The sequence below is a fragment of the Alligator mississippiensis genome, chromosome 1 (genome assembly GCF_030867095.1).
Source record: "Alligator mississippiensis isolate rAllMis1 chromosome 1, rAllMis1, whole genome shotgun sequence".
Taxonomy (NCBI): domain Eukaryota; kingdom Metazoa; phylum Chordata; order Crocodylia; family Alligatoridae; genus Alligator; species Alligator mississippiensis.
The window spans coordinates 308,480,273-308,552,361 of NC_081824.1; the positions used below are offsets into that span (position 1 = coordinate 308,480,273).

At 44.3% G+C, this 72,089-nt stretch overlaps 1 long non-coding RNA gene across 2 annotated transcripts; it reads left to right on the top strand.

Annotated features, from left to right (window-relative positions):
• Positions 1–1,906: 1,906 nt before the first annotated feature.
• On the top strand, positions 1,907–36,428 carry LOC109282876 (uncharacterized). Of its 2 annotated transcripts, XR_002089909.2 has the most exons (4): positions 1,907–8,389; positions 9,918–10,017; positions 29,343–29,448; positions 32,936–36,428. It is a non-coding gene; the product is annotated as an uncharacterized LOC109282876 (long non-coding RNA). The 2 variants fall into 2 exon arrangements; XR_009459115.1 differs by lacking the exon at positions 29,343–29,448 and having other exon boundaries at positions 2,293–8,389.
• The last annotated feature ends 35,661 nt before the right edge of the window (positions 36,429–72,089 follow it).

Here is a 72,089-nt window from a genome sequence, read left to right on the forward strand (position 1 = left end):
GACACTCATGAATTGGCCTCCAGAATACAGGAAAAGGATTGGGACATCTTCACTAGTGGCAGCAGGAACTGTCCATTAGGGAAGCAAAGTTCTTTGGGTAGATGTGATATTTTTTATTAGAATGACTAGTTGGAAAAAAGTTCTTTGCAAGCTTTCAGGCACAATCACCCTTCTTCAGGCATAGGGAGTCTTGCTGTTCTGAGACTCAAAGGAATGAAGAAGCTAAAAGTGTGACAGGGCATCAGTGAACATATAAATAGGTGGAAATTATGAAAACAAAAGGCAGAGCACCTTCAGGGCCAATGGTTTGCAAGCACTGGAGGTTGAAAATATCAACCCTTTTCAGGAGATGTGTGCTGCCTCTACTTGTGACATTGTTAATTCTGGGTCATTCATTTTCTTTTGTTCTGATGCCTGCTGAGAATGTTGTATTGTGACAAATAGTCATATAACATAAAACAGCCTAGGGCCTGTAGTATTTTTGAATGTACCTCTTGCTTGCTTGATTTAGTGCCATAGCAGTGACATGCATACAATAGGTTTTTGGTTTAGAAATGGAATACAGTTCATAAAATGTGCCTTTTTCAGAAAGAAAGGTTTGTTCTATTAAGCTACAGGGGCCGTAATACAATTTACCTCCTGAAAGGTTAACAACCCAAGCAGTAGTTTGAATAGGTTATTTAGAACTCCTTTTGTATTTCATTTTGTTTTCTTTTTGCTAATTCAGTGGTAAAGTATTTGCTGAAGCAAGCAAATACATTTTCAAGTAGAATTTTGAAAAGTTTTACTTTTTAGATAATAATCATATGTTTCCTCCTAAAAGATATGCCAATGTATTCTACAAACTTTCCATAAGTACCATATTAATGGCTAGAATAGAACAGAAACACTGAAACACTTAATTAGTTTAGTACAGCAGTTGAAGTATGACACAACCCATTGAAACTGCAGGACTTTTAGTTGAGCAAAATGGTCATCTAAATGGGAATTTGAACAAAATACCATTGTTAATGCTCTCATTATTCAGCTAAGTGACAACTAGTTTTTAATTACCGCAAGTATTCAGTGGATCCACTTTGTCTTTTAGAAAAATAACACCTTCAGCAGCACAGTACCCATTAACTCTTAACCCATTTCAGCACCAGGATTTTCTCAAGTGCTAGTCAGTAGGGCTGCATGAAGCTTCAGTCACTGATTCGATTCGGTAGCCGAATCTCTGAATCTGAATTGAATCAAATCGGGAGACCCTTTAATGTCTCTGAATCGAATTGGAACCTTTCAAATGGATTCAGAGAGATTCAGAATGATTCGACGATTCAGACATAGACTCAGCTTTAAATGGTTTTCTACATACCTCAAGGTACCAGGTGGCTTGTGAATGCTGAGATGGTGGGGTGGATGGAAAGTCCCACAGGAGTGTGGAGGGGTTCCCAGCATGTTTGGCAGCAGACCCAGAAGTGGACCAGAAGCACTTCCAGTCTTCTTCCAGGTCCACCAGGGAGTGCACAATGGGGGGCCCCCCTGTGCCCTCCTGGCTCAGCAACTGGTGCCTTCTGGGTCTGAGAGGGGGCACCTGGGGTCCCCCCACAGCCAATTGCCGAGCCAGGGAGGTGCGGGGGTGCCTCTCAGCACCAGACCCGTAAGTAGACTGGAAGTACTTCCAGTCCACTTCCAGGTCTGCCACCAAGCATGCGGGCCCCCCTGCCCCCACTCCTGTGGGACTCTCCATCTGCCCCACCATCATAGTGTTCATGAGCCGCGCCTGGTACCTCGAGGTATGTATAAAAAACATTAAAAGCTGGGTCTATGGCTGAACCTTTGATTCTCTAAATCGGCATCGAATCTTCAGATTTGGATTTGGCCAAATCAAATTGGGACAGTGATACAAATCAATTAATCGAAACACTGTCCCTGATTTGGGCTGAATCAGAATCAAATTCCCCTACTAGTCAGGCTGAAACTACTTCTGTTCTTTAATCACAGCTTGTGAGCCAATCAATCACTTCTGATTCAAAGGTATTATCAAATCCATATTGACATGCACACTTGTTTTAATAACTGCACTTGCTAGTTTCTTCATCATTTCATCGGACTGATGTGATGAAGTTTACTTGATCCATTTTCAAATGGAAGTGACTAACTTGCTTAAAGAATTTGAAGAATAGAAAATAATTTGTGGCACTGAAGCAGATGGCTTTGAAACTTTTAAGGAGCTGGTTAGATCAGTAGTGCTCAACCTGTCTGCCCTTGCAGGCCAGATGAGTGGCATGGGGTCAGTATGCAGGCTGGATCCAGTGTGGGGTTGATCCACAGGTGCAATCCAATGTGTTGGATCATGCCACATGCCTACCCAACCCTGCGTGTCCAGATCCAGCGATGAAGCAACCCTGCATGACAGTCTTCCCACATAGGGATATTATCCAGCATGAAGGACCCCAACATCTTGTTCACAGGGCTTCCAATCCTATGCATTTGTAAATTTGGCAGCAAGCAAGCAGCCATTAATGCTGCCACCACTCTCCCACTGCCAAATTTCCTGACCTGCAAGACCCATAGTGTGTGTTAGCCAAATCAGACCCATAGGCTGGAGCTTAAGGATCAGTGATTTAGATAATTTTTTTTTATTTATCTGTCAGCCTTTCACTACAGGCACTCCTCACTTAACGACCGAGTTCCGTTCCTGAGACTAGGTCGTTAAGCGAATTGGTCGATAAGCGAGGAGCCGCCCCTTGATACTGCGTGCCTTGGCTTGAGACGCCGCGCTGCCGTTTCCACAATACGTTTCGTACAATACCAACTGCTCAGAGAGCTGGTCGTAAGTCCGCACAGTCATTAAACAGGTAGGTCGTTAAGTGAGGAGTACCTGTATTGGGGTGGGAGCTGGCAGCAAATTGTACTACTTAAGGTTTCCACAAGGGGGTGAACAACTCCACCTGGCAACTCATAGTTAAACAATAATAACTTGTGCTTTAAAAAAGTTGTTTGGTTCGACATTTTCACTTTTCAGCATCTCTTGTAAGACTTTGGATTATTTCTGTTGTTAATTTCCTGAAGTGTAACATGGCATTTGCATGTGTACAGCTGTCCAAATGCACTTTTGTTTACTTTTACTGAATTTTTGTCATACTGGCTCTTTCCAATATTCTGTAATTTCATGCTGCTAATGTTTTTATGTAAGCTCTGCTATTTTGGGAGTGTTAAAGTGCCGCAGTTCTGGCTGCTGTAATTAAGGGGCTTCATTGACCTCTTTTTTTTTCTCAGCTGCTGCTCATGAGATTAAATAAAAGAAAGACTCAGGCCATAAACAATACAGAACAAAACTTATTTTATTGAAAACACCAGTCCTTGGGGTTATATAAATGACAATGTTTTATGTTAGTTGCAAAGTGAAGGGGTTTGCAAGGTTCCACAGAGTGCCTTTTGATCTGCTCAAGTACAAGTAGGGAATGTAGTGTAGTTTTTAGTTACCCCCTCAAAGTAGATAGGATGCCATTATATAAGAATGCAGGAAGGTATAAACAATGTGGCTTTGTCTACGTTAACATAAATAGCATTATCTCTTTTGATTTAGAGTTTCTGCTGTAAAGGATTTATTGCCAGCATTCCATTATTGTGGAACAAGTACATTTGAATTCCATTGTAAGAAAGGTCCTTCTGTGCCAGCGTACTTCTCAATGCTCTGGTTCCTGTGCTTAATTATCTAATCCCCACTATCACTTCCTCCCTATCCCTTCTTTGCACTTCTCATTGCCATTCAAAATCCCCATTTTAAGGGGTTCCAGTCCATTCTTAAAATTGTACTATGGGCTGAAAATTGTTGTAGATGTTTTCAGTTACGAGTGGGGAAATGCAGGCAATAGATGCTTAAGAAGTTAATTTCTTTCCTGTAGTTCAAAATATCACAATTTTCTAAAACAGTATTTTTACAGATTAGGCTATATTGTGTGCTTTGTGTCCATCTGTGTGTGTGTATATACATTTTCATTTGTATAAAGGGAGATGATGTGAGCAGCTACCAATCTTCTGACTTGCAGCACATCTGAACTGGGCATTGTTAGCACACTCAGCTCTTCACATTCTAAAATGGGTCTAATTTTGAATGTAGGGATGGTGAATGTAGTGAATACCTCTGTCAAGTATTGAAGTTGGGCTAGGGTGGGAATATTATCTTAACTCACTATAAGTACAGTAGAATTTGTTTACTGTATGTACTCTGCATAGCTTATTCCAAGGACTGAACTTCCATGCTATATAGCATCAACATAATCTCTGTTTATAACAGCCCCAAACTTTTATCAGCAGGAATATCTTTTTTATTTTTATGATGATGAGGTAGATTAACTAACCTATACTATAACCAGCACCCTCCTTTGAGCTTTCTCCTGATCCCACAGACATTTGTTATAATGAGGTTGTACTGTTTAAGGGCTGACTGAGAAATAAAACAGAATCACATCTTGCTTTCGATTTTTCTCCAGTGACAACAGAACATCTGAAAAGCCAGGATAAAATTGGAAAGACTTTAATTCTTGTCTCAACAAAAGGTTCAGAATGCTGTCTGTAATACACCACCAGCTCAGGGCAACTGATGCTACTTACTGGGTGCATCTACACCACATGCTACATCACTATAGCAATGAGCTATTCCACTGTAGCTCATTGCTACAGTGACGTAGCATCAGTGGGCATAAAATTTGACTCCGATGCTACATCACTGTAAAATGAGCTACGTCACTGTAGCTCATCGCTATGGTGATGTAGTGTCTAAAATTAACCGTGCACCACTGGCACTGCACAGTACTGGCAGATACTGCACAGTCATTTAGTACTTGCTGTAACTGCACAGTACCAAATGCACAGTAAGGGGCATGTGTACATGTGTCCACTGTGTATGATCAATTATGTACAATACCATACAATTTATCAAGGAAACCCAGAAGAGCAACTTAAAATTTAACTTGCCTACTTGAAACTCAAATGGGAGATTTGATAAACAGGTCATTTCTATTCTCTCACCAAATACAAGCAGTCCTCAGACTTACGACACAATTGGTTCCTGAAAACCGTGTCTTAAGTTGAAACGTTGTTACTTGAAACCAATTTTCTCATGAGACAATGATTTAAATGGGGATTGGTTCCTGAACCAAAGCCCGATACCCTATTTTCACCAAAAATACCCCAGAATTTTGTACTCAATCAATTATAGATGAGTAATATAGCTACAATAATGTATTTATATTATAAATAGCAAAAATAGTAATTTGGAATGACTTATTTGATGTGACTTTGCTGGACATACTGAAGGGCTCTTGGTTAGACTTTCTGAAGGGTTCTTGGCTGGAGTCTTCTCTGGAGTCTTGGCTGCAGGTTTTTCTGGAGTCTTGTCTGCTTTCTTAAAGAAAGTGTCTAAGGAAGTTTGGACAGATGTTCTCCAGGGAGATGGATGACACAGAGAACTTGCTCACTAGCATGGCGTTACATCGGATTAAGCGTTGTAAAATCGAAACTGACATCATAAAGTTGAAACAGGGTGTCAATTTATAAACGATGTAAGTGCAAAACATTGTAACTTGAAACATTGTAAGTTGAGGACTGCTTGTAAACCAGAAGTAGACAATGGTTAAAAAACATCAGACAAGTATGGAGTATCCTTTTACATCACTCACAGACTCCTATTAATGGTGTTTCAGAGTAGATATACACTAAATATGGAACAGCTACTGAAAAGGAGAAGTTTGTGTTTGAGATGCCAACAAAAAAATGTTTAAATGCATGCATCGATACTCTCCCTACTTTCTACCACAGTCATGCCTCCCTCTTAATTCTTATTCCTTGGTGTATATGCTGTACTGGTTTAAAATAACAGACTGGATGCATATGCGTTTTATTTCAAATTTGGAAAATAAGGATGAGATGAAGTTCGTATTTTTAGAAGAGGAAGACTGATAGGCAAGACTCCTGTTTTTACATGTTTCATTGTGGGGTTATTTAAATGCTTTTTATTAAATCTTCCCTCCTCCCCTCCATAAATGGACAGCATCCAGTACAAATTATCAGAAATTATTATGAACAAGGTCTGAACAAAGAAACTTCATTCAATATGTGCAAATAACAAGCAAAAAACTGTGAAAAAATATGTAAAGGTTTAATTTGGATCAAAGTGTTTGTCAGCAGTTAGTGGAAAAATAAAAAGAACATCATTGAATTGAAGTGTAGGGTAATACTTTGCAATTAACAGCTTATCAGTCTCCAGGAACTGAAACTGAGGAATAGGAAGGAGAAGAAAGAGCTGAAGGACCAAACTGGGACATAAACAAAACAGAAGCAACTGACGAGAATGAGGCAATGCATTGAATAGTAATGATAGCCCATAGCATAGGATCATGAAGAGGCTTTTAAAAATGAGTAACTAAAAAGAGATTTCCCTGTCCATTTTTAAGTATCAAATAGTATTTGCTAGGGTGCTAAATACTTCAAAAATATTTCAAGACAAAGTATGAATTTTAGAGCCTACATTTGGATGCCTGTTTTAAAAAAAAACTTGGGTGTGAATAGCCTAATTTAAATTATCCAAGAGGTGGGTCTCCATTTTTTCTTTGTTCCTTAAAGACATCTGTGTTTCCCCTATTAGTCATCCATTTAAATTATTTTGTGCAAATTTTACTCTTTTATATTTTCCCCTAAGTCAATTTTCTCACTTGTTTCTTCCAGTAAAATCTTATTTTACTCCCTTTCCTACTGCTCACTAGTCTAGTCTTGCTTGTCTATGTTCTTGTCCCCCTACTGATGTTTTTGTGATTTTGCCATTTTTTAATCATCTACAGGTTTTATTGATACACTGTTTGCTCATTCTTCCAGATCATTAATAAAAAGGTACTGGACTTCTGTTGACACATTAGACCATAAAGTCTCTTCTGGAGTAATTAGCATCTATCAAATCAATGACTCACCAAAGAGATTTTTGGTATGTGAACTTGTAGTAAATGCAAGTAGCCAAAAGAGTCATTTCAGGTTATCAAAGAAAGATCACCTATCTAATAACTCCATAATAACTTAGTTACACGGTGACTGGAATGACTCAGTGGAGGGCATTATAGATTGTGGAATAAATTACACATTTTTTAAAGTTTGTAATTGTAATCACCTTGTTACATGAGGTCCTTGCAGCAGCCATTATGTACTATCCATTATTACCCACTGTCAGACACATTTTTAATACTCCAAGTACAGATTCACCTCATTTACTTTTTGTGAAGAAAAAATATATAGTGCAAATAAATAAAATAGTGCAATAAACTCAGATTAATGCTGTTTCCTTAACGTGTCCCCTTATGATTACAGTAAATGTGAACAGTGCATGATTTCACCATCTGTACACCAATAATGACAGCAGGCATCAAGGGAATGAGGAGTATTTAAGCATTGCAGGAAGTATCCAGTCTGGCACTCTTTAAGCTTGAGCCAAATTTCTTTGCTTTTATGAACTTTAGTCTTAATTTATTCCTTGTTCTTAATGAAATTGTCTGTGGTATTGCTGTCACGACTCTGATACAAGTCATGCTGCCACTCATTTTTAATTTCTTCACTCTCCAGTGATAATGAATGTGCCTTAAATTGTATATTATTCGGGGCTTGTGAAGACAAGCACAATACTCTGGATTACTACAACCTGATTGGATGGAAGTGGCACATTTACTTTTAAAGGAGGTTTGTGGTTATATTACTAGGTATTTTGTTCTGCTAAACTCTTGTTCATTTTTAAACAGGGTTTTTTTAACTCTTCTTTTTACCAATCAAACTCTATCGAAGATTAAAGGAAGCTAACTACAAATGAGAAAGGTTCAGGTCCTGGTACTTTGAAAATTACCCATAAGTGGAGGCATAAGGCCATAAATAAAATGAAATTAAACTTCTAAAATAGGAAATACATTTAATCTTTGTGTGCTTTCTATTACTTTTCAGACACTGCCATTGTTGAAGTAAATTTCATTTTCGTCCCTGTTGATACAGGTAACAAAATGCTGCCAGACTGTTTCTGTTGCTGCTACTGCTGCAGTAATCTAAAAATAGCAAAAATAAATTAAATTTCTTTCTAAGGTGGGGGCAGTTAGTAGATAGGAAGGGAAATGTGTAAAGAAGTGGACTTTAAGTAAAGAACAGTATATGGCCCTATATATGAAGTTCATTAAGAAGTTACATGATAAAATAGTGTTGTTGAGTACAGAACAGTTGATGATTAGAGATTTCAGGTGTGTTTCAAAGACTTCAGAGGGATCCAGCATGAGAGAAAAGGTCCAGCCAAAGGATGCTTTGAAGAACAGTGCTTCTGCCTGGATTGCTTTGATCACCATTTTCTTCAGTTTACATCCAACTCCACTGGATAATGATGGTAGTGTGTAAATGTTTTCATTGCTACACGTTAATATGCTTTAAGCTAAAATGTTGCATTATTAAATTCAACCTTGAAAGGGGACAGAGCACAAAAAAACTAAAAAGAACAAACTGGAAAACAGAAAAAAATTAAAAACAAAATATTGTTTAAATGATTCCATATAAAGAGTTTTAATCCATGGTAATTTTGCAGGGGTATATTTTATTAATGACTTCACATGCACACATGTATCTATTTTAAAAAGGTATTAAGATCTGAATATTAAGCACTCAAATGTTGGGAAATGGCAGAATTAACAAGATGTGTACAATATTAATTAGGCCTGCTTATTCACAGATATTATGATCCAGCCCTTAGTTACATGCTCACATCCAATGCTTACTACAGAGTTCCAGCCTTATTCAGTGCACAGTATAGACCTGCTCTGGGGATTATTCAGAATTCTGTGGTGGAGCTGAAGACTCTCATGTATAGGAGCCCCATTTCATTTATGGTAGAAGCTGAGAAGTGTGTAGTGAATGAAGGAGAGGACAACAGGAAAAGACAGGATGGTCCCCTGGTTAGGGCAGTTGAATGATTCTCTAGGAAATGGGCAGTAGCGTAACAAGAGGTGGGCAATCAGGGTGCTAATTTAGAGCAGGGCCCTGGGGAGCCTATGCAGTCTGGTAGCAGCAGCCCCTAGAATGAGGGAAGACTGTGCAGCAGCTGGGATCTCTAGTAAGACTTTCCCCCTACTCTCTGGTCTTCCGCACAACTAGCCTCTGTAATGGGGCCCCTATCCCTACCCCTAGTCATTACTGAAGAGGAAGGGAGCGAGCCAGGGAGCAACTGGCTGGTAGGGCTGTGTGAACCTTCAGTAACCAATTTGATTTGGAGGAGATTCAGCCCGATCCAAATCCAAATCAAATCAAATTGAGACACCAATTAAAAGCTCTGAATTGATTTGAAACATCCAAATTGATTCGGAAAAAGATTCGGCGATTCGGCCATAGACTAAACAGGCAGCTGACAAGTCTGTTGGGGTTGGGGGAGTGGGGCTCAGGGGAGGGAGGGATTGGGGCTGGGACAAGCTGCCCAGCCGAGGCCAGGGAGGAAAGTTATTTGGGGGTGTGGGCCACGGGATGTGCCCTGCTGTCGCTTGCCCAGCTAGGGCTCAGGTGGGTAGGATGCAGGCATGGCTTGCTCTGGGCAGAAGGGGGCAAGTGGCAGCAAGGCATAGCCTCCTCTCTCAGTGCTACTGTGCCTATATCCTGCACCCCCCACCCCCTGCCTGCACTGGCTGGCAAGTGGCAGCAGCATAGAGTCCCAGCTCCCAGCGCTGATGTGGGCATGGCAGTGCTGGGAGCAGGGGCTATGCTCTGCTGCAACTTGTCCCCTTCTGCCCAGAGCAAGCTATGTCTGCATTGCGCCCCCCCCTCTGCCTCCACCCCACCCCTGCTGTGTAGTGGGCTGTAGGAAGTTGGCTTCTGGTGATGAGGTTAGCGAAGTTCAGTGCTTGTTTGAATTTACAAACCACTTTTCACAGATGAGCCTATGAACTGCACTTCATCAACAGAAACTCGCGGACTCAATATAGACATTGGAATTCTGACACACTGCAACCTGCCGGACATCTGACTCCTCAGGTACCTCTCCAGTTTTACCTGCTGCATTCCCCTTCCCTCCCCACCACCCCAGCCTGTCCCTCACCCCCTAATGCCTCCATTTTCATTTTCACTGACTGGCTTTCTCACCTGCACTGCATGCCAGCCTCTGACTTCTTTACTATCCCTTCCATCCAGGAACAGCATATGCACACACACCAACTGTAGGTGCTTGCTCAGCCTGACAAAAGGTTTTAAAACCCGAAAGCTTGCTATATTTCTCCAACTGTTCAGTTAATGTAGTTCTCTGGCAGCTGCCAGAGAAAAAGCTCCTGCAGGAAAGGAAAAAAAAGTCTCTGTGACAGTTTGGCTGCCAAGATGCTAGTGCTACTGTGCTTACCTGTTGTTATTTAAAGTGATGGACTGGGTTGAGGCTGTAGGGGGGGAGGCAGCCTCATTGGGACATGCTACCATGTCATGTAGAGGCCCCAGTGCCAGTGAGGGTGCGCCTTAAGACACACACATCAGGAGTTTTGCTTGCCAGCACCTTGAGGTGCAGTTTCCCAGAAACCCCTGCCCCTATCTCCTTGAAACTTGTCAGGCTTTGTGGCCTCAGCAGGGTCTACAAAGCCTGCTGTTTTCACCACCCTGTACCTTAACACTTACAATTAACATGAGTTTTGCTCTGAACAGTTTGAGGTGCAATTTCCCAGAAACCCCTGCACCTATCTCCTTGAAGCTTGAGAGGCTTTGTGACCTCACCAGGGGCTACCTCCCTGCTGTTTTCATTCAAATCAGGAATAAAATGACAAAGTTATAGGCATTTTTGTGATTCCCCATTATAGCATATGGGAGAAATGTTGAAACACGTCAAAACAGCAAAACAATTTTGATGAAATTAAATGAAACAGTGCTTTGAAATGAAACTAAATGAAACACTCTCCCTTCAAAATGGTGAAACAAAAGTCAAAACAAAATGGTGCTATTTCTCACAGCCCTACTCAGCATGGCTAAGAGTATAGGGCAATGGGGAGCTGTCTTCTATTTTTAATTCTACTACTGACCAGTTGTGTGACCTCAGGCAAGTTGCTTCACTTCTCTGTTTCCCTCCCATCCTTTATTTATTTAAATGATACATTCTTCAAGTCAAGATCTGATTCTTATTGTTTGTATAGTGCCTGCCAAAATGGGGCACAGATCACACATGGAACCTCTTTGATATATTGAGTTAGAAAAAACCCAATTACTTTATCCTTGAATCAACAAAACATTTCTCAGCTTCCTTACCTGGATGCCTTTTCCATGTGCAATCATGCCTTGTTCTCCTTCGCTGCAGATGTTCTCAGCTTTGAAAGCAATACCCTAAAAAGTGGCAATGAAAAAGCATTATAATTCTCTTGAAGACTTCTTTTTTCCCCTTTTTAATGAGTTGATGTTATTTATGCTGCCTCAAGCTTTATATTTGATTTGAAGTGTGTACTGTTCCAGGAAACAAATTAAAAACAGAGTTATTTCAAGGTGCTAGAATTATTAAAGGAGGAGGCTTTGAAATTTGTTCTTCTATTCCAAACTGTATAATCTGGTTATTAGACATAATATTTCATGTTTGTAAAGAGATTTAAGCCTTTCTTTAAATCAGAGCTTCAGAACACAACATAATCCTAACTACAGAATCTTTAGCATGTTTCTGTAATACTTTTTGCTGTAAGCGTTAAAAAAATGAAGGTCAAGAGCATATTATGTTTTTGTTTCTTACTATGTTGAATAGGTCAAAGGTGAACTTTAAAGGGGAGCTAGTAGTTATGAATTATACAATTTGAGAATTTTAAAGGGTATTGAGAAAAAAAAAATCCTGTATACGTTAAATAACAACAGTTTGTCCTCAACCTAATTTAAAAAATGATCCTCCACCTCTTGCTAATTTCCATTTTAGCTCCAAAGTACATCAGTAAAGAACAGGGGAAGTCAACTGTATTAGACCATTGTTACCCAGAGGAAATGGAAATACAAATTGGAAAGAAGATATATATGTTAAACAAGTAAATAGTAGAATGTCAGAGAGCAATAGAGAGCAGAAAAATTCTTTATGGATTTTCCAACAATCTTACAGGCCATATGCATAAATGAGGACACTAATATAGGTACACAACAGATTCTCTCACTTTTATTATTTCTATTATGTGCTTCATTTACAGCTTTGAAAATAATTTGGTTTTGTTGCCTGAACAATTTTGTATATCATACCCAATTTAAAATGTCCTCTTTGGCTGCTGTTCCTTTTACTCCTGGGATTCCCAAGGTCAATTGGAACTGGCTTCTGAGGATGAGAAAAAATAGAAGTAGTTTGCAATTTTTTTTTAACTCAACCTTAAAAACAAAAGCTTTTTTTGTGACAAGGAATCCATGTTAACTTATTTCCTGACCAGAATAATTTTTGGAAAATGTTTTAAAAGTCCTCGGAGGACTATATTTCCCATGATACACTTAGAGAAGACACATGCTTTTCCCTTGATGAACCATCTACATCAGGGCTGACCAATTAGTTTGCAGCCAGGGGCCACATCTGACACCAGCATGCAGCCAGCGCACAGCCCCCTATCGCACATTGCTGCATGGAAGCTGGCATTTTGTTTAGTTGGGATATGCCAGCAGTACACAGTCCCCCACTTCACTTTGCACTGGCTACACCATCAGCATGCAAACACCTGGGATCTCCCCTGGCCACTACATCAGTGGCAAGCATCCTCTGCTACTTCCCCCCTGGCAGCCACTGGGGCCCACAAGCCTCATGCTGGCTCCCTGAGGTCCATATACAGCCTTTTAGACAGCTCTGATCTATCTTAATCAGGTGGATATGCCTTGTATTTTGGCAGATATGGTCCAGTATACAGGAGACAATGGCCCAGCTCAATTTTATCCTTGCCTGGGATATGAAAAATTACTGCATTTAAAAAGAGGTATTTATCCTAGAAGGCCAATTGAGTGTTTATTCAGCTTTAGAGAGGCAAATATGTTTGTGGAGGATATCATTTATTGGACCAGCTGCATGGTTGAGATAGACTTAGACAGTGCTTCAAAGGTAGGCTTAGGTAGATGTAGATGGTCCTTCTTCTTATTCATTTTAGCTACTTATTTATGTGTTCTAATTGAGTATATTTAGTAGTTATTGTATGGATGACATTTTACAAAAATAATTTGATTTATTTTATGATACAATACATAGACATGATATTTTATAGACAAAATGTAGGAAAAAAAGATTTTTCCAGAGTTATGGTCAACTGCATGACACACAGTAAGTCCTTCTGGAAGCACAGAGTGTCCAAGAAGTGTGACATCCCAGGGGACAGTCTGGATGAACAGGAACTTCCTGATGTGGTAGGACAGCAACAAGGCTGGGCCCCAGACCATTTCAAAAGCATAGCGAGACTATTACTTTTTTACTGTAAATAGTTCTTTATATAAGTTCCTGTAAATAATAATAAAGTGTTGTTTCTATACCACAAGCTTCATGAAGATACTACAGACTGAATGCACAGTAGGCCTACCAAAGCTTCACACAGACCTAATGCACCGCTCACTCATCCTCAGCCAGCTCAGTGGCTCTTGAGCTAAAAGCTTCTGTCTTACCAGGAGCTGTGAGAGGGTTAACAGTAGACTCTGCCCCTGCTGTTTGCAGCCCCAGCTATCTTCCCTAGCCATGAGTTACAGTATCTGTTTGCTTTATTCCACCCTGCTTTTGTTCTAGAAAAGAAAACATATTCCCTGTTGAATGCATGCCAGTTTAGGAGGGCTGATTGTTGGGGAAAGGTGCATGTGATATGCAAGGAAGTACGGTATTATAGAAAGTTTTGGTAGTGCTATTGGTATTTAAGGTTGTTTAATGCTTCCCTTATAAGACCTTGTTTTTGGTTGCTTACAACTTTGCCAAATTTTAACCACACATGATGAAACGGTTCTGATTGGGAGTCTGCAATTTCAAAGCTCAGAGGAAATGGCATGCTGCCCATGTTTAAAAAAACAAAACAAAAACACCCCCATCCCCAAAACAAGCAAACCCCAAAGCAAAAATAAATCCGTTCCTTTCATTGAAAAGTTCTAATACCCCATGGGTTGGAACAGGCAGTAAGCACTAGCAGGAATTTCTCTCTGGCTTTATTTATTTATTTTTTAATTATACCAGAAAAAAGAAAGACCCAATGTGACGATGTTAAATTATTTGAAAATGATTTGCTTGCACATGCTAGAGATTGAAGATTGTGGAAGTCAGATGGTAGAATATCCACAAGTTCCAAAAGAGGAATTTCAGACATTGGCAGCCAGCAGTATGCTTGGGAAGTCCAGATGGGAGTAAGGGAGGAAGAAAATACTCTGTAGCTGGAAACAATGGGATACTGACAGGCAAGGAAGAAAGAGCCAAGTTAGAGGGCAGGTTGTGAAAAAGGAAGGTGAGCAGGTCAAAAGACAGAAAAAAGATAGGTATACAGCCCATGCTGATAGGCTGAATGAGGGTTTTATCAAAAAAATCTCAGAGCTGTTGTTTGAAAGAGGAAAGATGATGGAGGGGAAAACAGAGGAAGGAAACTTTCCAGTGTGGTACCTAAAGTTTTTCTTACAATCAACCTGACCCAGATTTTCATTTTTTGTGTATATTCATGCATAGGAATAACTATTGTATGAGTAGACATGCTGAGTTCAGCTGAGTTACTAAGGTTACTTGTATACTGCACAATACAGTTGGAATGGATACCCAAGTTAGCTCTATATAAACTTACTTGGGTACTGAAAGTACTATAGCTAGGTTAGATCTGAGTAGGGTAAATTAGCCTGGGCAGAGTGCCATACTAACTGTTCTGTACCTGCCCAAGCTCTAAATGAGCTAGTGGACTTATGCATTGTGTTGTGTAGACAACCCTGGTTTACTTGTGCTTCACCAATATAAATAAGGGATTACCCTCTTACTTCATACCTGAAACTTTTTTATGGCAGCTTAGTTTATACATTTCATGCACTGTGAATAATAATGATAATAAATAAAAAACACATGCAAAATGTGGGATCACAAGGAATAAAAGGGAGCATGGCGTGAAACCAAGAGTAAGGAAAGCAAAATCAACTCAGGAATTCGTGATAAAACTCTCTGGAAAAATATTTGCTTTAAAATAAATTGAGTAGCAATACAATTGACCTTCAACAAATCAGTAACGTTGTAGGTTTAAAACCAGTTTAGTTTGAAAGCCAGCAACTATTAAGCAAAAAAAACTAAGAAAAGACAGGTAGAAGAAAACTATAATGGACTAAGTTAAAAACATGCTTCTCTCATCTTTTTTGCTAGGGCCAATCAAAAATTTTCCATTGACAGAAAATAGGGTCTTGAACAAACAAACAAAACAAATTCCCACAATATATGGCTGTCCTTTTCAGAAAACACCAACAAGTTTTTGAAAAATCCAAACAGAAACTGAAACTTTAAATGTGGGAAGTTTACTATAGTTGTAAGTTCAAAATTGTAGTTAAATGTTTGGAGACAAAGTCCTCCTGGGGAACCCCAAGTGCACTGTCTGTGGGTTCTCTGTGGGTTTCCCAAATGCACTATATCTCCTGTAGCCATGGTGCTCATTAGCTCAATAAGAAGGGAGACTATGTCCAGCTCAGGAGCCTGTCTGATGTAGAAGTATGGAAATATGTTCTGAAGTACAGCTGCACCTAGACTAGATGAGGTACTGCTTGGTTCAGCTACTGCAATTCCAAATTCTAGATCCCCACTAGTGAATCCACCTGGGAAGTGAAAGCTAAATTTTAGGAATGGGATCCTTTGAATAAGATGTTAAGCTCTCTTGGCTGTCCAAATAGATGAGCAATTCCATAGTCTATTTTATAAATGGTATAAAGGATAACCTTGGTTTCCAAGCCTACATTATTCTCTCCCTTACACATGCTTTCAAGGTTGAGTGTGAGCAATTGCTGAGTGCATAATTGCAGAATTGCAATAAAATGAATAAATGTCAGATCTAGGAGTACCAGTGAATCTACACAAGTAGCCTGCTGTTTGCAGCTTCGAATCCTAAAGTGTGGAGCTGTCTTACCAGCTGCAGCGCAGCACTCAGGCAGTGAGGAGAACAGCTTGGCAGCATGGAAAGCTGTCTCAAGCTGGTAAGCCTGGTGTGGTGGAAGGGGAGTGGGGAGAGAAGGGCTGTGGTGGGGGCAGAATAATGCCCCCTGCGGTGAGGGCAGGGGCAGATGCTGCCTAGGCAGGACAGGGAGCCAGAGCTATGCCTTGTCGGGGGAGGAATAGCTCCTACCACTGCTTGCACCCACCACTGCTTGTACCCCAGGAAGGCATGGGAGGGGGGTGTGTAGCCCCAAAATTGTGGTGGGCAGCAGCCAGGGCTCTAAGGGACTCTTCTCAGCAGGCCTGGGCTCAGAGTGGGTACTGATGGTACTGGGAGGAGGCTGCATATGCCTCAAATTTCTCCACCACTCCACTCCCAGCACCAGCACCACCCGCCACAGTCATGGCCCCCACCCGCAGGCCAGGAAGAGCTGTGACTCTGCCAGGCAACTGGTGGCAGTGGTGTTGGGAGCAGAGCAGTCGTGAAATTTGGGGTGGATGCAGCCTTCTCCCAATGTTGCCAGAGCCCACTCTGAGGCCAGGCCCTACCTAGAAGAGCCCTGCACAGCCCCGGCTGCAGCCTGCTCTGACCCATGCAGTTCAAGGGGCACACTCCCCCTCCACCCGTGCCTTCCTGGGGTGTGAGCAGTGGCAGGAGCCACCCCTTCCCCTATAAGCCATGGCTCCGGCCGTCTCCTCAATGCCCTGCCTGGGCAGTGCCTGCCCTGTGGGGGCATTGATCTGTCCTCCCACACCCCTTCCCCCACAACAGACTTACCAGCTGGAGGCAGCTGTGTTGGAAATCAGATCAGTATCGGCTGATATGGCTCCTTAAATATCGACTCTCAGTATCAGCTCCAAAAATCTCTAGCAGTGCACCCCTAGTAGACACTAAGTTTTGGTTTGACAAAAACGTATGTAACTTATAGTTTGGCATTAGAGCACTAGTCACCAACCAGCCGATCATGATGGACTGGATGATCGTGAAGCCTCTGACAGTCATTCTCAGTGTGGGAGAGCTGAGCTCTCAGCTCCCCCAGGCTGAAATACAGAGCTGCATCTGCTCCAGGAGCAGCACAATGCCACATGCGTCCCACCTTTGGCCGAGCTGTCTGCCCAGTGGCAGGATGCATGTGGCGTTGCACTGCTCCCAGAGCAGCTGCGGTGGAGCTAGGGGCACAGAGTCCAGTGCACAATGGCAGCCACCTCCACCCCACACAGATTCGGGGAGCACATGCCCCTTGGGCCTCTACCCAGGTGCATGCAGTGGCGGGAACCTCCCTGTGTGCCTGGACGAGCCACTGGAGCTGCAATCCTCCCAACACCCAGTCCAGCCAGGGCCCCACTCTCCCCTGCCTCTGCTTCATTCCCTTCCTCACTACAGCGGCCCCGATTTTCCCCCTCCCTGTCCCTTCCAGCCCCCAAAAACTGACCTGCTGAGTAGGGGTGGGGGGTGCACAGTAGATCCTGGGTTGCCCTTTAATTCAAAAAGTTATCTCGTACTTAAAAAGGTTGAAAATCACTGCATTAGAGGGATGGCAGTGGCTTGTGTCAAAAACAAAACAGAAGTCAGGAAGTTATGAGTTTCAGATTAACACCTATTACAGCTGTGTTGGTAAAATAGGGCCTGTTTCTCAGAGGCGCCTTTTGCCCATTGAAATTAGTGAGAACTAGAGGTTTTCAGCATCTATGAGAATTAAACAGTAGCAGTAATAGTAAATTGCATCTAAAATTCTGGTATATCATACCCCAAATGTGTGGTTTTAAGATTTTCAATTGAAAATGGGATAGAAGACTATTTCTGGATAAATTTAGTGTGTGATTCACTCTGTCAGCTCCTGTTTGTTTCCTATTTGGGACTACCTCAGATTGCTGGCTGGCTATTTGTCACTGGAATAGGTTTGGTTTCAAATTTCATGTAGCTAAAAATTTCTGAATAAACAAGATGGAGTTACAGTGTTTATAAGAAATGATGAAAGTATAATGCACACCCACTGGGTTTCGTCAGATTGTAAATGGTTAAGCAAACTGCAGGTACTAGTACCTACTTAAGAAACCAGAAGAAATTGTGTCTTTTGTATGGGTGAATGTTCAGGAGTAAAAGTGCATGCCACTATGGTAGCATAGGGGAAATTTCTGAAGAGAGTTTTATAGAAAGGTTCAACACATGGATCATCCTGTCATTGCTTATTGATCATTACATCCATTGCTGGAGCCGAGATGCTAGACAATGCTAGCAATGCAAAATATTGCTGGTAAGAGTATTTTTCAAAAGGTACAAACTAACAGAGGGTAAAAGGCCATTGACTTAAATGTTCATCTATCTTTGATCAAAATACAAATTTATGTTTCAGTGAAAGAAAAATACTTTGCAAAAGCATTTCACATTTTTTGAACATTCCACCAAAAATTGAGTAGACAAATTTCAGCATGGTTTTTAAATTCTATTGCCTTTTTGATATCTTTTAAAATCTGCTCTCCACCTCAAAATGTTCAGTCTGCAACTTTGATTCATGACTGTTTTGCTACAAGTTTTCATGTGATGTTCTATGGCCAGATGAAGTATGTCCACAAGTTTTGGGACTCCAGTGTATGGAATGAAGGGCTGATTTTTTTTCAATTGTAAGTTAGGCCAAGGGTCTTGTTGCACAGTAATTTGGGGCAGCTCTTGGAGCTCTTAACACCTGAATTGTCCACAAATTAACATCTGAAACTTGTTTTAAGCACTCATTAGACAGTTCAAAGTTAGCCATTCCAGGGCAGAATTATTTCTTATTTGTGGTACCCAGCTTGTGTTACATTAAGATGTAGACACTCTAGGCTACACCTTACTGTAAACACCACACCTGCCTCCCCCTTGCTAACCCATATTGGGCCTGCCCCTCTCCCCCAGGTCCCCAGATCCCCACTCACTGCTTCTTCCTGGTTACTTTTGTCTGCCCGTGCTTTCTGTCCCAGGGAGCATGCAAGGATGTTAACTTGCCTGTCTGGCCACCACCACTGCTACTCTCTGAGCACTGTTCAACCTGGAAAAGAGTAGCAACTTGGCAGCAGTGGTGGCAAATGGTCAAGGAGGTTAACCCTTCCCTGCCTGCTACCCTGGGACAGACAGCATGGCCAGCTACAAGTAAGTGGGGGGTGGGAGGGGAGGGGCCAGAGGGGTAAGCCCCGGTAACAATAGGAAAGCCCAGAATGGGGTGGGGGAATTCTTACCTTTTAGTCCTCCAGGTCCCTGCTGGCCCGAAGTGCCACTGCTCCAAAGTCAAGCCAGCAATAATAATGATCAATGCTAGAGCAGCTCATAGTGTAATGTATAGCAAGGTCCCAAGAGATACAATATGATTGACCATATATAAGAAAGTTCCATATAGGGTAGCTGAGCTAATGTTCTTTAATGTTAGATGAGAGGGAACAGTATGTTGCAGGGGGTGGGGAGGGGTTGGATCCTGGCATTTTCAGTTTGTAGATGATTGGCTGGGATTTTAATTGACAAGCATTTTGGGTAGTCCTTATACATTGTATGTCTGATCATCTGCTAGTGGGGTTGCTTGTAGGGGTATCAAAACATACATTTTACAGCCCCTGATATTAGTGTGGGGAGAAGACAGGAATTTTAGAGTGGTGTTTCTGTCAAGGGAAAACTGAAGCTCCTATGCATCACTAGGGTAATGCTGTCTGCCCACAAAGCCATCCTCCCTCATTTGGTAAGGTAAAGTAACTCCACAGAGTCTTCCATGATGGAGCACAAGTGCAGGAATACTTGATGGTATTTGAAGGAGGCAGAGGAGCTAGGTCCATGCCTCATGTCCCAGCAGTTATTGTGTATAAGGGTGGCAAATCTTTAGCAACTAGCAGCCTCCCAATGCTTCCTGGTGTCTCTTGCAGTGGGTGGTCCACAGAGTTCCTCACTCCTACCCCTTGCTAATACATGAACTCCCCTGGCAGCAGTGTTTGAAAGCCAATCTTTTTTTCCCCAAACCTGCAAGAAATGTTCCTAGATGGCAAATCACAGCTGCTTCCCTCTCAGTTCCTTTCTCTTCGTCACCAGCTACTCCTCCTCATCTGTTTTCCATCTCCTACAATGTTTAGCATTGAATTTGTTCAGGTTTCATTTTGGGCTTTTTTGTTTGAAATGAAAATATAAACAAAATATAAATAGTGTATTAAAAAAAATCCAAGGTAGACTGAATTAAAATTGCAGGACTAGCAAGACTGTTTATGTACTTAAAAATCTCAAGTGGCTTAAATCTAGAGTGTTATAGAGTAGCACCATAACTCAGATGGTGGCAGTGTATTTTTGAGCTTTTACGTTAATGGACTGTAATATAATGCTAATGGAATGCAATACTAATGTAATTCTTTGTAAGCTGGATCCAGTTAAAATGGTTTGACAAGAAATGGCTGACTCTGGTAGATAGATTAAAGTGCTGTAGATAACACAAACACGCGTCTCAGAAATATTTATTCTATGTCCAGAATCTCAAATCATTTGGAAGTGTCTTATCCTGTTGTCAACTATCCACTTCCATGTACTTAGAAGAGAGTTGAAGGAATTCACTGCTGCTAAAAGTATACTCTGGGCCTGTCTACATGAGACGATTACTGAAGAGTTGACTAAGCTGCACAGTAAATGTCTCAGAGTCTACATGTGCACCTCTATTAGGTTGGAGTAAACTAAGTTACTCTGCAGCAAGATGGTACTTTTATTTACTACAGCAGTACTATCCTGCTGCAAAGTGAAAAACACTGCAGCAGCACATGTGTAGATGCTGCCCCAACTGGCTGGCACATGAGGGTGTTCCAGTGCAGGGGCTGCCTGCCAGCTAGCTCCAGGCTGAAGCATCCCCGTACCCCAGCCAGCCCCTCTGCAGCACATTGAGCTGGGGGGAGCAGCCTGGGAGCAGTAAACTCCCAAGCAATAAACTGTATATTTTATTGATGCACATTCAAAGGCACATGTAGTTGTACCCACTGAATCACAAGCTCAGAGCCTAACTCAGTCTTTACTTTGGCCTGTTCTCATTGATTTAGGAGTAAGGGAATTAGGGAACATGCAAAATCTGAGTCAGAGTCACAAGACTTGGCCTTTAAAGTCTCTTCTGTAGCTCCCACCCAAGTGTCTAAAATTGGATTGAGACTAATGATGATTCATTCATGTATCATGGTCCTAGAAATGCATCTGACAAACTTGCTCTTAAACCTATTTAAATATGTTAAAGTAGTGATATAGGGCAGACCATATTTTTCTACTTTCATATTTTTGTACCTGCTTTGGCACTCTTCTACTCCCTCCCAAACACTCCTAGTCTCATCTGGTCTCTTCTCCACATACCTTATTTTAAGTTAGCTATTTAAGTTAGCTATTAAAAAACCACAGTCCCTGGGTGTGTCTACATTTGCCCTTACGGCGTTGTTGTTACCGTGCTGTGCTGGTGGTTCACCATTATTTTTAGCTGCTACATCATCATAGCGACACACATAGCAGGGGAGCACGTTGCTACAATGACATAGCTGTGGCATCGTGATTTGTGCCTACTCATACTACATCGCTGTAGCACATTGCTACGGTGACAGTGTCTTGTGTAGATGCATCCACTTATACTGAGTTCTAAAAACTTGTCCTTTGGCTGAAGATACTTTGATGTTTCTGCCTGATATTCCCTGACAATAAATTAAGGGTATATTCCGTGAAGTATAGTAAGGAAAGAATTATTGCCTTGTTTGAAGATCTATGACTTCTTTTTTCCAATTACATGAGCTTATCTGCCCCATGGAATATAACACAGACTCAGCTTTCCTGGTTACTCTAATTACTTCTGGTCCTACAGCTATTTTGCCTCCTGTCTCTTTCAGGAATCAGAAACTGATTGGTGAGCTACAAGCAAATTTAGATGTGATTATTACACCGTGAGTGAAGCAAACTTAAATTTTTTCAGAGCGTATGGAGAAACCAAAATGGAAATGGGTGTCCTAGAGTAGCAATTACTTTTATGGCATGCTTTTGATATTTGCCAATTCTGTGACCTTACTATAAAGTGTATGCTGTGTAGTGTACCAACAGGACTATACTATATAGCGTAGCAGCTGATTTTTGTGGTAGTGCTAATGACAACATAGAGCATAGGCCAGGGCCATTTTCCTAAAGCATGGACCATCACTACTGCTTTGATTCCTCTCTGAATATCTGAATATCATAGTTCAGAAATCAGCAACTGAAACTCATAATTCAAGTACCACTTCTACATCCATTAGTCCTGCTATAGCACCAAAAGAAAGTATATTTAATAGTGATGCTTTGACCTTACTTTCCCCTTTGCCAATACTTCCATTTTGTCCGTTGCCAAGATGTTAGGGCTGTGTGAAGCTTTGGTCACTGATTCAATTTGGAGGAGATTCGGACTGATTTGGCAGCCAAATCTCCAAATCCAAATCAAATTGGGAGACTTATTAATCTCTCTGAATTGAATCAGATGCTTCTGATTCAATCTGGAGAGATTCAGAGAGATTCAATGATTCAGCCATAGACACAGCTTTATATGTTTTTTCTACATACCTCAAGGTACCAGGTATGGCTTTGTGAATGCTGAGATGGTGGGGCACTTCCGGGTCTGCTGCTGAGTATGCGGGCATCCTCCCTGTGCTCCTGTGGGACTCTCCATCTGCCCCACCATCTCAGCATTCACTAGCTGTACCTGGTACTTCGAGGTATGTAGAAAAAACATATAAAGCTGTGTCTATGGCTGAATCACTGATTCTCTCAATCAGAAAAAAATGTTCAGATTCAGATTCTGCTGAATCAAAACAGAACAGTGATCTGAATCAGTGAATCAAATCACTGTCCCCAGAATCTGGCCGAATCCGAATGAAATACTGCCCGCTTTTCACACCTCTACAAGATGTTCAGTAGTTGCCATATACATTTAAAGATATATCCATCTTAAAAACAACATTTCTTACCAAATCTGCTTGACTATTTAAAATGTTGTTGCTTTACATAAAGGTCTGTCCTGACAGAATATATATCTGAATATTACTGGCTTTGGGTATATGTACATGAGTCCTTTGATCGTATCTCAGGGAGCAAAACACAATAGATACATAGCAACCATCACCTAAATATGCTATCAAGGACACCATGCAAAGAAATGTAACAGTAATAAAGACAAAAATGTTCTCCAACCTTGAGTTGTTAATGGCTTCATAACAGTTATGAAGAAACAGTTTCATTTAGTGAAACTGAACAAATTAGTTTTGCAATAGAATCATGAATGCTTATTCCCATTTTCCCAAGAAGAAACAGAATTCTTGTTCATAAATATTCCTGCATATGACAGATCAGTGCTCCTTCAACCATTTGGAAAGTTTCATTCACAATGGAATATAAAGATTCTTGGAAAAAACACAGTCGAAGAAGTATTAACTTTATACAAACTGAGACTCCCTAAGCTTTACTAAGTAAATAAATACCTGCAGTTCTGCTATGTGATTGCACTAGTTTTAATTAAATTATAACATGCTCTGAAGAGTCTTCTTTCTGTATTGTCATAAGCCACAGAATGCTGATGAAACTTCAGAGCTTAGAAATGAAACTTTGTTGAAATATTGGTTATGCATAAAGTAACTTCTGTGCTGAAAACTCAGAAAAACTAATTGCAATACCTGTACCAACCTGAAAGAGGCATTGAGGTAGCAGAATCTATGGATTTGTACATGGAATGATGAGACAAAAGAGTAATTTTAGTACAACTCTATATCTGCTACAAAAGGACAGTTTTGGCAGGAGAAAAAAAGAACAGAAAAATAATTCATCCCTCAATTTATCAATCTTTATTAAGGAGAGAATATACAATAATTAGATGCCTTTTGAGAATTTATGAGTGTGAATGGCAACATAAAATTTGTACAATATTTTGCTATCTAAAAACTTGACAGTTGCCATTTGGAAATGAAATTAAAATCACCATGACATTTATGGTATTCCAATGCTTTGAATAAATTTAGAATATACAATAGTGTGCTGAAGTGGCTCTAATACCATGGTAACTAAAAATTTACCAGGGGATGAGGGAAAAAAAAGATAATTCTTTGATTGACATAACATTTTCAACATTATTTCATGATTGATAGAAATCTGTCATGTACATATGATAGGTTGTAGAGGCTGTAATCCACATTTCGATACACACAAGTATGGGAGTATTTAATTAAAAAATGGTGAAAAAGGTAAATTTCTTCAAGATAAGACATACAGGCTTATAGTTTATGAATATATTTGTAATTATAGAGTCCATTTTCTGACTTCTAACCACAGAATGGACAGACATAAAATTGATGTATTAGATTTGACTCCTGTTGTAAATATAGTTGACATTTTATTTTTAAGTCACACTGATGGTTATTTTCATACAGTTCCAATTCATCATTTACAGTTAAACCCAATTAATTTGATCGGCAGATTTTGTTTCCCATTGGTCCCTGTCAATGTTGTATTGCTAGAAATACTTTGAGACTGTTTTAAAAAACTTTCCTTTGCCTTTGTTTGTTTGGGGTTTTTTTTCAGTCACTGGACTGGAAAAAAATGATCTGTTGCTTTAATACTGGTCATCCATTTGTCGAGTGTAATCAGTCCATCAGAAACATGTTCTCATCAGCATTGTCTTGTGCAACAAAATGCATGTTCGTAAAAAAAAAAAAAAAAAAGAATGGAAAGCAGTGCTGCACTTCTGATCTTTGGCAAAAAAGTAAATGTTGTGTTACTTCCCTATGTTGTCATTCAGATGGGAAAATACAGAGTTGCTTTTGGGATTTGGAAGTTAAGCACATAATTTGATCTGCACTTAAACTGCTTGCCTGAGAAAATGACTTAAATGAGGCCCCTGGCAGACATTACCATGACTGCACAATTAGGATCAGAGGTATTTTATGCTGAATTCCAAAAATCACAATTCCTGCACTTTATACATGCCTGTTCCCTGCAGGCTGCCATGTTCAAAGGGTGCATGTGTTAGGGCCTTCAGTCAAGGAACCCAACCTTGGTTAATTGCCTAGGGAGCCATACTTGCTTTGAGTCCCTGCTGACAAGATCTTCACCAGCAAATTAACTGGTTGGTTTCCTGATTGACTCCTGGGAGCACTACCTGCCTATTTATCACTATTTAGGGCAGCAGACTTCCAAGCTATTCAACAATTCTGACCCCGGTCTGTTTTGGCAAATCTCCTGGATCCTGTGCTCTTTGGCTTTCCTGGTTCCTGACCTTGGTTTGGCTCTGTTCTCAGACTTCGACCCATGAATTATCCCTCGGACCTGGTAACTTGGCATCTGATTCCCAGACCCTGGCCTAGGGCTGTGTTTTGGACTCTGCCCCTTTCCTCCCAAACCTGGTAATTTAGTGCCCAAACTCTGACCCAACCCCTGACCCCTGCCTTCCCTCAGTAGCAAAACCATTAGGCCAAAATGCCTGTGACCTAGTCCCTAACATCACATGCATAGGGGTGGCATGTACAGCTTCTAGATGCCTACATACTATGTGCTTAAAATTAAGCATAATATGTTTTATTGTGTCATAAATATCTTGCATGTTGCCATTTAGTGTGTGGTTAATTGCATGATAACATGTTAATTGCATGATACATATAACATCTGCAGGGGCCTTATAATTACAAATGTAATGCACATAGGACCGCAGGCACTGCAAGAAAATAATGAATAGGTAATGACATCATGGAAATGTCAGATAATGCTGATAATCTTATTATCTAAGTATCAATATTTTCTTGGTGGTCCCCAGTGACTAGGATGATTGACTCCATCAAAGATGCTTATAGAATCAATAACTACCTTGGAAAATCTGACTAAGATCTGTTTTATACCTTGGCTACCTTTTACAATAGTCAAGCAGCTGGAACGATAATAGTGCTATGTTGCAACTTAAAACCTGGGAATGAGTCTATTATACTGTATTTACCTGAATCCAATATTACTTTGAATTTAAGACAGCCCTCCAATCCTAAGATTCTACACATGGAAAAATTATAAATTTGTTACATGGAAAATTACATAGAATCTAATGATTGGAAGGGCATCTTAAATTTATAGCCCCACTGGTGCACTGGGGCAAGGAGATATAGTGGGCAGGTGGTAGGGGATTCAAGTGACCTAAACTCTGCCATTTGCTGCCACTGCTACCTGCCCCACATCTGGTGCCTGTGTGCCCTAGTGACTGCGCCCCTACCACTTCCCCACTCTCCCACCTTGTCCTCTCCTCTGTGGTGCCTGCATCCCCTGGCATATGACCTCCCACTTGCTCCCCCATCCTGTCTACCCCCCAGCACTACTTTGTCCCTCATTCTGCCTGACTCTTGCTGCCACCTCTGGCCTCCCCATCTCCCTTCTTCCTCTCCCCTTTCTGTTCTCCTGTTGTTGGCTACTCTCTGGCTGCAACTCCTACTTTCGTCTGGCATGTGGAGCATGTGGTCACTCTAGCACCTGCCTATCCAGGCAGCAGTGATTGCAGCAGCAGCAGCACTGGACCTGGCTGAAGCCAGTGATAGAGCTGCCTTGTGGCCAGGTAAAGGTTAGAGTGACCATGTGCTCTGTGGCCAGAGCTGGAGGGTAAAGTGGTAGCATGAGGTGGGAGCAGAGGCTACAGGGGGCATAGGTTTCAGGTGGCTGATGTGGGGGACAGGCTGAGGTGGGGTAGAGGCTACAAGGGAAGGAGGTGGCAGTGGCAGTGGGGAAGGAGTGAGAGTGGGCAACAACAACAATTTTGACTCTAAGCCTGGGTCAGAGTCTAAGCCACAGCAGCCATCAACTCCCTGTGACCCCATCCCACCCAGCTGTACTTGAATCCAAGATGAGGGGGTATGCCTCCCCCCCCCCCGCATGTTAACTAGACGAAAACAACTTGGATCTGAGTAAATATAGTAGGTTCTGTGATCTTTAGTTAAATGTCATGTTCTTGAGAGTAGGAGGTATCTACCTTTACATCTTTAAAACATTTACTTTTTTTAAAATCTTGTCTTTTCCAGACAGATATAATAGCACTTTCTGGCTTTGTTATACCACTCTGAAACAGTAACTGGCAGCCAGAGAACACTGCCCAGTTCACAGAGTGTTTGTAGCTGTCTTGCTGCAGCAGACCAATGCAAAACATCTTCCCTCTACTTTTCCATGACTCCTGTAGCTCCCTGCAGTTTCCTGTTTATATGAACCTCAGTGTCCCAGGGGAGCTGGGACGCCAGAGGAACCCCGGGGCAGCAAGGAAGCCTACTTACCTTCCGCAGGGCCGGAAGAGCCGGGGGAGCCATGCACGCCGAAGACGCCGGCACGGGGAATCAGCTGGGCCTTTATCCAGCTGCAGCTGAGCAGCGGGGGCGGAGGACGCCTCCCAGAGGGAATAAAAAGCAGCCCCGCCGGGGCAGCAGGGCGGTTGATGAGGAGGGACCACGAGGGGGAACCCCAGCGTGGAGGAGAGCAACCGCCCCTCTCGGTGCAGCTGAGAGCGAGGGGCAGAGCCAGGGCAGGCTTCGGGGAAGCCGGCAACACAGCTGGCCGCAGGTTTGATTGCGGAGCCGGCTACAATGCCGAAAGTGAAACTGACAACGGTACACGCTGCGGAGCTGGGGAAGGAGCCGGCAGTGTCTAAGGCACTGAAGCCTCAGAGGGACTTGATGGCAGGGAACGCCGCAGAGACAGTGAAGGTGCCGGCGGCAGCTGGAAAGGCGGAGTCAGGGAAGTAACTGGCTGCGCCGCAAGTAGCAGCGCCAGTGAGGGAACTGGCTGCACTCGGAGCAGCAGAGCCAGGGAAAGGACCAGCAGCAGCCTAAGCAGCAGGGCCGGTGGAGGAACCAGCTACGCTGCAGGCGAGAAGGGCGATGAAATAGCCGGCCGCTTCGAAAGTAGTAGGGCCGGGGCCAGGAAGAGCGGCCAGATTCAGGGAGGAGCTGAGGGAGCAGGCTGGGGCCGGTGACCCCGGCAGATGCCATAGTGAGCCGGAGACCTGGGTGGACGGCTGGCAGGTCGGAGGTGAGGCAGCGGTGGTCAGAGGGCAGCAATGGAGCCAAAAGAAGACAGAACCACAGGTGGTGACTGGCTGGGGTGTAGGGGAGGACGGAGCCCCAAGACAGCCTGCTGGGAACCATGCCTACTCTAGTGGCTACCCCAAGGGAGGACCCCCCACTGAAGTTACATTCAAAGTCATGGCAGGCGAGTTTAGGGGCCTTCCTGGTTTCAGCAGAGGTAGCCTTCGGGGCCCACCTGTAAGCCTGGAGTCCATAAAATCTAGGGACCGGGCAAGGGCAGCGCGGGAGCACCTACTAGAGCGGAGGCGGTTACACTCAGATTTCCCTTCTTTCTTGCCTCCATATCCTTCTGGCCTATCCACTCTCCTGTATACTAGTGACTCCCATTTCCTGCCCTTTTTGTGAGTGGATCTAATGTAAAATGTATCTTTTGAGGGAAAAAAAATTGAATCATTATTTTTGCTTGTAATTTTCACAACTGAAAGTTTATATCTCTAAAAAGAAAGTGGTGGGGGGGAAAAAAAACCTTCAGAGAAACCAAAGAATTATTTAAAGAAATACTCTACCATTGTTGTCAGTGGGAATGAGGTTACAGTCTTCTCTCAGTAAAGATATTCTTTTTCAAGCCAGGAAATCATCTCCCATTACTCTCAATATCTGCTTAGAATAACTCAGGGAAGAGGAGAAAACTGATCCCAGATGGTGGTCTCCTAAGCATTCATGAGATGGAAAAGAGCACTGAGTCCTGTGGACAACTGTAGAGGGTGTATGCCTTTCTCAAATGACCAAATGACAATGATATTAACTAGGTCTTAGACCCTTTGCAGACAATGATAAGTGGCAGTACTTTTGAAAGATAGCAGTTTTTCATATAAATGTCTGTAGTTGAATGTTATTCTTCCACCTCTTCTTTAGGAGATATATATAATCAGGAAAAATTACCTGAAAAATTAGCATTACTCTTTTAAAAAGTTCCCTAGATATAGCTTATGTGATTTTAATGAGTTTTAACTATAAGACAAGTTTGAGGATTTAATATTACTATTATCATAATCAACAAAATCAAGACCAGGTGTTAAATTTCTTAAAGGACCATTTTAATTATTAGCTCCTAAACTAATTAACAGTTTTACATATTAAATTATCTGAAAATTCATTTTGTACACAAAGGAACGCACACACTGTAATTTTTGTACATCATGAGATTGAATTTCTACTTCATCCTTAACTGCAGAGCAGCAACTGATGGTTCCATGGTATTTGCACTCCTGGACAGATGATGCCACAGCTTGATAACATCAGGATAAAATTAAGTAGAGAGCAACTAATATTTGGAAAAGGTACTAACTATAATATAAGTTGCAACTGTTACTAAACTTTGAAAACAAAAATTAAGACAACCATTTACAAGAGAAAAAGACTTGAGGGTAAAAGAGTAGATAGATAGGCACTAGGCAGATGGATCTTAATGGGCCAGTTGGCATCTTGCCTTCCTGAAATGAATCATAGAGAATTAGGGTTGGAAGGGACCTCAGGAGGTCATCTGTTTCATAGATTTCATAGATATTAGGGCTGGAAGGGACCTTGGAAGATCATTGAGTCCAGCCCCATGTCTCAGGGGCAGGAAGTCATCAGGGGTCATAGGATCCCAGCAAGATAAACATCCAAATTTATCTTGAAGGTGTTCAAAGTAAGTGCTTGAACCACCTCTGGTGGCAGTCTATTCCAGACCTTGGAGGCTTGGACTGTAAAGAAGTTCTTCCTTATGTCCAGCCTGAAATGGTCCTGAAGGAGTTTATGAACGTTTGACCTTGTCATCCCCTGGGGCACTCTGGTGAACAGATGTTCCCACAGATCCTGGTGAGCACCCCTGATAAACTTCTAGGAGATAAACTCTAGTCCAACCTCCTGCTCAAAGCAGTACCATCCCCAAGATCATCCCAGCCAAGGCTTTGTCTAACTGGACCTTAAGAACCTCCAAGGATGGAGAGTCCACAACTTCTCTGGGTAACCTGTTCGAGTCTTTTACTCCCCTCCTAGTGAGAACATTCTTCTTAATATCTAACCTAAATTTTCCTTTCTGCAACTTGAGACCATTGCTCCTTGTCCTGTCATCTGCCACCACTGAGAACAATTTAACTCCATTCTCTTTCAATGCCCCTTTCAGGTAGTTGAAGGCTGCTATTAAATCTGCTCCCAATCTCCTCCCCTCTAGACTAATTAAGCCCAGTTCCCTCAGCCGCTCCTCATAAGTCATGCCCCTTCAACATTTTAATTGCCCTCTGCTGGACTCTCTCCAATTTGTCCACATCCTTTCTGTTGTGGGGGCCCCAAAACTGAACACACTACTCCATATGTGGTCTCACCAGTGCTAAATAGAAGGGAATTATCACTTCCCTTGACCTGCTGGCAGCACTCCTACTGGTCCAGCTCAGTATGCCATTAGCCTTGGCAACAAGGGCACACTGTTGGCTCATATTCAGGTTATTGTCCACTCTAACCCCCAGGTCCTTTTCTACAGAGCTGCTGCCCAGCCAGTCAGCCCACAGCCTGTACTGGTACAGGACTTTACACTTGTCCTTATTGAACCTCATGAAATTCCTTTTGACCCAATCCTTTAATTTGTCTGGGCCACTCAGAATCCTAGCCCTACCCTTCAGCATATCTACTACTCCTCCCAGCTTGTCATCTGCAGACTTGCTATGGGTACACTATATGCTATCTTCCAGGTCATTGATGAAGACATTGAACAAAACCAGCCCTAGGACCAAAACCTGGAGCACTCCAGTTGATACCAGCTGCCAACTAGACATCCAACTATTGATTACTATTCTCTGAATCCAATGCTTCAGTCAGTTTCCTATTCACCTTACAGTCTATTCATCCAGCCCATACTTTCTTACCTTGCATGTGACAAAGTTTTGGGAGACCATATCAAAAGCCTTGCTAAAATCAAGGTACATCATATCTACTAGTGTTCCCACATCCACAGAGCCACTCACCTTGTCATAAAAGGCAATCAGGTTAGTCAGGCATGATTTACCTTTGGTGAATCCATGCTGACTGTTCCTAATCTTCTTCTCCTCCAAATGCTTAGAAATGGGTTCCTTGAGGATCTGCTCCATGACTGTTGCAAGGACTGAGGTGAGGCTGAAAGGTCTTTAGTTACCAGGATCCTCCTTTCTCTTTTTCTTAAATATGGGCACTATGTTTGCCCTTTTCCAATCATCTAGCACCTTCTCTGATCACTATGAATTTTCAAAGATGATGGCCCAAGGTTCTGCAGTCTCATCAACAAAGTCCTTTGGCAGCCTCGGGTGCATCCCATCTGTCCTCAGGTGCATCCCAGCCAACTTCCTCACTACCCTCAGGTGCATTCCATCCCATTTGGCCCCATTTCTGGCTGTATCTATCCAGCTTTTCTAAATAGTCCTTAATCTGTTCTTTTGCCACTGTTGCTCACCTCCTCCCCAAAATGTGCTGCCCTGGTGCAGTAGTTTGAGAGCTGACCTTACCCATGAAGACAGAGGCAAAAAAGGCATCGAGCACTTAAGCCTTTTCTGCATCCTCTGTCACAAGGTTGCCTCCCCCATTCATTAAAGGACCCACACTTTCCCTGATTCTCCTCTTGCTACCAACCTATTTGTAGAATACGGTGTCAATAGCTTGCCTATCAGTATCCTGGTGACAGAGTCAATAGTGACACAAATGTAGCTCTGAAGTGGGGCTTGTTGGCAAAGTGAACTAATATATTATTTTCTTTTTAAGGTTCATTAAAGTCCAAGAGAAATTAGTTGTGTTAGGGTGACAGTATTTGGATCTTTGGCAGCACTGGATTTGCAGCTGCATATAAGGCTTTAACCTGTGGCCTAGCAGAGCTGCTAACCACAAGGCAGAATGATAGCTATGCCAGCCATTTGCTTATGCTAAGTAACCATCTTAACTGTGTTAACCATCTTTCTGAAATAGCAGCTGTGTGAATCTGTGTGCTATGAATGAGGTAAAGTTTTAGGAATGTGGAAGATGGTACAACTTGAGACGGAAAAATAGACTGGAATGTGAAAAACAACACGTAATTGGTAACAGAATCTGAGATGAACATATACAAAAAGGTGAATGGCGATTGGTGAAGAAGCCTCCAGAAGCTTCCAGGTTTTGGTCAAAGTCCATCCATTGACCGAAGAAGAGAAATCAAGGTCTTAGACATGCACTCATAGCAAAAAAAGACATGTAAATTAGTAAAATACATAGGCAATTCCATGCTAATGAAGCAAACAGTAAACAGAGGTGGAGCTTGAGAGAGTAGGAGAAATGAATGGAACAAAAGGAGGAGTGAATGTTAATAAGTATAAACCATAGGGAATAAATGTGTGAAAAAACTATTGTTTACTGCTGCTCCCCATGTTCATAGACTGGGTGTCTGTGGGGGAGCTCACCTGAAGCTGTCTCCATTCTAAATAAATCTATTGCGAGCAATGTGTGCAAGTAGCGTTTGCTGTCTGTCTGCTCTGGCTAATGAGTAACAGGACCCATGAGCGATTAGGTCATCATCTTCCTAGTCATTGGGCACTGCATACAGTCAGAGTCTAACAAGTTGTATCATTTCAAGCATGTGTGGCCTTTGCCTCTCTTTCCTCAGGAGAAGGCAGGATGAGAAATAATATGAATGGTTAAGGTAAAGGAGAATGGAAGAGCTGTGTTGGGAAGTTTTATTACTCCTTCCATTCCTGGCTATTGCCAGTGCTAACCCTCTCATTTCTCTGAAGCTGCTCTCTCAGAATTATTTACTATATGAACAATAATAATAATCTGTGATTTTTTTTCAAGTCATCAGGCTAAGAACACCTTTCTCAACAGCAGTCCCTCAATAATACTCCTCATTTGTCTGGGAAGGAGAGATTTCATCAGTGAATCCATAGATGACGGAAGGTGCCAGCCTGAGATGCAGATGTTCAGCTGCTGATATAACAAATGATTCCAGGAAAAAGGACTAGATCCTAGTGATGCTGAGTCACAGCTTTGTGCCTTTTGTCTGTATGTCACCACAGTGAAGTGAGTTTGCTCAGAATGATTGATGGCTTATTGCACATCGCAGTACTGTTGGAAACAGTTCAGTGATTGAGTCTTCCTGGTTTTGGTGTCACTATCACAGTTCTTCAGATTGGCCTTCAAGGTGTCTTTGAATTTCTTCTTTTGCCCACTTCTAGAGCTCTGACCTCTGACTTGGGAGTATAGGAACCTTTTTGGGAGTCACTTGTCAACTATCCTTATGACATGTCCTGTCCAATGGAGCTTATGCCATATAAACATGACTTCAAAGCTGTGGTGTTTGCTTGAGGCAGAATTCTGGCATTTTTTTCTTCTGTCCTTCCAAAGACATCACTAATGATAACATTCCAAAGCTTTCAGATGTTGTCAGTATGTCAAATAAGTTTCACATCCATACATCAGGATAGAGGTGGCAATACTCTGGTAGATGAGAAGTTTGTTTTGGGTCCTGGTATTACTGGTCATTGAAGACACAATTTTGGAGATTCCCAAAGAAAGCACTATCAGATTTTATCCAGTGTTGAATATCACTCGTCTGTTTACTTTTTGGTAAAAGTGGCTACACTGGTAGGGAAAATGCTCAACATTATTATCCAAGTGTCGCCCTCTAATTGTAATATGTGGAGGAGCAGATGGTTGGTTTAGGGTGGGTTGGTAAAGTTGCTGGTGAATCCAAGCATTTCATATGCTACAGAGCCACAATCAAGGCTAACTTAGAGCTTTTCAACAGAGTAATCACAGGCACTATCTTCAGTCAGTTGAAGATAAGTAAAGTGTTGGTTATCTTGGATTTGGAATGTCACAGGTTGATGATGGAGATTCTTGTCCATGCAGTACTGGCTACTGGCTCCAGATGGAAGTCTACCAGCAAACAGATGTGGAATAGCTGTGATATAGATGGAAAAGAGTGTTAGTGCAGTCACACACCCTTGTTTGATACCTGTTCTAATGGTGAAAGGCTCCATTTCTGGCCCACTGCTTAGAGAAGTTGCTGTCATGTCATTATGAAGAAGTCTGATAAAGGTAATACATTCTGGGCATTCAAATTTCATCTGGATCTTCCATAGAGTTTCTCAGTTGATTGAATCAAAGACCTTAGTCAGGTAAACGAATGTCATGTAAAGGTCTTGGTGATGCTTGTGGCATTCTCCTGAAGCTATTTAATAACAAAGATAATATTTATTTTATCTTTGAGTGGTCTGAAAACACATTGGCACTTGAGTAGAATCTCCTCAGTGAGGAAGATGCGTCTATTAAGGAATATGTGGGCAAGACACTTTCCACCTATGAACAGAAGTACAATACCACAATAATCGTTCCTACATGATCTATCTCCCTTAAATACAGTAACAATTCTTGCATCTACCCAGTCACTGGGAATCTGTTCATGTTCCCAGATTTTCATAATAATAATAATAATAATAATAATAATAATAATAATGTGCAGGTGGCAAGAGAGTTTTTTTCCACCTTGCTTATAAATTTCAGCTGCTATTCCTTCAGGACCATGTGATTTGTTGTTCTTCATCAATTTAATGTCTTTCAAGGCCCTTTGATAAGCTCTCCCAGTGATCAGTGGTATCAGGATCATCAGGGATGTCAGAGAGTTTCTTACGAGACACTGCTGGAGATAATCACTTTAGTAGTGTCTTTCAAACACTTAATATTGAACCTCTTTCTTCGTTGCTGCTTTTGTTTACATCACTTTTTGGGCAATACAAATTAACCTGATGGAAAGTATCAGATGATGGTGAGCAGTCATCTGTGCTGGTAATAGCTCTGGTAACGTGGACGTTATGACAGTCAGGAGCACACCCTATGAAGTATTCAATCAGGTGCCAGTGTTTGGAGTGGGGGTACTCATGTTGTTTTCAATTTATTACTGTGGTGGAATATGGAGTTTATGATGATGAGAATATGTTCCAAGTACTTGGTCGTTTTGACATTTTTACTGACTCTTCCATAGTTCAGAGTCCCTGCCCACTTAGCACTGAAATCATCGCCAAGAAGAATTAGTTTATCTTCTTTGGAAACTGTTATCAGGACTTGGTTGAGTTTAGAATATGTTTCATCAGGAGTCAAAGCATCAGGAGCTCTGCATCAGGAGTCAAAGCATATGCACTGATGATGGTAGCTTGTTGTCTGTTGGTCAGTTGAAAACAAAAGGTCAGGAGAGACTCATTGATCTGTACAACTAAGTAAAAATCCTGGTCTTGATAGCACAGCCAATATGGTTGATGTGTCTGTCTTTCTATCTTTTCCTTTCTAAAAAAGAGGTGTAGCCACCACTATGCTCTGAGTTGGCCCTTTCCTGTGTGTCTGGTCTCACTAAGAGCAGCAATGTCAATATCAAATCAGACAAGTTCTCTGGCCACAAGTGCTGCCCTTCAAGCTGGTTAGCCACCATTAGGGTTGTCCATCAGGGCATGTATATTCCAGGTTACAAACTTCATTACTTGATTTAGACTACAGATCGAGTGATCCCAACTGGAACTGTTTACCAGTCAGATAAAACAAAACAGACTGTTTAGAGTATCCTGTTTAGCCCCCTTGCTTACAGGGTAAGCCAAGTAAACCCTAAATAGTCTTGCTTAGTCATGATTGCAGATGCTAAACTGTACACCTCTCTCAGTTCCAAGTACAAAACAAACACCATACAATCATTGCTTAAGTGTAGGCCCACAACTAGGCACTTCTGGTTATCATTAGCACCTGCCCTCTTTACCTGTTGCCATTATTATAGGGAAATACCTCTGCATTCCTTATTTTAAAGTGGGGTTACCATTACCATCATCAACCACATGATACTTTATGGGAAGGAAAACTTAAACTGATGGCAAGTAAAACCTAGACGACTGGAGATTTATATTGCGCTGTAGCCTTTTATCACCTTTGCAACCGTTGTAAAATATTCTTTCTTCATCTATCTGTTCTGCTGTTGAGGACTTTTATTTTTATTGTTTTGGATTGCTGCTGGTTTGAAAACTTCACTCTTGACCTTTCTGCCATGGGTGACCATATCAGGAGTATACAACTCCATGTGGCATCACTCTCCAAGTCATTGGTAGCATACAAGCCTTGCCACCATGTTAAGGTTGCAGTCCTTGGGAGGACAAGCTATGATATGCCATATTTGAATAAAAAATATTGAAGAGTATTTTTTTCTAAGCACCTATTTTATCTTGTATCATTTATAGCCATGCAGGTAACAAATCAATTATTGTGATTCAAATTAATGACATGCTGCAGAAATAAAATTAAACAAGAGCTATTTCTAAAGTTTTATTTCCTATGAACTCTATTCATCATGGTTTTATCCACTATACTAGAATGTTTATTTTCATGTGTGCTCTATGTATAATTCATGGCATTACAAAAAAGGGCATACAGAGGCATAGATATATCTCTGGCAACCATTCAACCAAATAACAAAAATGTCTGCTATAAGTTGAGATCTCATTTGGAAATGACAGACAAGAAGGAAGGCATGGGCATTTTAGATGATCACAGGATGACCATAAGCTATCAGAGTGATGCAGCCATAAAAAAAGCAAATGTGACCTTGGATACAACATACGGATTTCCAGTAGAGAGGGCTGAATACTAGTACTGCTATATAGACCTTGGTAAGACCTCATCTCAAATAGTAGAGAAAGGGTTTTAGACACCCATGTGTTTGAAAAAGGTGAGCTCGAACTAACATAGAGGAAGAAAAGGCTATTAGGATACGAGGAATGAAGAAGCTGTGTTATAAGAGACTGAAAGGGATTGGTACATTTAGCAAATTGAAATGAAGGCTGAAATAAGATATGATAGCTGTATACGAGAACATTAAGGCAGTAAACACCAAGGATGGAGAACAGCTACTTAAGCTAATGGACAAAGTAGACAGTAGAACAAATGGCCATGGACTGGCCATAAATGACTGGAAATGGTAGAAGAAGGAGTGAGATTCTAAAACAACCTTGCAAAGAGAGTAGTGAGACAAACAACTGACATAGCTGCATACGTTTATGGAAAGGATTGTATTACATGGTTGCTTGCAGTAGCAGGAGACTGGGCTTTGTGACACAAAGGACCCCTTCCAGTCCTATGTTCTTAACAGTTTCAATTCTTTACCCATGATATTTTTCTCAACAAAGCCCAGTTTTCTATCCAAGGAAAGACTACCCCATGTGGAATGAGACAACTTTACTTACTCAGATTAAGGGTATGGACAAAAGCAACATCCATACCATTCCAAGTTCCCTAAATTAGTTTATAATGCCACCCAGTCAGTGGCAGGCTCATCTCAGGTCCTGCTTCTACTGAGCACTTTTTACCAGGAAACAGTCACCCTGTGACTGACACCAAACCCTCGCATCTTCCCCAAACTCCCACCCCTCATACACCAAGCAGAAACCAAATCTGTGTGTGTGCGCACAAACACACACATGCATGCATGCATGCATGCATGCACACACATGCACATGTAGCTTGCACTTTCACAGATCCCTGTACAGAATGCTCCATCTGAGACTCACCTGATTACACCTGGTTGGCTTTGGGACACTATGGGCACTTCTATATGAGACATTTAATGTGGAGTTGCCTAATTAGCTCTGCAGTAAAGTCTCAGTGTCTACATCTGTGGCCCTATTAGGCCATAGTAAACTAATTAACTCCATTGTAGTTTAGTACTCATAAAGTTAGGGCCTGTGATCAGGAAACCTGCACTAACTGTTTGAAGAAAGCCTCCTCCAGATCATCCTCCTGGTCTGGTGGTCTATATGAGACCCTTCACCATGATATCACCCTTCTTGCTCACTCCTCGGATCCTAATTCAGCAACTTTCAACAGGCCAATCTCCAGTTTCATACTGGAACTCTGAGCAATCATACAGCTCTTTTACCTAAAGTGCAACTCTTTCTTCTCTTCTCCCCTACCTGTCCTTCCTGAACAGTTTATACCCATCCATGACAGTGCTTCAGTCATGGGTGACTGGTGACACCTTAGTCAGGGGGGGCAGTCAGAAACCAGGGAGAGGGTCCCCCCACAGCCAATTTCGCTGATGGGGGGGGGCACAGCCGATCACTGTAGCCACTTCTGGAAGTGCTGGTACACCTCTGGCCAGTGATTGCAAGAGGGTGCACCAGTGCTCTCAGGGGGTGCATCCACATGAGCATGCACATGCCTCTTGCCCCACCTCAAACCCCTTTGAGGCAGGGCAACAGTCACATGTGGGAACAAAAAAATGTTCCCTGCACTGCAAACTTGTAGTGTGGGGAGAAAATTAGACCCCTGGATGTCCAGGGGTCTAAAAAAAATGGATGTTTAAAAAAAGCGGGTCCCTAACCATGCCCTGAGGCAACCAGAGGCTGGGTCCTCCATGGAGATGCTCTGGCTGCCAGAGCATCTCTATGGTTGGCCCTCACCCTGGTGCTGAAACACACAGCCAGCAAGGCTGCATGTTTCAGCACCAGGGCTCTGGTGTGGTGAGTAAGGGGTCGTGGGGCTGGAGGAAGGGAGCGGAAACCATGGGGGGGGACACCTGACAGCACCGCCCACTCCCCCAGCCCCCCCCCCCCGCCAGCGAGTCCCGAGGCCCCCAACCCCTGCCGGGGCTGGCCCCTCCCCCTGACAGCCCCCCAAGGTCCCTGACCCCTGCTGGGGCTAACCCCTCTCCCCACCAGCCCCCCTCGAGGCCCCCTCCCCCTGCTGCAGCCAGCCCCTCCCCTTGTCAGCCCCCCAAAGCCCCTGGGCCCTGCCCTGGCTGACCCCATCCCCTCATCCCCTGCACTCCCTGCCCCCCCACCCCATAGTTTAAAAAAAAAAACAACCCCCCCATCTGCACTTACCTGCAGTCTGGCTGCATCTGGCTGACTAGGGCCCTGCCCGCACAGTGCTGTGCAGTGTGACAGCCCCAGTGGCCCCAGACTGGACCCTGCTGTGCCCCTGCTGCCCTGAGCTACCCCGGGGGGCCCTGCCAGGAGGCCCTGGAGCCCCTCCACCCCTGCTTCTAAGGTAAACAGAGGATTTTTCCCATTTTTTCTGTTTGTTTTCTTTAAGTGATGGTGCCCCGGGTCATGAGGGTAGCCATGGTTGCCTGGGCGTGCAAGTTGGGGGGGGTGAGGCTGGGTGGGGTAGCCATTGGGGAGTCTGGGGGAGCGGGGGTGGGGCTGGGTGGAGCAGCCATTGGGGGGGCTGCAGCAACTGGTGGGGGATGGGGCCAGGTGGGGTAACAATCGGGGGGCTGCGGTGGGGCATGTGGGCCTTGCAGGGGGGTGGTAGCCCCTGTTGGGGCCATTTGGCCCTGTTGAGGGGCTGTACCCCTTGTGTCAGAGCTGAATACCCTGTTGTGGGGCTGAAACCCCTGTTGGGGGCCTGTACCCCTTGTTTGGGGGTTGAACCCCCTTTTGGGGGGCATACCCCTTGTGTGGGGGTCTGAAACACCTGCTGGGAGGCTGAACCCCCTGTTTGGGGACTGTTCCCCTTGTTCTGGGGTTGAACCCCCTGTTGGGCGGCAAGATTCCCTTTTGGGGGGGCATATCCCTTGTGTGGGGGCTGAAACCGCTTGTTTGGGGGTTGAACCCCCTGTTGGGGTGCATACCCCTTGTGTGGGGGCTGAATCCCTTGTTGAGAGGCTGAATCCCCTGGTGGGGAGGCATATGCCTTGTGTGGGGGCTGAACCCCTTGTTGGTGGGGCAAACCCCTTGTGTGAGGGCAATCACCCTGTGGGAGTGCAGCAAAACATGAATTCATGAAACATGTATTTAGAGTTCACTTTATTATTATGATAAGAGACTTGCTTTAACACTAAGATATATCAATAAAACATTGTCCAGCTGATCACTCTCTCTGTCTTGCTCTCTGTCTTTATAGTGGTCTTTTGTTTTACTTGTGGAGGAACATGGATTTGGGGGTATTTTACAGAGTGACTTTGGGATTTTTTTTATCAGAGATTTTTCAGTTTTCCAATAGGGAACACCAGAATTCCTGCCAGGGTGGCCAGTGGCAGGACCCTGCTTGCTCAGAGCTGGCACTGTGGACCCATCTGGCTGTGGCTGACCTCCTGGACAAATGGAGCCAGGAGGGCATGCTTTGACAGTTCAAAGCAGGGCACCACACCTGGAACATCTTCCGGGTGATAGTTGCCCAGATGGCTGGGCAAGGGGTACAAATGGCAGTAGTGCCGCACAAAGGCCAACCCTGCAACCGCAGTCCACTGGCAGCTGGCCCAGAGGGGGAGATGCCTCTACTGTCTCTGCAGTCCCCATCTGAGTCTGGCAGGTGCACAGCAGGTAACAGCCAGGCGGCAGCCCCCACTGCCAGACTGCTGCAGTGGGTAGAAGGTGCAGGGAACTCTCTGGGCTGATTCAGCAGTCCAGCTGGCACAAGGGGTAGTGTCCCCAGGTACCAATTGCCTGGGCCCCAGAAGTTCCTGAGAACTAGTAGCCCTAAGCTACTTGCCAGGGCAGCTTTTTATACTGCTGAGGCTAGGACAGGGCAGGTTTTTATACTGCTGGGGACAGCACAGGTGCTGGCCCCAGGCTCTAGCTCCCCCTGGCTGAAGATCTGGGAGGAGCCAGGCAGGGTTATTTTACCCCAAGTGCCACAATTTGCTCCACAACAAAGTTCATGTCTGAGCACGTGCGCTGAAGCAAAAAGCCCCAACTCAAATTTGCACTGCTTCTATTTGAGTTGCTGCTGCAAGCGCACATGCTTGCATGTTTGGACGTGCCCAGGGGGTGCACCTGCACAGCCTACACATTGCCACTGGCTCCAGTCATGTGAGTTTCCACCAAGTCTCTGTTATTCTAGTCATGTCATAGTTGTGTGACTGTGTGAGGACTTCCAATTCTTCATGCTTGTTTCCCAGGCTCCCTGCATTCATGTACAGATATCGGAGGTAACTAACCTATTGCACTACTTACTTGGGAAGAATGAGAAGGCCTCCCCTGTTTCCCCTTCTTCTTGTGCCTCCTCTGGGTCACCTGCTTTCCCATTTACCTCAGGGCTTTGGTCTCCATCCCCTGGTGAACCTAGTTTATAGCCATACTAGGTTAGCAAGTTTGTTTGCACATTGTATTAGCATGTTTGTCTGTAATTTCCAATGCATCAAAACAGGCTCCCCACATGTGTGTAGGAGCCCTCAGTGAAAGAATAGCTAGTCAGGAACAAAGGTGCTACAGAGGTTTGTCTGCTGCTCCATAATAAAAGTTTCCTCTGTTTTTCATCCTTCCTCTTACTGAACTCAGTGGTGATGTTAGAACTAGTGAATAAGAAAGAACTTGAATGAATCTGAGATTCAAAGGGAAGAGGAATTTGGAAGCTGAGATCAAGAAGAGCAATATGCAGCTACATGGCAAGACAAACACCTCTGTAAGTGTTCTCTCTAAGCCGCTGTTTAAAAAAAAGGACAATAGTTGTTCCAACCCATCTGCATTTCTATTGTCAGGCAATATAGCAGAGAACTGAAAGGTATTTAGACAAAGGTTCAAATGGTACCTAGCAGCCATAGGGACAGAGGAGAAAAATAATGAAGTTAAATCCTCTGTGTTCTTGCATATTATGAAGACTATTATTCCCTATATCCAGAAATATGTACTTTTTCCAGTACTACTGCAAAGTGGATGATAGCCAGCCTGAAGTCCATGTTTGCAAGGTATGGGATTCCAGAGGAATTCTTTTACTGACAGTGGACCTCAGCTCTCTGGCTCTGAGTTCAAGCAATTTGCTGTGGATTGGGACTTTCAGTGCAATACATTAAGTCTTAATTTTTCCCAATCAAATGGCCTGGAGAAATAGTCTATTAAGACCATGAAAACACTATTGAAGAAATCATGTGACAATGGGGTTGATTTGTTTTTAGAGGGCTATTGGCATATCAAAGTACATCCCTGGCAAATGGATGGTCACTGGCACAGCTATTAAGGAGTCAACAGATACATTCTAACCTACCATTATGTGAGAGTTTACTGAAAGATCAGGATAACAATGCTGTCAGAGTAACAAAAGAAACTCAGAAGCAAAAATAAAAAATTATATTTCAACAGAGGAGCCCAGAAGCTTCTAGCACTAAAATCTGGTGACAGAGTAAGACTGAGGAATTATGCCCCAAATATATGAGATCATTATGGTACTATCAACTGTTTAGTACAACCCTGGCCTACCTGGTCCAAGCAGACCATGGGGTCTTGTAAAGATGCAATCATTGGAAATGAGAAGCACTCCCATAACACTTTCAAATCCAGAAAAAAAGAGGTGGACATGGACCATTCTCAACCTGCCTTTCTCTATCCTAGCACCAGAAATAGAAATGAAACCAAGTCAGCAATAAACAAGCTTCTCACATGCCTCAGAGGTTCTAAAATTTTGTCAGTATGGGAGGAAAGTGAAATCCCTGAAAGACTCATAGAGACTTGCTAACTGTGCTGCAGAAAAGTAGGAATAGGAATGTGGATGTTAAAGACTCACTTCAAAGTGATGTGCTAGTAAGTAACCACTGTAGGTGAGTCACTACAACCATCTGCATCCAGCTAAACACTAAGCACTCTGCACCTAGCCTTTTGCATGTAAAGGTGCATTCAACTGTCATCTGCTGCTGCTACCCATGTTCATTTCAGCTGGAAATGAACAGTTCTCTCCCAGAGTCCACGTGTCCATTCTTTGGCTTCCTAAGCCATGGTAGGAGTAAGTAGATTGAGCTGCCAAGAACCATGGAATGAACAGTGCTAGCAAAATACTTGGCCTTATCAGGGAGACATGGCAGGTATTATGAAAGATCCTCATCAGTGGACTTTGCTGTACTGTCCAGTGCTGCTCATGAATCTGAAACAGTGAACCACAGTGCTCTTTAGTACAATCGATGCTGATGTATGGTAGCTGTGTGATAGACAGGGAAGAGTACTGAGATGTGTGTCCTCTGGATAGTACTGATACAATTAGAGACCCTGATACCTGTACCACACATCGTCAATCAATAATTAAAGCATTTAACAGTCTAATCGTATTGGAATATCCAAAAATGACTGGAAAAGGTCATTAATAATTTGGAATCTAAAGGGTTAGTTTACTATTTATATAGGCAAAGAGTATACTTTGTGTAGGTGGTCAAAGAAAATTGTGCTGGAAGAAGGGCCGAGTTTGAAGAAGGGGATTTAGGAGCATATTTTCTTTCTTTTTAAAATATATTATTGTTTTTATTCAGCCTTTTTAGTTCAAAAGCCATTAACATTTTTTTTATCAATACATTAGCTATCTGATTTTTCAAGATGTTTATATAAACCACTTTCAGATTTTGATAAACTATTATTTATAGTGTGCAATTGGCTTCTCAAGTTGCATGTAATCTTGCCTATCCCAGATAGGAAGATGGAGTCTTTTTAGATGAGATAATAACAAATGAAAAATACTCTGATTAGCAATAGCTGTACTCATTTGCTTGTTGATGTGGGTATTTGCACCTAAAACAACACTGTAAAATTTCTTCCTATCTTTTACTAATAGAGTTCACCGTATCCAGGGTTGAGATTTCTCCAAAGCAAGAGATTAAAAGCTTTTATAGCTATCTCTTTTGCATGCTCCTTTGAAGTTCAAGCCCAATGTTATTTTATTTTTATTAATTTTATTTACAGGGAAAACACTGTGTAGATGAAACATCCAATTTTCAAAAACTGTCCCAGAAGGCACAGGTAGATTCTTTAGAGGGGAAATATTAAATGAATTGTGTGTGCACATGCATGTGTATATGCACTGTTCTTAGCAATATGCATTTCAAATACAATTAATTGTATCACTCTTGAATGAAGTTCTCAGCCTCAGGACCATGGGCCTAAGGTGCTTCTTATGAGCACATTTATAGCTCTCAGTCATTCGATTTCCTTTTCTCAAAACAATGTTTCTAAATTGAGGGATTTAGGCAAGAGAAACAAGCTATTCTAAATAGAGTGGAGTGCCTGAATCTTTCCAAATGTTTGCTCTCTTTCTATATAGCTTTTGTATAGTACTGCTTAAAGAGCTAAATACAATTTTAACCACTTTTTTGTAAGGATTGACAGATGGCTTACAATTTACAATATAGCTTAGATGTGGTTCCAAGGATGTGCCATGACTCTTACCTGGCAGTGCCAAGGAGGAGTTTACAAGATGCTTTACAGCAGGGGTGTTCAAACCTTGGCCCAAACAGCTATGTCATCTGGCCTGCAGGGCTACTCATGGGCCCGGGAATCTGGCAGAGGGTGAAAGGTGATAGAAAATTTCTGGACAGAGGGAGCTCCATGGGCCAGATGGTGTGGCCCTGCATACTAGATTGAGCATATGGGGCCAATGGGGTGACACAAAGCTGAGCAAGGCAGTATGGGGTGGTGGGGAGCAGAGACAGATGGCAGGGAGTTGAATGCAATGACATGGGGCGGCAGGGAGCTGAGTGAGTGACACGGGGCAGTGGGGAGACACAGGGGTTCAGGGAGCTGAGCAGGGCAGCACAGGGCCCAATCCCACCCATGGACACCCCCCAACCACCACTACCACTTAACTGGTCCACGTGCCCACCAAGGAAGCAAAATCAGTCGCATCTTGCTGATACCACAGTTTTTTAACCCAAAGGTTTATGCACCTGTGACAATGGAAATTGTAAGGATTTACTCTAAAGGAGGATAACTCATAGTTATTTGTGCTCTAGACACATGCTTCAGGCATGTTTCTGGATTAGGGGCTTTGGGGAACCGGACCAGAGTCTGAGGACAGGGACAGTGGTGTGCTTACAACTTCTGCTGCTATTGTCTGTCCAAGTTTACAGAAAACAAATAAGGTGTTCCACATCCCTCTTAGATCACTTCATTTTTCATACCACATATCCAAATATTTCACTTCCAGGTCCTGATGTTTCATTTATGGATATTTTGCAACCAACTTACATCCAACTTCCCCCATAAGTATTTTTATGCAAAGCTTACATGACAATACAGAAATGAAGGCACACAGTGAATGAATTGGGGTTTATGATGTATTTTAATGGACTCTCCACAGTTACAGGTTAAGAACTGCTTCCCATTTTTGTGATGTTGTGCATCTTCTATGACATATGCACATTATCAAAAAAAAATTAATCTCCACTTCAAATTCTACATGCTAGTTTTGTGGCTAGAGGGTAATTATTTTTATTGACTAAAATGGATGTAGTTCAGACAACGTTGTTGAACTTCAGAACTTAGCAAAACCAGGTTTTGTAATTTTCTCAGTGTTTTCAGGATGCATATTGCCTTCAAGGCTAGGTACAGAGGTTCAAAAAGCCTGAGGCAGATTTACACAAACTTTTGTGGCTTTTAAGTGTCCTAGATTCATTTGTAAATTAACAGAACTCATAACTGTCATTCAAGAGAACTGGCAGGGAGGTGGCCTGCATTAGTGGAGGCCAGCAGAGAGTGATCAAACATGTCTCCCAGCAAGCTACCAGAAAATGCTGAGCAGTGGGGCCTTCTCCCCTGATTGGCCAGCATGGCCCCAGCCCGTCCCCCACAGCTGTCAGCAGTTAGTACCACTGGGTGGGGGTGGGGGGTAGGAAGCAGAGCCCCTGGCCACATGGCTGGCCTGGAGCCACCACAGTGGGTGAAAGGGGGCAAAAGGGCTCCAGCGGGGGGGACTCCAGCACCCTGGAGAGGGACTCTTTTGGGAGGGACAAGGAAAGACAAAATCCATGCAGCAGCCTATGGAGAGGGAATGTCTGACCCCCATCCCAAGGCAGCAGCTGCCCTTGTCAGGTGTGTATGTGTGTGTTTGTCCCCAATCCCAAGGCAGTAGCTGCCCTGGCCAGGTATGTATGTGCACATGTGTCCCCAGTCCCAAGGGCAGCAGCCACCCTGGCTGGTGTGTGTGTGTGTGTGTGTGTGTGTGTGTGTGTGCGCGTGCGCGCATGCGCTCTCTGTGCTTGCCTCCTTGCCCTCCCCACCAGGAGCTGCAGTGGCTGTAAAGCTGTGCTTAGAGCTGGGCTGCTAGCAAGGCATGACCGAAGTGCTGTGCCCTGGAGGGGGTGAGGGAAGGCATCAAGGAGGAAGTTGGGCTTCCAGAACCCTGCTTCATCCCTTTGCTGTAGAGGTATGTGTGCCTGGACATGCAGCACCTGGAGATGCCGGGCCAGCCCCTCTCTACCCCCACCATGCCTGGGACTGCTTTTTGCTTGCATGCCACAACTTGAGTACCTCTAGCTGGCACCATGAGAGATTATAAAGGTGAAAGAGTCCCAGGAAGAAGCCCACACAGAGCTATCTAGAAGTGGTGACCTGCTTCCTCTGGAGACAGTGCAGCTTGAGTTCTGTTCCCCCCCTCCCCACCCCAAGTCCCCTGCACCATGGGCAGCCCAACTCTGAGCCATAGCTCCTGGCTACAGCTGTCAGGAGGGTGGAAGGAGTGGTGAGGGAATGGAGTCCCCTGCTTCTTGGGTCCAGCACACCAGTGGGGTGGGGATGCATGGCAGGAGGCTCTGTTCACCCACTCTGTCCTCACTTCCTTTTCCCTACCCAGCTGAGCAGGCAGGGGGCAGAGGCTTTTCTGGCTCATGTCTGTGACAGGGGCAGGGCTGGTACAGTGGTCACCCAGAGCAGACAAGCACTATCTCAGTCTAGCAGGACAGGCTCTGAGGCGGAGGCAGATGCAGCAGCAGAGCCAGCAGCGGGGGCAGCAACAGCTGATCCCCCAATGGTAAGTGGGGCAGAGAGAGCCAGTGCAGCTGAGCCAGATCTGGAGGGGAAGCCCCCCCCCCGGATCCCTTTTAGTTGAGCCAGTAGGGAGCTGTGCTGCATGAAAAGAGCATGCAAACAGCTGTGTTCTGTAAGGGCACGCCAAGGTGTGCACCGGTGTTCACGCAGGCAGGCAAGCAGGAGGGGCCAAGAGGGAGACTCCAGCAAGAGTAGGGCAAAGGCACCACACAAATATAAATAAACAGCAATTTATAAAATGGTGTCAATGCAGAGCACTGCTAGGGCCCCTGCCTAGGGGGCGTTGCCTACCCAGGGCTTGTCTGAGGCCTCCACCCAGACAGAGCCCATAGGGGAGCTGGCGTCCCCCTGCCTCCTGGCCTGTAGGGGTTGCCCAGCAGGGCCAGGGGGGCATGGAATTGTGGCCCTCACACCTGCTCTGCAGGCACCTGTCTTAAGGCCATGGAGGCACAGGTGAGGGAGCTCCACGAGGAGGTTAGCAGGCTGAGGGGAATCAGGGAAGCAGAGGATGAAATTGATGGGTATTTTCTCTCCCTGCAGGGCCATGCATCCAAGGGAGAAGCACCCTAGGTGGTGCCCTCCACAGCAGAGTGGCAGATGGTCCCCTCCAGAGCCAGGGCTGCTCACAGCAGAGCAATACCAGTTCCTCCAGTCCAGCTGGAGAACAGGTATGAGGCCCTGGTGAAACTGCAGGAGAAGGAAGGAGAGGACAAAACCTCTGGAGAGGAGGCCACTCCATGCTCTCCACACTCTGAACAGGCTGAAGGAGATAGGTAGACCCGGAGGAAGAAATGTTGAGTGCTCGTCATAGGCGACTCCATCCTGAGAGGTATGGAGGGTCCCATCTGTCACCAGGACCCCTTGACATGTGAGGTTTACCGTCTGCCTGAAGCAAAGATTCAGGATGTGATGGGGATGATGCCAGCCATTATCTGGCCCACTGATTACTATCCTATGGTCCTAATCCATGTGGGCACTAATAATGCAGCCAGGAGAAGCCCTGAATACCTGATGACGGACTACCACGCTCGGGGGGGGGGGTATGCTGAAGGAGATAGGGGCACAGGTGGTATTCTCTTCTGTCCTACCAGTGAGCAGACGTGGAAGACAACACAAGACCTGTATCAGAGAGTTCAATTTGCAGCTTCGGAAATGGTGTCTCGAGGTGGGCTTCGGCTTCTTAGACAATGACCCACGCATCAGGACGAGAGACATGCCCGGGTGGAATGAGCTTCACCTTTCCCCCAAAGGTAAGTATGAGTTCTCTTCTAGGTTGGCTGATCTCCTCCAGTGGGCTTTAAACTAGGCTCATTGGGGGAAGAGGAAGACAAGGGCGGAGGAAGCCTTGGACCACTAAACCAAGCGTCCCGCAAAGAAGAGCCCAGTCTCGGCCAACAACAAGCAGAACAAATACCCAGATAAGCAACAGGGGCCCGGGTAGTACTGGGATTAGGGGGCAGTGCATGCATCTTCAGGAGGCCTCAAATGCCTCTACACTAATGCCCGTAGTATGGGGAACAAGCAGGAGGAACATACTCTCTTGCTAGCTAGCGCCAACCCAGACATAGTGGGGGTCACCAAAATGTGGTGGGACCCAACACACGACTGCGTGGTGAATAACAAGGGCTATAGGCTGCACAGGAGGGGTAAGACAGGGAGGAAAGGTGGGGGTGTGGCGCTCTACATCAAGGAGAAATACACATCCTCAACGAGTAGCTCTGGGTCAGAGGAAGGGCATACTGAAGTGCTCTGGGTTAGAATACTAAGAGTTCGAGGGGAAAGGTACTTAACAATGGGGGTCTACTACAGACCACCCAACCAAGGGGAAGAGCTAGACTGGGAATTCTTAAGTCAGCTCACGGAGGCAGTTAGGTCAAAGGAAATGGTCATCATGGGTGACCTAAAATTTCCAGACATCCTCTGGGAAGAGCAGTCAGCCAGGTCTGACCACTCACATAGGTTCCAAGCTAAGATATAGGACCTCCATCTAACCCAGGAGGTGCACAGCCCCACCAGGGAAGACGCCTTGTTGGAGCCAGTCCTGGCCATGGGCAACGACCTGGTGAGGGGTCTGTGGGTGCTCGACCACCTGGGTGACAGCAATCATCGCCTGCTGGAATTCACCATCCAGAGCAAGGTGGCAAAGGCCTGCAGCAAGGCAGCAGCCATAGACTTCAGTAGGGTGGATTTCAATGAGGTATGGAGAATAGTTGGGGAGACACTGAGGTCCCAGAGGGGACGGGAGTTGGGTGTCCAAGAAGAGAGGTTGTTCCTTAAGGAGATGATCCTCCAAACCCAAAGGGAGGTAATCCCAACATGGATCAAAGGGGGCAAGAGGGCGCAAAAGCCCTAATGACTCACCAAAAGCATCCAGGAATGTCTCCTAGCCAAAAAGGAGGCATATATCCAATGGAAGGGAGAGGCCATCACCAGGGAGGACTATGCCTCTGTTGCTCGAGGCTGTAGGGGGATGGTCAGGAAGGCCAAGGTGGAGATAGAACTGGGACTAGCTACCCAGATCAAGGACAACAAGAAGTCCTTTTCCAAATACATAGGGGGTAAAAAGAAGGTACCGGGTAACGTGGGGCCTCTGCAGGACATGCTAGGAAATCTGGTTAGCACACCAGACAGCAAAGCTAACCTATTTAACAATTTCTTTGCCTCCATTTTTCTGAGCAGGGACCGGGTCATCCCTCTCACTGGCACCCCTATAGGCCACAGGGGAGGTGCACCAAGGCCTAGGGTCAGTGAGGACCTAGTCAGAGAACTTCTGGTGGGACTGGACGTATTTAAATCACCAGGTCCTGACAATCTCCACCCTAGAGTGCTGAGGGAATTAGCAGAGGTAACTGTGGGACCCCTGGCACAGCTTTACGAGCACTCATGGTGCTCTGGCATTATGCCAGAGGACTGAAAAAGGGCCAGTGTGGTTCCCGTTTTCAAAAAGGGGGGGGGGAGGAAGGAGGACCCAGGATAATATAGGCCTGTTAGTCTCACCTCAGTCCTGGGTAAGTTTTTGAGGGAATTATCCTGGTGCATGTCTGCAAGGGGCCAGCAGGGGAGATTATGATTAGGGGCAATGAACATGAGTTCATTAGAGGCAGGTCCTGTCTGACCAACCTGGTGGCCTTCTATGAACAGGTCACAAAATCCTTGGATGCAGATGTCGTAGTGGACATAGTCTTTCTGGACCTTAGGAAGGCTTTTGACACTGGCTCTCACCCCATTCTCATTAAAAAACTAGGAGACTGTGGCGTTGATACCTACACAGTTAGACTGGTCACTAATTGGCTGGAGGGCCGCACCCAGAGAGTGGTGGTGGATGGGTCTTATTCAACCTGGAGGGATGTGGGCAGTGGGGTTCAGCAGGGCTCGGTCCTCAGGCCTGCACTGTTCAACATCTTCATCAGCAACTTGGACAAGGGGGTAAAAAGCACCCTGTTCAAATTCGCAGATGACACTAAGATGTGGGGAGAAGTGGGCACGCTAGAAGGGAGGAATAGGCTGCAATCAGACCTGGACAGGTTACAGGGGTGGGCAGATGAGAACAGGATGGGTTTCAACACTGACAAGTGCAGAGTACTGCACCTGGGAAGGAAGAACCAGCAGCTGGGGAACTCACTTCTCAGCAGTTCAGAGGCAGAAAAGGATCTTGGAGTCATTATTGAAGCTAAAATGAACATGGGCTGACAGTGTGGGGACGCAGTCAGGAAGTCCAACCATACCTTGTCATGCATGCACAGATGCATCTCAAGCAGGTCCAAGGAGGTGATCCTCCCCCTCTATGTGACACTGGTCAGGCCACAGTTAGAGTACTGCATCCAGTTCTGGGTGCCACGCTTCAGGAGGGAAGTGAACAACATCGAGAGGGTCCAGAGGAGGGCCTCCCACATGATCAAGCCCTATGAGGAGAGGCTAAGGGACCTGAACCTGTTCAGCCTCCACAAGAGAAGGCTGAGCGGGGATCCAGTGGCCTTTTACAAACTAGTTAGCAGGGGCCAGCAGGCATTGGGACAGTCTCTGTTCCCTCGAGCACTACCAGGAGTGACAAGAAATAATGGTCACAAGCTGGCAGAGGGTAGATTCAGGCTAGCTATCAGGAGGCGCTACTTCACTGTCAGGGCCACTATGATCTGGAACCAATTTCCAAAAGAAATGGTGCTGGCTCCTACCCTGGGGGTCTTTAAAAGGAGGCTGGATGAACACCTTGCTAGGATCATTTGACCCCACTACTCTTTCCTGACATGGCAGGGGGTCGGATTTGATGATCTGCTCTGGTCCCTTCTGACCCTACCAACTATGACACTATGAAACCCTGTGTTGCCCTCTGGGGTCAGGCCAACTCTCAGGATCTCAATATTGCACTGTTAGGAGGGCATGGTGTACAATTGCACATGCACACGCTGAAAAATCAATTAGGTGCATACACACACTAGGCTCATACACACACTCTAGGTGCTGCACCCCCACCAGGCATGCGCACACACAATACCGATTCAGGCACATACACATCCACAATTACCAGCCTAGGCAAATGCACACTTACCACCAATTCAAGCACCTACACACACTATACAGACCAAAAGAAATTAGACCAGAAGCAATCATCAATACCTGCATGCCCAATACACATACACGGATCACTATTTTGTATATTATGCACACAGTGATATATATGTATATCAGTTCACATGCATACCACTCACCTACACATACACATAGATGAGTTCCTAACTCGGGTGTTGTGGTGTGTATGTATGTGCTTGATGTACTTGGGATACCTGGGGGAAGGTAAAGATAAGAGAGAGTGTGAAAGGGTAGGGGGTGAAAGTTGCTGGGACTAGGATTAGAACTGGTAGACTAGAAAGAGAGCTGGGCTGAGAAGTTGAGGCTTGGGATTACTTTAGGTTACTGCTGGTGGAGACTGATACGAAAGTTGCTGATGCCAGGATTAGAACCAGCAGACTAGAGGGGAGTTGGGGTAACAAGATTAATTGGTATTAATTGAAAGCAGAAAGCTGGCAGAGCAAAGGAGCTATGCCAGGGAGAAGCCCAGAGGCTGGGGCCGGAGCAAGGAGGCTACAGGGGAGCCAAGAGGTATGTGGGGAGAGGAAAACTGGGAGTGGGGCTGCAGGGGGAGGCTGGAGAACACAGAGAGAGAGAGAGATTGGGGAGAGGTGGCAGGAGGCAAAAAGTGGTGGGAGCAGGGCTGAGAGCCTGCAGAAAGCAACAGGGCTGAGAGCCTGCAGAAGGGGAACAGAGAAGGGACAGAGAAGAGCTGAAAGCTGGTAGAAAAGGGGAGACAGAACTGAGAGATCAGGAAAATGGGGAGCTGGAGCCGAGAGGGAGAGAGAGACAGAGACCAGAATTTAAGATAGGGAAGGGACTGGGGATCAGTAAAACACAACCCAACTCGGGGTTATAAATGATTTAATAGATTTCATAGACATTAGGACTGGAAGGGACCTCAGAAGATCATCAAGTCCAGCCCCACACCTGAAGGGCAGGAAGTCAGCTGGGGTTAGAGGATCCCAGCAAATCAAGCATCCAATTTTTTCGTGAAGGTGTTCAATGTAGGTGCTTGAACCACCTCCAATGGCAGGCTATTCCAGACCTTGGGGGCTCAGACAGTAAAGAAATTCTTCCTTATGTCCAGCCTGAAGCAGTCTTGCAGGAATTTATAACCGTTCGACCTCATCATCCCTTGGGGCGCTCTGGTGAACAAACATTCCCCCAGATCCTGGTGGTCATCCCTGATAAACTTATAGGTGGCCACCAGATCACCCCTGAGCCTGCGCTTTTCCAGGCTAAAGAGCCCCATAGCTCTCAGCCTGTCATCATAAGGTCTGTTTTCCTGACCTCTGAGCATGCACGTGGCTCTTCTCTGGACTGTCTCAAGCTTCTCCACATCCTTTTTGAATTGTGGGGCCCAAAACTGGACATAGTACTCCAGCTGTGGCCTCACCAAGGCTGAGTACAAGGGGAGAACGACATCCCAGGATTTGCTTGAGAAGCATCTATGGATGCAAGCCAGCATTTTGGTTGCTTTACTAGCTGCAGCATCGCATTGAAGGCTCATGTTCATCTTGTGGTCAACGATCACCCCCAAGCCTCTTTCTTCCATAGTGCTACCCAGCGTAGCACTGCTGAGCCTATAAGGATGCTGCAGGTTTTTCCTCCCAAGGTGGACAACCTTGCATTTTTCAGTGTTAAACACCATCAGGTTCTCATCCGCCTGTCCAGGTCAGACTGGATCACCCTTCTGTCTTCAGGTGTGGATGCTTTGCCCCAAAGTTTGGTGCCATCGGCAAACTTGGCCAGTCCGCTTTTGATTCCAATGTCCACATCATTAATGAAGATGTTGAACAACATGGATCCAAGGACAGAGCCTTGGGGGACCCCACTGGTCACAGGGCACCATGGCTATTGACTTCCATCTATTACCACCCTCTGGGTCTGACCATGGAGCCAATTTCCCAGCCAGAGGATTGTGGTGGACCCAAGGTGACAATTGGCCAGTTTCACCAAGAGGTGATCATGGGATACCAGATCGAAGGCTTTATTGAAGTCAAGATATATGACATCAATCTATTCTCCCTTGTCCAGGTGATGGGTCACCTGGTCATAAAAGGAAATGAGATTGGTCAAGCAAGACCTATCCGGAGCAAACCCATGCTGGCTAACCCTCACGATGTTGGCGTCAGCCAGTCCATTAAGGATGGGATCTTTAATAAACTTTTCTAAGAACTTCCCCAGGATAGATGTCAGGCTGATGGGCCTATAGTTTGCTGGATCCACTTTCCTCCCTTTCTTGAAGATAGGCACCACATTGGCCTTCTTTCAGTCTTCAGGCACTACACCAGAGCACCAGGAGTTCTTTAAATGATAGTAGTTGTATTGGACAAGGGAGATGGTGACATAATATTTTATTGGTTTCTTTGCGCGAGCACACATACAGACAATGGCAGCAGGGGTTAAAGAGGCTTGGTGCAGGAGCTGAGGTCCGGGAGGAGAGAGAGTCTAAATTGGAGGAGGAAATATGCTGGTGATATCTACCTATCCCAGGCTGAAAATGGGTCCTTGATGGCCAGTTGGGGTCTCCTTCAACTCGGTGTTGTCCAGAGCGGGTCACCGGCAAGGCCTCTGGGGTGGATAGGCAGTGTGATGTGGAGCCGGTCTGGTTCAGATGGAAATGGCATTCCCAAGGAGTCAGTCTTCACTACCTCTTTTTATGGGGCAGACTACCTATGATCCCCTAAGGGAAGGCCTGTCCAGGCAAGGTCAGTCCTGTTCCAGAGGGTTCCAGATGTTCTTACTGAGCATGTGCAGCCTTGCACAATGGTGGGTTGCCTCATCTTTTGTTTCTTGAATGATGAGGGTGGTTCCAAGGGCTGGGTCATTGGTCCAGGTATTGGTGTTGTTGGTTTGGTCATTCAGAGGGAGCTATTTTTAGACCTACTGCCATTGTCTCTCAAGTACCCTCATTCATCCGCATTCATTTAGGAACCAAGTTACATAGGAGGGATAGCGTGAGTCATAGGTTGCACAACAGGGGAGACAAGATGGAGGCTTGACATTAGAAGATGGAAACTTGACATGACTTATGCTAACTTACATATATAGGCCTAAAACAGTAATCATATAATATAAAAGCAGTAAAAAAAAATCAATACAAACATACTTATCCCTTATAAAACAGTGGATATCTATATCAAAATAGCAGGGCATTTATTTGCAAAGAAGGGAGAGAAAAATAAAACTTACTACCTAAAATAAAATGTTAAAGCTTATCCTCTATCTTAGCTTGCTTATAATTATCTATAGGGAATAGAGAGGGAGAGGAAAAGTCAGCAATAGTTGGGGAAGGGAAGGGAATGCATATCTATCTAGCTAAAGGGAAAAAAAAGAAACTGGGGGTTATGCTACACCTGCAAGGGGCTCGTGGGATGCTGGAGAAAAGCAAGCTAAGGTGACTTGCTGCAGGGGATGGGACTGAAGTTTGATAGACTGCTCTAGCCTAAACTGATTGGGCACTTTTACACATGCTCCAATGCATTCTGATTGGAGTGTATCAGAGCAAACTCAATTAATTGTGTCTGCTGGAGCATTCAAATCAAAACAATCCAGTGTGCTGTGGCATCTCATGTATTCAGTGTCCTGCATTTCAAAATGGCGGTGGGGGCACTTGCTTGAACCAGCTTCAGTTAAAATGCCCCTACTGCCATTTTGAAAAGCAGGATGTTGAATAAACGAGACACTGCGGGAGTCTGAGCGGCTCCTGAGAGCTGCTCTAATTAAAATGTCCACCTACCCCCATCCCAGAGCACATATATAGGCACCCATTAAGTCTAATACTACATCCATCCAGGTCTATTTTAGACTGGGTTCATTTTGAAACCAGTCAATGTGTGCTGCACTTCTGTTCTGTTACAGGTTTACAATTTCTGATCACTTATGCCAATTTATATAAAATGTCTGTACCTAGCTGAAAAGATCCTGGGTTGTTCTAATAAATTTAGATGTGAAACATCTGAAAGGACTCAGTAAAATCCTGTTCATAAAACTAACCTGGCAAAAGGTAAAGATTTATTTTGAAGTTATTTACTGAGAAATTAGATTAATCAGAATGGCTTGTTATGCTCTATAAAAATGTATATAGCTGTTGGATAACTGGTGAACCCCTAAATTTTCCTTTGAATACTACAGGGGACAACAGTCTCAAGCATTTTGATATGGAGCTCTTGTTCTATGTGATCCTTGTGTCAGTATTAAAATGCCCATGCTTTGTCCATACATCTTCCACTATCCAGTTTCTCCCATCCTCACATTACTACCAGGGAATGTAACTCTGGATTCTTCAGGCTTCATGGCTTTTAAGATAACTTGTTCTTGGTTTCAGGTCCTGAACCAACAGAGAGAGCAGGAAAATCTGGCCCTGGCCCTTTATCATAGAAAAGAGGGCTGTTTTGGAACTGGCAATTGCCCTATACTCTTGGCAAATCTTGTGAGCATTCTGTGAGGGTTCACAGTGAGGAGAAGTCGGAAGAGAGAATGAGAGTCAAAGTATAGAGTAAGCAAAATTGCGGGGAGCAAAAGGGAACTGAATAACTGAGACAGGGGATATGAAGAATTATTAAGGTCTGGAAGGTTTTCTGAATACTAGTGCCCTGTGGAATTATCTTGTCCTTACTACTTCCATTTCCAGTGCTCTGCATGATATTTTGCTATCTGCCTTTAAATGCTTGATATATTAACCTTTCCAAAATATGTGAAAGAGAATAAAAATCTCCTCATTAAGCTAGAGTTAAGGCTGAGGGTGAATATTAGTAATGTAAGGATAAAATACCTTACACAAGACGATTGTACTTGTTAAAAGAAATGTCTTAAAAACTCTGGAGTTCATAGCTGAGGTTGAGTTTAAAAACTCCACAGGGGTTGCAAGGCTTAATGAATATTTGTACAGGTTTTTTTTTCAAAGTGCATAGAATTATGTGACTTATTAGAAGCCTTCTTTAGGTTGGAAGAGCAAAGGGCAGCAGTTTCCACAAGGTAGAACAAATATCCCTCCCTGCATTTTCTACACAACAGAGTAATGGGAGGTTCCTAGAGAAGAGAGCAAAGGGAGAGCAGAATTATTTTGACAGACCTGAAATATTCTTCACAGACAGGAGGTGATTTTAAAAAATAAATAAAAAAAAGAAGACAATGAGAATGAAGAGAGCTACTTTGGCTATTCTTCAGGAGATGGCATAGTTGCTTGAAATATTTAATCTCCTTGAAGCAACAGGTTCAGATCTAAGCAGTATTGTCTCCGCTCTTCATTCTTAAATTCAACAAACCAAATTCTATGAAACTTAGTACATGGATCTTTCTGATATGCTCTTTAAAACTGTGTGAATGTGTGTATGTTAAAAGCCATAGTGTGCTTTGATTATGTAATCCACATAGCATATGTCAGGGGTGTCAACCATAAGGACTGTGAGATGCATCTGGCCCGTTGATCCATATGAGTCTTGGACTGATCCTGTGTGCCATATACAGCACAGAGGATCCACTGCATGAGGAACCAACACTGGACCAGCTCTGTGCACCAAACAGGGCCATGTCAGAGCCAGTGTGGAGGGCTTGTCCAGTGGGGTTCCTCATGCAGTGGATACAGCATGTACCTCATACCAGCCTCCCATACTGGGCCCAGTCTAGGCCCCTGTTCTGCATGCAACACGTGGGGTTAGCAAGAAGTGTGCACTGCATATGGTGCTCAGGCTGCACCTGGAGTTGCACACAGAACTGGGAGTCAAGTCAGGGCACAGACTGCATGAGATGTCCTGCCAGACTGGCCTTGAGAGCTGACTCCAGAGCACATGGATGGCCCCAGAGCCAGAGTGCTATGCTGGTCCTGCAGGGCTGTGTGCTAAGTGTGGCGTGAGCTGCACCTGGTGCTTTGGATGCTGTACACAGCATGGAGGGGCAGCCCTAATCTGGCTCTCACACCAGCCCAGTCATCCTCAACTGGCCTATGTTGTATTATGTGACATTTCATGGCCAAGAAAAGGGAGAGAAGTGGTGTCAATTGTGTCCCTGTACATGTACAAAATGTAAGGCAGGACATGTCAAATGAAAAGGCCTAAAACATCCAGATATAGAGGGTGACAACTTCTAAACACATAGGAGCTTTTTGTGAAGATCTAGAAGGCATTTTCCTTGTTACATCTGGGTACCTGCCACCCTCAAGATCTGCAGCAAAGAGTGGATATCTGGGACAGTTATAAATATAGGAGTAAAAGACAGACTTGTTGGCTCTGTAGCTATTCAGCACAGGACTGGAATATACCTACTGGGGCAGGAGTCTGAGCACCACTATCTGTACCACTTTGGCAGAGGCAACAGATTTAAAATGTATCATCAACCAAGGAGCTCAGTCAGCTATTAATTAAAAACCTAAATTTTGCTTAGCTGGAGAGGCCCTGAACCATTAGGTTGCTAATAAGGTTTTGAAATGTTTGAAACAAGACTGAGATGTGACACTCTTCAAGGTCTGAAGTGTCCAAGTGACTGGCTAGACAGTATGATCACATTGCAAAGAAAAAGATAAAATCTCTGAATAAAAGATCAGAGGGGAATATGTTTATACATGTGTTTAAATACAGAAGACCAAATGTTTTACTGAAAACGTATTAAAGTTATATAACAGCCACAAATAAGTGGAACATGTCTGAAGAATACCAGTAGAAAAGCTGTCTAATAGATTTTATTACAAGTATTTCTAATACAGTGATTGTCATCCAGGGTGCCACTGTTCTCTCTGGTGCCACCAGATCTTTTGAAGGGTGCCAGAAGGTGTGAGAAGATAAGCAGGTAAATGCAGACTCAAGCCTGTCTTTGCCTGCCTGATTTCTCACCCCACTGTCTGGCCCCTCTGCAAGGAGGTGAGCATTACAATATATAAATTAGTTTTTGAAATTGGGTGCCACTTAATTTACTGAAGTTATGCAGGTATGTCTTGAACCCACTGAGGGGCATCTCGAATCCAAAAAGTTTGAGACTCACTACCCTAATAATATTTGTGATGTTTTAATATATTATGTTTTCTGTGTGCATTAATGGGATGGTTTTTTGTTTTTACTAAAAGTGTGGATAGCACCCGCTCCTTAAAAATATACTAGGAACTAGTAACAAATACTATTAAAGCCCTGGTTTTAAATCCAATCACCTTGACATTTAGTTCTGAGAAGGGAGAACTCTTCCCCATGCTTCAGCAAAGCATTAAGCTGAGGTGCACGAAGAGGAGGATTGTTAGTCATACGTAGTATTGCTTCAGTTGGCTCTGAGGAAACAGTGGTGAGGGAAATTTGAAACTGGGTTTTGCTCCATACTGCCATGACTGCTATATATTTTATCTAATGACTATTTAATACAAGATTCATACGCACTCCTAGCTGGAACCTAGTTTTCCCCCTGGCCAAGTAAGAGCTCTCAGCACTGGGTTACCATCGGGGGTATGCAAGCGGGCCGTATTCGATTCAGATTCAGCCCAATTTGGGGGGCAGTGATTTGATTTGTTGATTCGCATCCCTGTCCCGATTTGATTCAGCTGAATCCAAATCCAAAGATTTTTATATTGATTTGGAGAATCAGTGATTCAGCCATAGACACAGCTTTAAATGTGTTTTCTACGTAACTCAAGGTACCGGGCACGGCTTGTGAATGCTGAGGTGGTGGGGCAGATGGACCATCCCACAGGAGTGCGGAGGGCACCCTGTGTGCTTGGCAGCGGACCTTGAAAAAGTGGACTGGAAATACTTCCATGTCCACCACCGAGCATGTGGGGGACCCCCCACCCCTGTCTCAGCAGTCAGCCATGGGGGGACCCTAGGTGCCTTCCCAGACCCAGAAGGCAGCAGTCACTGAGCCAGCGGGTGCGGGGGGTCTCCTGTGCGCTCCATGGTGGACCTGGAAGTGGACCGGAAGTACTTCTGGTGCACTTCCGAATCCGCTACCAAGTGTGCAAGGACCACCCCCCGGCCCTCCCATGGGATGCTCCTTCTGCCCCACCATCTCAGCATTCACGAGCCACCTGGTACGTTGAGGTAAGTAGAAAAAACATTTAAAGCTGTGTCTATGACCGAATCATTGAATCTCTCCGAATTGATTTTGGAGTGTTCTGATTTGATTCAGAGAGATTAAAGGGTTGCCTGTGTCAATTCAGATTCGGAGATTCCGCTGTTGAATTGAGCCGAATCTCCATCAAATCAAATCAGTGACCAAAACTTTGCACAGCCCTAGTTATCATCATGCTCCCCAGGCTATCAAGAAACTTAGGCACAGAGATGCCTAGTGTGTGAATTCCAGACAGACTTAGGTGGGAAATATGTACCTAAAAGTTAATCTCAACATGGTGGTACTACTGGGATGTATAGAACTAGAACTTATGCATCCTTCCTGGTGAAAGTTCTCTTAGCTATGTAAGCAGTTAGGAAAGATTTATGTAGGCCATGCACTTGGACTTAAGAGCCTACCTTGCACATTAGAGTGAAAAAAGAAATTTTGGGGTCTGGACCAATTTCAAGGAATAGTCGTAGTTCTAGACCAAGGCTGCCAGTTACTGATTGGTAAATACAATAATTTATTTGGGAAAAGTTTCAATTATGCCTAGCAGCAAAGCAAGTTTGTTTTTTTTCTCTTACCAGAATGAATTACTATGAGATGAAACATATTGTTGCAGAGGAGGAAAGGCAGTAAGAATGGAAACTGCATTTGTTTATTTACTTGTGAAAAAGAGGGAGCAAGTAAACTTATTTATTAACGTATTGATTTCTGGCATTTAAACTAGGTCTTCAGTAAATTAGTGTTCCAGGAGCCTGTGTAATTAAAATGGAAAACTGGAGCTAGGAGGCAATTGTAGTTCACAATTCAGGAGTCTACTGCAGAGGTATACAAGGTCAGAGGGCAGATGAAAACAAGTATGTTCTAGTTACGGTCCTGAAAAGCACTGCACATATCCTCAGTCTGTAAAACTGAAAGCAAAATAAAAGTCTTGTGAAATCTCAAGCTTTAGAAAGACTTTTATTTTTCCAAAATGACAAATATCTCATTTTAGATATGTGAGCTGACAGTCCTCTGGTTTAATCAAGTGTAAATGCTGGAGGAGGAGAGCAAGGACCTTTCCACATTTTAGCCTACTGGACTAATAGCTAGGACATTAGCCCTACATCTCCTGAGAAGTGGCCCACCTCACTCAGAGGGTACTTGACCCCTCCTGCTTCCCATGAAAGCGCTTCAACCAACAGACTGCACATTAGGTGTGCTCCTGTTCCTTCTCTAAATCATGGATCAAACAGAGAAATGAAATAAAAGTTGTAAAACCTCAGTCACAAGAAGGAACAATCCTAGCTTCCCCTCCACTCTTTCTCAATTTTTTTCCCCTGCTGCTATGTATTATATATCATGGTCTCCACCGTTCTTAAAGTGCTGAAAAGGCTGTTTACTGTTAATGTGTTTCAGTGATGCATGGGCCATTGTTACTGACCAAAGGATTTATCTGCTTCCATGAAGATCAAAAGACTGACACATAAAAACAAACAATAGCTTTTCCTTGAAAAATACGTTTTGTCCTAGTCCCTGAAACAACCTAGGAACTCTAACCAGATTTATCTGATCAAGTTATCCTCAAAAGTACAGTACTGTAAATAGTCTCAGGAATCACCCTTCATAGGATGTTTCTTTGATAAATCTAATTGTTTTTCAGTTACTGAACTATAATCTTTTTACACAGCATACAATTTAACCCCTGGCATCAAGCAGTGCTGTTTAAAAAAGATAAAAATTTAACCATTCCAGTTTTCTTTGCCCCTTCACCTTTTTCTTTTTAAATAAAATACTGATACCACCCCTCCCATTAAAAGAGGAATAACAGAAACTTTACCTATAGAAAATGGCAGAAAGCGAGTTAAAAGGATGCATTTCACACATCTTTGAGACAACAGATATATTGCAGCTATACTTATGCATGTGTATATCCCCTTATCACATAACATTTAGATGTTAGTCTAACTCCCAGTTTCACTGATGTACATTTTCATGTATATCAAACATCAAAGGTGTGATTGATTTCCATATGTATTGCATATCCAATTGGTATCTTTGAGAAATGAGTGTATATTGGGACAGCTTCAATGGGTCTCCTAGGCACTTTGTCCTTGAAACAAGGCTAGGTGACATGTGTCAATGGTGAAGCTCCTTTGGGATGCTTTTGACTAATTTAGGCAGTAGTTTCTAAAAAAAAAATCTGGATGATGGAAGAGATAAGCTATTTATACAGTGTCATTTTACTTACCCTTTCCTTTATTGTGGCCTTTTCCCCTCAGAATACTGAGGGGAAGGGGCTAGACACAAAAAAGTGAATCTCCTTCACTTTGTAAATGCAACACAGCCATCTTTTCAGAGCTTCTGTGTACGTCATATATGTTTGTACTGATATAGCAGCTTGGAGTCTCAGTCATCAACCACCTTGCATAACACACTGTACACAGGGCAAAAAGATACCCCCTACAGGAAGGGTTTGGGGGTTTTTTTGGTTTAAGACAAGAGAGGTGCTAGAACAGTGATTTAACATCATCTCTGTAATTTTATTACGACTAATTGAAGCTATTGAGGAACTGGCTTCAATTTATTTCAACCCTTGAATTATTCATTTAATTGTTTGCTGGAAATCTTTTTCTTGTATTTTGTGTTCTGTGTTTCTAGCCTGCATTCCTTTAACAATCTCCACAGGAAAATACCAATGTCCAAAAAGTCTTGGATAAAATCTTCCATTTCTCTACATTATTCTGAGCTGTAGGATTTTCTGGTTGTGTATCCTAAATGGGTATTTTTATCTAGGGATAGATAGTTTGGATATAGTCACACTGATATAAAAGTGGGGATATTCATATTAATAGACACACAGCAGTATAACTGTGGGCTGGGGTTTTTAGTAGCCTAGGTATATGGTTTAAAAAACCCCCAAACAATCACAGCCAAAATTGATGTGTCAGTAAAATTCAAAGTGTGAAACAACCCTCACTCACCTTTTTCTTTTTATTTCTCTGATGCATTCTTTGGAGCTAGGAGGGAAAAACTATGCTTTCACATTAAGTACAATAATAAAGACTCTGTGATTGTAATGCAGTTCTGTCTAAAAAGAACTCAGCAATTTTGTTAGCAATTTCCATGCCCACCCAGTCCCTAGAGATAATGAATTTACCAATCAGTGGTTTTGCAGCACTTTTCACAGCTGCTTTTTTTCAGTTTGTCTTCCTTTTGCTCATTTTCCTTACTGACATTTCCACTCTTGGTTTCATCTGTATTGACAGCATTTTCAATACCTACGTCCTCAGAATCCTGCTATTCATGTTCATTTCCACAATCGTTATCCTCATCTTTTTTTTCCCCCTTTAAGTGCTCCTTCCAGTCAGTTCCTGTCCATGCATAACTCTGCTCTGTAGCCTGTGATGAAAATGGAGAAAGAGCAAACCTAGTGTTTAAATGCTAATTCAATTGTCCTTAATCTACTGAAGTGTACAAATATTACCCTGCTTTTATAATACCTTCCCTATGATTATGCGTGACAAATTCAAATCCATGCATTAAAGTTTAGATTTGAGAAGACTCTGCTATTACCAAGTTGATGACAAGTGAGTACTTACAAAATAATGAAGACCATGTTCAAATAGTCCTGCTCCTGCTTACCTACTTACCTGCTTATCAAAGAGCCTCAACTTTGTGCTACTGTCTCTCTTCACCAGAGCACAACTGCTATACAGTGATTTCCTGATCTCCTTATATCTTGCTGCTGAGTTGTCTAGCTTCAGCTGCCTGCCACAAACAGTTTTTGACTAACAAAGTACACCAGAGCAAAGCTGGGAATTCAAAGCTTCCCTGCACTATAGAAACTAATTCTGCCATTAGATTCCATCTGGTCTCTGATTTCCAAGATAAAGAATTTCTGGAAACACCATTATGTCAGATCAGTGGAAAATTTGCTGCTTTTATGCTTGCTGTGTTACAGTAGGCGAGTTAGAGTACGCTTCATGTGTCATTATGAACTGGCTCTGTGGTTGGTCTCCACTCCAAGAGAAACAAAAAACATATGCTCTTACTCTTGGACATACACATACAGTTCAGAGGCTTAGACAGAGAGTGGATTAGTCAGCTGTGAAAAGATTACTAGAATACCTGATGAAATAAATGTGAAAGTATGCCATCTTATAAGGAGTAAAAATAAGTAGCGACTTAGAAGAACAGGTAAAACAAGAGACAACATTGTTTAGACACAGTAATAGTCCTTCCTAATCTTTCTTCATTATAAATGTCTCCAAAAAGAAACCAGAGAAAGATACGCTAATAGAGCTCAAATACAATTTTATTTAATGGCGCTTTCCAAAGTTTATTCACTTTCTGCTTCAGAGCCATGAAGAGTATCAACAGCATGACAGGAGAATGCTGCTCTCTTCAGTCCCCAAGTCTATATGCAAGTAACTTTATTAAGAATTTGAACATTGGGCTGTCACAGACAAGAATGAAGAAATTTTAGGTAACCTCAGTTGATTGGTAGAACAGACTGAGGAAATAATACACCAAATTCTATAATATATATAGGGCTGTGCAAGGCTTTGGATCATGCTTCAGATCTGGGGCCATTTTGGACACTTCAGTGTCCGAAGCAGCATGCCCGGAACGAAGTGTGGGCTCATTTAAGCTGTCCAAAGTGGTTCGGAGCTTCTGAACCACTTTGGAAAAGCTTCGATGCTTGGGACCCTGAAAATGAAAGTTAGAAGAGTGAGGCGGACGGTGGAGGAAGGGAGGGAGGGGTGAGGGGAGGGGGAGTGTGGGGGAAGACTGACATGTGTAGGTGGCCAGTGAGAAGGATTTCTCTCTGGCTGTCTTTCCAATGACAGCGTCTGGGGGGAGGGACCTAGAAACAGCATGAAAGCCTCTATTTGGAGGCATGCTGTGCCTTTTGCTAGCTTGTTCCCTCTCAGGAACTGCTTGAGAAAGATACCTTAGCATACTCAAGCATCTCAGCTTGGTTACTTTACTCAGTAGTTGAACTTTCCTGCTCCTTTTTGTTGTTAGAAAGGATTGGGTAGGATTTAGCTTAGCTTAGCATCTCTTAGTACTATTCAATTCATTTCTTACAATTTATATCTGCTCTTTTTTTTTTTGCAAACTTTGAAAAAAGAAAGCTGTGTTTTTCCTGCCAGCGTGATCCGTCACTGTGCGGGGAGGCACACAGATTGTGTGTACACACACACACACACACACACACACTATGAAGAAGAAAAATCAGATATTCATAGGAGAAGAAGACAGACAGACAAACAGCACACAGTTTTTACATAGCTCTTAACACTTAAGCAAACAATCAAAGAAGAGTCCAGTGCATGCATACAACAGAGGGAATAAAACACACAACACAAAAGGAGTGACACACACACACAGACCTTTTGCAGCACAGGATAGATTAATATGAAGCGTGCTGGAAAGGCAGGTGCCAGGTCTTCTGGCAGGGGAGAGAGAGAGGGCAGGGGGAGAGCTAGAGCTGCAAGCCCCACCATTCCCAACACAGATACATTCTCTTCCCAAGCAGCCATGACATCAGTGCTGCCAGTGGAAGCCAGGAGGTGGGAGCAGTTTCTGCACCTGCACCACCTCCCCTCAGTCCAGAAGTGGGCACCAGCAGTGGAATCACTGTCTCCTCCACTCCAATGTCATCTCTCAGTGTGAGCCTCCCACTGCCGGAGAAGGAGCTGGAGCTGGAACCAGGGATGCTGAGCATGCTGGCTCAAACAATTGTGGGGTCTGAGGGGGAATCAGAGTTTGTGCTCCACACCCCTCAAATTTCCCCTAGACCCAGGTGTCCTCTGGAAAGCAGCACCTCAGAGGAGGCTGAGGTTGTGAAGGCAAGTGGCTCAGCTGAGGCAGCTCCTCCTGCTGTTCAGCCCCAGCCTGCTGAACAGTGGGATAAGGCAGGATCCTCAGCCTCAACCCAGAAGCAGGGGAGTAGTGTAGTGTGGGAGCATTTTGAGCTGGCAGATGATCCCAGGTTTGCCATCTTCCAGCACTGCCAAAGGCACATGAGCTGTGGCAAGGATGTGAGACACTTTTCCACCACGGCAATGCTGCTGCATCTGAGGAGGCAGCACCCCCTTGCCCTTCTTTCTGTTCAGCCTGGCACCAGTGTGAGTGTGGAGAAAGGAAAGTCCCCCACTCACTCCAAAGCCCCATTCCCCCGAAAGCAGAGGCAGGCCACCCTGGACCAGTGGTGGAAAGGTGGATAGAAAGCGGGATGCGTTCCCAAGGCAAGCGAGATCACCCAGAGCATTGGGGAGATGCTTGCTCTGGATAGCCAGCCCTTCTCCTTCCTAGTTGAATGGCCAGGGTTCAGTCAGTTCATAGAAATTCTGGCCCCATTTTATAAAGCGCCCGCACACACCACCTTTAGCAGGACGGTGGTTCCCTTCCTGTATGAGGCAGGAAGGGAGTACTTGAGGGAGGAGCTGTGCACGGCAGGGCCACAGGTAGCCTTGCACTTCCCCTCCGACATCTGGAGCAGCCGGGGTGGGGATCATGCCTACCTTTCCCTCACAGGGCATTGCTGTGATCAGTCAGGCTGTCGGTGGGCTCTACTGGAAGCCAAGGTGCTGGATGAGTCCCACACGGCAAGGGAGATCATGGGGGCTATGAACTGCATGGTGCAGGGGTGGCTCATTGGGCACACCGAGCTCACCCATGGGTTCATAGTGACCGACAACGGGGCCAATATGGTGAAGGCTGGTGAACTTTGTTGGCATCTGCTGTGTGGCAGACAGGCTGCACCTAATAGTGAGGAATGCCTTGGAGGGGGACAGGGCTGCCAGTGACGGCACTGCAACCACTACTGCTACAAGCCAGCTGATTTTGAAATGCAGGAAGGTAGTGGGCTACTCCACCACAGCATCAAGGGGGGCAAGATGCTGCGGCAGAAACAGGCAGAGCTGAGCATCCTGCAGCACAAAATCATGCAGGATGTGGGGATTTGGTGGAACTCCACATACCTGATGCTCAAAAGGTTGGTGGAGCAACGGAGGGCCATCCATGATGGCCTTGCTTGGGGAGATTAGGCTCAGCGCCCCCTGAACAGAGCTGAGTGGGGTACCATCTCCCAGATGTTGGTGATCCTCAAGCTCTTCCTTGAGGTCACCAAGACCCTTAGCACTGGCAATGCCCTTCTCAGCCAGGTGATCCCCCTAGTGATGGAACTGGAGAACCAAATGGAGAAGTTCAAGGGAATCGATGTTCCTGGCTGGGGCAGGCCACTGTCACCAGATGTGCAGGTACTGGTGAGGCAGCTGAAGGAGGGTATTAGGAGATGGCTGGATCCCTTGTGGTCCAGTACGGTCCCCATGCGGGCATGTGCGACCCGAGGTTGAAGGGGAGCATGTGCACTGGCAGCCCCGAAACCCTTGATCACTGGACACAGGTGCTGGTGAACAAAGTCAGGGAGGTCAAAGTGCAGAGGCAAGGGGATGTGGAAGAGGGGGATCCACTTTCCCATGCCAGAACTCCCAGCACCAGCCAGTCTCCTCCACACCAGCCACTGCCAATGTGGGCCATGGGCATGGGCATGGCTTCAATGATGGGGTCCAAACACACCAGACCTCAGCCTCAGGCAGGTAGCACTGAGGCTTTAGTGGCTACCTATCTTGCTGAGGATATGGAACCACTGGAACCACTGGACTGCGACTCCTTGGCCTACTGGGCAAACCACTGCCAGATGTGGTAGGATCTGGCCACGGTTGCCTGGCAACACCTGTCCTGTCCACCAACCAGTGTTCCAAGTGAGACGGTGTTCAGCATTGCTGGGGATGTTGTGACACACCACCGCACCTACTTGGATCCTACTTTGGTGGAGCAGCTGGTGTTCCTCAAGGTGAACCTCCCATTGCTAGGTTTCCCTAAGCTCCACTTGCAGACTGACTGAGTGCCACCCTCCTCACTCCATCTGCACCAATTTCCTTTTCTGAGTTTTTTTAAAAGCCGAGTAATGCCCTGCTCTCAGTTTGTAGGGGCATTACGAACTGCATCACCAGCCAGCAAGGGAAGAACTTGTCTCTGCTGAGCTTATTCCCCTGCAAGGACAAACTTGGAGGTATGGGATTGGGGCTATGGGGAAGGAGGAGGCCCCAGGTCCTGGGCATGACCACTAAAACTGCACCCTGCCAGGGTAGGGAGGCCTGGTGGGACTGCCGGTGGTGCGGCAGCCCTGTAAATGCCAGGACCAATGATCCCCTTGTGAAAGGTGGGTAGCAGGTGCCACAACCTCCCGTTAACACATGCATGCACAAAGTCCTGGCTGAGGAATGCCCAGACCTGTCAAGTCTTTGACTGGACTGATGATTGCTGGTTGCAGTGCAGTTGTGAGGCTCCTAGTGAGCTCAGCTTAGCTGCCCGGGATGCCAGCTTTAGGGTTGAAAACCCCTTTATCAGGCTGAGGAAGTACCCCAGCCTGTCCTTCACCCCCTGATGCCTCCATTTCCATTTTCACTGACTGGCTTTCTTTCCTGCATTGCGGGCCAGGCCAGCCACCGGCTTCTTTACTATTCCTTCCATCCAGGACCAACTGCAGGTACTTCCTCAGCTTGACAAAGGGATTTTCAACCCTAAAGCTTCCAAAGATACATTTTTTTAAGTACTCTTTTTTTTTTTTCATAATACACATATAGACATAAAAACACAAGATAAGCCATCACACACCATGAATAACACACATCCAACACACCACACCACACCACACCACACCACACCTTTACTTCTTGCTGTCAATTCCTTTATAAAAAGAAAGGCTCTGTGACAGTTCCATTTGAGTACCTTTGATGCTGCTACTGATGCTACTGGTGTTGAGCCAGCTAAGTTATTTTACCTGTTGTCATGTAAAGTGGTGGACTGGATGTGAGGCTGTAGGGGAGGAGGAGGCCTCACTGGGGCACACTGCCATGTTGTGCAGAGGCCCCAGCACCAGGAAGGGCGCATTTTAACGCGCACACAGTGTCAGCCACCCACATCATGGGTTTTGCCTGTCAGCAGCCAGAGGTGCAGGACCCCATAAGACAGATTCTCCCAGTGAGACACACACACAGCTGGCAGGCTTCATGGCCTCAGCAGGGGCCACCACCCCTGCAGTTTTCAGCCTGCTGTGCCTTAACACTCACAGGGTCATCTATGTCACGAGTTTTGCCTGCAGTGGTGACCCAGCCACTGCCACTGTCCCATGCACTGTTGCCGCTCAGAACACAGAACCCCTCACTGCTGCTCCTGGGCATTGCCCTTCAGCAAAAAAGGATTGCTATGATCAGAAGAGCAAAAGAGGTTGTCTCCTCGTTATCCAGTGAGGTATTGTACTTAATAAGGTGGCATTGGATTCCCTGAGCCAAGGGCTCATTCAAAGTCTGTCTGTGTCATCATTTCACACAAGATCAAAGATCTGATAGCAATATTTGGCAAGCTGAAGTTACAGTCTAGCAGTGTCACTCACATTAATCTTAATAATTTCTGTTTGTCTTCAGGAGCTTGATATACAGATCTGTAATGCAACTGTTACACTTCTTTGGCAAGAGTCATGAAGTTTGAATTTTCCAAGGAAAGAGGTTGTTGCTTTTCTCATTATATCCATTTCATTGCATTCCACCCAGCACACCTCCAAACCCTAAAGTGGAGTACTCTCATACCAGTAATTGTTCCCCACAGAATATTGCCCAGCTGCATTCTGTTCATAATTTGTAATACACTTTGTTCTGTAACTCAACTAGGAGAATATTTTTATGTCTTTTTCCTTAGAATATGGTACAAAGCACACCAGCCAATGTATTTATTTAAAGGATCAGAATAAACTGTAGATTAAGGAAAAAATACATTGTTTCCTCTAATCTCTCTTATGTTTTCACTTGACAAGTTTTTAGTCTTAGGGCATGCCTGCAACATATTGGACCAGGCTGGGTAACATCATCATGAAACCATTCTCAAACTGCTTGCTGTCAATCTGCAGGTACCAAATGTCTCCCCAAATGTCATGTAGCCACTGTAAGAGTAGTATTTGGCATTCCCAACACCACTCTAATAAGCATACCCACTAGGGTAAAGCACTGCACAGCTGGGGTCGGGCATGGGATGGAGCCGTGAGCAGCTTGTCTAGAGGGGATAGCTCCTGCTGCTTACGCACACCCCAGGAGGACATGGGGGCATGTGCCCCCAGATCTGCATGGGGTGAGGGCAGGTTGCCACTGTGGGTGCTGGGGCTCGGTTTGTGCTAGGCTCTTCCTGGTGGGGAGGGAGCAGGCTGTGCTCAGGGCAGGAAATGGCAGTGCTGGGTGGGGGGTTATGGGGTGGGCTGGAGCCACCCCAAAATTTGCTATAACCCCCTCCCCCCCCAAACTAAGAGCCTACAAGCATCCTAAATTCATGCTGAAACATGGCTACATAACATTTCTACCCAATTGGCTAGACATGCCCTTAATGCTTGTAATCTCTATTTTACTATTCCATTGTTCATGAACCAGGGACAGGCCGTTAATAAACAGGAAACTAGAATATCTTTAGAGGAATAAAATAATTGACAAATAGGAAAATTTAAGATGCTGATTTCCACTGTATCTAGGGAGGGGAGGAAGGAAATTGGCAGCTATTTTAGACTTCATAACAAACCATACTCTTCTCCCCATATCTAATAAAGGCAAAAGAAAGATATGAAGCTTCCCTGATTTCATCTGTTAGCCATATCCTTCATACTAGATATTAGGAAGAATATGCTCACTATACGGGTGGTTAAGGGAGTTAATAGAATCTCTATTCTTGGATGCAGCATGTTAAAAGCAGGTTAAACTGAGAGCTTTCTGGGATGGTTTAGTCAGGGATGATCATGCCTGAGTGGGAGGTTGGCCTAGATGTGCTCCTGAAGTCCTTTCCAGTCTTACCTATGATTCTACTTACATTTCTTTTTTCCTGGTCATTAAGTATCACTTCTATAAAGTTACTGTGACATTTTTAAACACCCTTGTGAACTGAGGTGTTAATAAAGAAGAAGCGACAAAGCACCTTTGACTATACTGTCATAGTGAATTGTCACTGCAAATATCAGGTTTATAGGCCATTTGCATAAATTTTCAGCATCTGCTCACAGGAAATGTAGTCGCCGCATTCACTGAGTATGTAGTGTGTAACAGGGAACCCTAGCTCTGTTACTGGAGAGTGGTAAGGCCCCTTTAAGGGCAAAGTCTTTATAGCCCAAGCAGCCAGAACAGCAGGGGTTAAAGGACAGCCCTGTAGTCAGGTCAGCTGACTGCGGCTGCACATGACCATAAAAGGGCTCAGGCCAGAGCTATATAAACCCTGGGATTGAACCAGTCAGGGAGGCCAGCCCTGAGAGTCATGGCATGCAGATTCTGATAGTAGCATGCTGGGGCTCTGAATCTACATGGATGCTGAAAGAAAGAAGCTCTGCAGGTCTAGAAACAAGGAAGAGCTACCCAGGGAGAGAGAGAGACAGTTATTAAGCAGGCAAGTGGCCTTCATTTTTATGTTAGGACTGGTGGCTTGAGCTTGGGACTGGAGGGGTGGTTTGGAGGTCCCATTAGTGTCCTAGGGACATGTGCTTGTCTTGGGCCCTGCTGGGGGCAGCTTCAAGGCAGAGTGAGGGCTGAGGCCCAGAAGCCAGGGTTACAGCAATGTGTCTGGGCTGTGGGACCAGCCAGAGTAGAGGGATGAAAGTCATACAAGCTAAAAATCCCAACGAAGGAAGGAAAGTCCAAAGTGGCCTGGAAATGAAGGGGTGAGTATCCCACCCAATTGGTGACTCTAAGTCTATGAGGCATGGGGCATGGTGTAGGGGAGGTATGAAGCCATGTAATTAGCCCTTAATGCAAAGGACCATAACCACCATGTGTTCCTTAGAGCAAAACCAGGTCTGGGAAGCCCTGGGCCAGTCTCCCTTTTATAACCATAAAGGACATAAAGACACATCAGGAAAATGAAAGGGAGACTATTCCCAGATTGAGCAGGGCAAAAAGAGAATTTTGTGGGCCTCCAGGGGCTTACAGCCACCCCTGGAGATGGCTCCCTTTTACAGGTAGACTGAACTATGGATTTGAAGTCACTGGATCTATCTGCCAGTGAAGAAATTCTGCTTACTAAGGTGACATTAAATAGGAAACAGACAACAAAGTCAATTTTCTGACAATGTGATTTCAGTTACGATAAGATGGTTCTTTCCCTGCAGGATAGAACACACATTTCAAAGTGCCTTCTACCTAGTTCATAGTCTTCCATCTCCTAGCTCATCCTAAGGTCAAAAAATAACTAAATCTTTCTGAAGAGACCTCAGCTGTCTCCAGCTGATATTTGCCAGTAACTACCTCTCTCAGCTTGGTTCCTTCCTCTTATCTAGTACTTCAAGACAAAAAGATTCAAGAGGTTTTTTATTTTTTATTTTATTGAACTGATTACTTACAGGCAGCATTAGCAATCGTTATGCTGGCTGCCAACTCAGTTCCTCAGGGATAGGGGCTACACTGGCTTTAACAGCACTAACAAGTACCTGAATGAAAGCACAAGACGGAGCATGTTACTTAGAAACCAGACCCAACTGCACCATAGAGAGCTGTACATCTAGATTAGACAGCAGAAAAACCAATACTCTGAGCAGTGGCCAGATTCTTCCCTGGTTTGCA